The 72,089-nt window shown below is 44.3% G+C and overlaps 2 protein-coding genes across 2 annotated transcripts; one reads left to right on the top strand and one right to left on the bottom strand.

Moving 5' to 3' along the window:
- The first annotated feature begins 34,637 nt into the window (after positions 1-34,637).
- LOC125539374 (hexuronate transporter-like) lies at positions 34,638-36,538 on the top strand. Its single transcript, XM_048702816.1, has 3 exons — positions 34,638-35,152; positions 35,240-35,967; positions 36,038-36,538. Exons 1-3 carry the CDS (start codon positions 34,832-34,834, stop codon positions 36,432-36,434), a joined length of 1,446 nt encoding a protein of 481 aa, XP_048558773.1. The 5' UTR covers positions 34,638-34,831; the 3' UTR covers positions 36,435-36,538.
- Positions 36,539-36,781: 243 nt separating this feature from the next.
- LOC125539373 (two-component response regulator ORR21-like) lies at positions 36,782-43,231 on the bottom strand. Its single transcript, XM_048702815.1, has 6 exons — positions 42,757-43,231; positions 40,358-40,510; positions 39,847-40,245; positions 39,504-39,580; positions 37,320-38,641; positions 36,782-36,943 (listed from the first exon to the last, which is right to left on the bottom strand). The coding sequence occupies exons 1-5, from the start codon at positions 42,881-42,883 to the stop codon at positions 37,343-37,345; spliced, it is 2,055 nt and encodes a 684-aa protein (XP_048558772.1). The 5' UTR covers positions 42,884-43,231; the 3' UTR covers positions 36,782-36,943; positions 37,320-37,342.
- Between the last annotated feature and the right edge of the window lie 28,858 nt (positions 43,232-72,089).

Raw genomic sequence — 72,089 nt, 5'->3', positions numbered from 1 at the left:
ATATTCTGTCTATGTTGCTTTGTCTTAAATAGATATGATTCGAACTGTATCTATCTTCATTTGGCAACATAAACTATAATGATATAGACCATACAGTGACCATACTACATAGATATATGTTTGTTTCATGTTGTTATCCTGTCCACCTTACTACTGAACTGGTCTACCAAATTGAGTTTCATATACTACATTGTAAACCTGAGATGTGTTTGTTTGTTTCTCTTTTAGAAAGCGGATAAAATATTGGAGAAGAGTACCCTGTTATGCAATGGTAAAGGAAGTAAAGCAGATAAGGTTCAAGATAGTGAGACATCCATGTTGGTCTCCAAGAAAGCTGATAAAAACTATATTGAAGACACTGAGACAACCCCAAAGTCCTGTCTTGATGTAGTGTTCGAGTTACTGGCTACCACTGCTGGCACCAGCTCTTCAAACTCATTGGCTGAATCAGTTCGGCTTCTTGAGTCTCAACTTCAAGTTGAAAGACATCGATCAGATGTTATGCGACAGGAAGCCGAAGGACTGAGGAAGTCCCTACAGAATTCGGATGCATACTTTCTGGTGCAACAGCAAGCGCTGGAGGACTTAAGCGCCAAATAAGAGAAACTTAATAAGCTTGCTAAGCATCTTGCCAGCATTATGGGTACCCAGGATATTGTTTCTTGAGCTCTTCTGAAGTGGTTTCAGTTCTAGACTTGTTTTGCTGCGGCGTTTATATGCTGTTGTGTTCCCTATATTTGCACTGGTGGCAAACTTTGATGCCCAGTGGATGTAATATGTGTAGTAGCCGTGATAGCCTAGTGTAAGTTGCTTGCTTATTTATTTCCTTGTTGTCTTGTTTATTCGTTTTCTTGTAGTCAGTGCAGTTCTTTTTCTGCGGTTTGCTAGTGGCTGCAATAACCTATTTTTTTAAACTAGGCCACAATAACCATGGGCTAATATTTACTGTAGTGACATTGGGCCTCCTACGGGCCATAGAAACAGTGGGCCTTCTATGGGCCGTAGAAACAGTGGGCCTTCTATGAGCCGTATCATCAATGGGCCTTCTACGGGCCGTATCATCAATGGGCCTTATATGGGCCGTATGATCGATTGGCCAAACATGGGCCAAACAAACCGCATTCTGGCCATAAATGGGCTAGAGTTGGAATCGTCCATTCATGGGCCGACCATAATGGGCCATCGTTAATAGGCCGTATTTGATGATGCTATGAAAACGACCCAACATATTAACGGACCACAAACGGGCCGACTGTAACCACGGGCTGAATTTGGCCCACAAGCAGGAAATGACAGTAACGGGCCGTAAGTAAATGAATGCTGGAAATGAGCCCAAGAATAAATGGGCTCTGAGAAGGCCGAAAGATAACATGGGCTGGAGACGGCCCAACGGAATAATGGGCCGTTAATGGGTATAAAGTGATACACTGTTCATTACGGGCCAGTTTCACCACAGGCCGTTAATGGGTGTAAAGTGATACACTGTTCATTACGGGCCAGTTTCAGCACGGGCCACTAATGGGCCAAGAGTTACAAAGGGCCTCATATGGGCCGAAAGACTCATGGGCTATACATGGGCCAGAAGTGAAAACGGGCTGGAATCTATTGGACGGCCCAGATGATGCTACTGGGCCTAATTCGGATAGGGCGTAACAGGCCTTGGGTTAGCGGGCTGTAAATGGGCTATATGAGAACATGCCGTTAATAGGCTTTCCATGGGCCGGCCTGCCAGCTTTTGACCAAGTCAAATGGGCCGGCCTTTTCACAGGAATGGGCCACTGTTGGGCCGTGCCACGTGTCGATGTATCATAGGCGCCTTCTGTCCAGTGAGTGGATGACACCTGTCCCAACGATGAGCCGACACGTGTTTCCTCAAGCCAATGATGATTTTACACGTGGAAAATCCCCATTGGTCGGGGCTGTTAACGGGTTATCGGATCCAGAACCCGACCTGATAGCTTAACGGCATTCCGTTACGGTGGATGCCACGTGTTGGTCACCCTTGACGAAAGCACTTCTATGACGCGCGATTTATTGTCATGGAAGTGGACACTTCTATGATGATAATTTTGGTAATTTCATGGAACACTTCTACGACAGCACAGGTATGACTATCTTGATTCTGTCATAAATTTGTCATGGATGTACATGCATGACAAAAAAGCGACCTACTATGACAAACACGTATCATCACGGAAGTGTATTTTTTTGTAGTGCTAACAATCCCAATTGGTGAAATAGTATCTCTATTGGCAAGTTTAATTGTGACATCAATATCTTCTAACTCAGCAGGTGCAATATCATGCATAATTTCGTTGTACAAGTCAATAGGTATTGCACTAGCACTAGCACCCATATCACACAAGCCATGATAACAATGATCTCCTATTTTAACAGAAATAACAGGCATGCCTACCACAGGTCTATGTTTATCTTTAGCACAAGGTTTAGCAATTCTAGCAGTTTCATCATAGAAATAAATAACATGCCCATCAATATTATCAGCCAAGAGATCCTTAACAATAGCAATATTAGGTTCAACTTTAACTTGCTCAGGAGGTGTATAGGCTCTAATATTGCTTTTATGAACCACAGTTGAAGCTTTAGCATGATATTTTATCCTAACAGGAAAAGGTGGTTTCTCAACATAAGCAGTAGGAACAATAGGAATATTGTAAGTGATAGTCTTTTCTTCAACTTTAATAGGTGCAGCTACTTTTACTTCTATGGGAGGATGATATTTAAACCACTTCTTTTTAGGGAGATCAATATGAGTAGCAAAAGATTCACAGAAAGAAGCTACTATTTCAGAGTCAAGTCCATATTTAGTGCTAAATTTACGGAAAACATCGGTATCCATAAAAGATTTAACACAATCAAACTTAGGTGTCATACCTGACTTCTTACCTTCGTCGAGATCCCAATCTTCAGAGTTGCGTTTCATTCTTTCCAATAAATCCCATTTGAATTCAATAGTCTTCATCATAAAAGAGACAGCACAAGAAGTATCGAGCATGGTGCGATTGTTATCAGAAAGCCGAGCATAAATTTTTTGGATAATCATTTCTCTTGAGAGCTCATGATTGGGGCATGAATATAACATTGATTTAAGCCTCCCCCAAGCTTGAGCGATGCTTTCTCCTTCGCGAGGCCAAAAGTTATATATATAATTACGATCACGATGAACAAGATAATTTCAGCACACTATATAATTTTTTTCCTTACCAAATTCCACCTACCAAAGGCGCTTCACTCCCCGGCAATGGCGCCAGAAAAGAGTCTTGATGACCCACAAGTATAGGGGATCTATCGTAGTCCTTTCGATAAGTAAGAGTGTCGAACCCAACGAGGAGCAGAAGGAAATGATAAGCGGTTTTTAGCAAGGTATTCTCTGCAAGCACTGAAATTATTGGCGATAGATAGTTTTGTGATAAGATAATTTGTAACGAGCAACAAGTAACAAAAGTAAATAAAGTGCAGCAAGGTGGCCCAATCCTTTTTGTAGCAAAGGACAAGCCTGGACAAACTCTTATATAGAAGAAAGCGCTCCCGAGGACACATGAGAATTATCGTCAAGCTAGTTTCCATCACGTTCATATGATTCGCGTTCGGTACTTTGATAATCTGATATGTGGGTGGACCGGTGCTTGGGTGTTGCCCTTACTTGGACAAACATCCCACTTATGATTAACCTCTATTGCAAGCATCCGCAACTACAACAAAAGTATTAAGGTAAACCTAACCATAGCATGAAACATATGGATCCAAATCAGCCCCTTACGAAGCAACGCATAAACTAGGGTTTAAGCTTCTGTCACTCTAGCAACCCATCATCTACTTATTAATTCCCAATGCCTTCCTCTAGGCCCAAATAATGGTGAAGTGTCATGTAGTCGACGTTCACATAACACCACTAGAGGAGAGACAACATACATCTCATCAAAATATCGAACGAATACCAAATTCACATGACTACTAATAGCAAGACTTCTCCCATGTCCTCAGGAACAAGCGTAACTACTCACAAATCATATTTATGTTCATAATCAGAGGGGTATTAATGTGCATATAGGATCTGAACATATGATCTTCCACCAAGTAAACCAACTAGCATCAACTACAAGGAGTAATTAACACTACTAGCAACCCACAGGTACCAATCCCAGACTTAGAGACAAGAATTGGATACAAGAGATGAACTAGGGTTTGAGAGGAGATGGTGCTAGTGAAGATGTTGATGGAGATTGGCCCCTCCTGGTGAGAGGAGCGTTGGTGATAACGATGGCGATGATTTCCCCCTCCCGGAGGGAAGTTTCCCCGGCAGAACAGCTCCTTTTCCAGCCTAGAATCCCAGCTTCCGGCATTCTCCCTCTTTATGTAAACCTTGTAAAATAAGAGAGAATAGGCATAAGTATTATGACATAATGTGTAATAACAGCCCATAATGCAATAAATATCGATATAAAAGCATGATGCAAAATGGACGTATCAATTATTGCCTCTAGGGCATATTTACTTCAGTCTCCCACTTGCACTAGAGTCAATAATCTAGATTACATTGTAATGATTCTAACACCCATGGAGTCTTGGTGCTGATCATGTTTTGCTCATGAGAGAGGCTTACTCAACGGGTCTACAACATTCAGATCCGTATGTATCTTGCAAATCTCTATGTCTCCCTCCTTCACTTGATCGCGTATGGAATTGAGGTGTCTCTTGATGTGCTTGGTTCTCTTGTGAAATCTGGATTCCTTTGCCAAGGCAATTGCACCAGTATTGTCACAAAGGATTTTCATTGGACCCGATGCACTAGGTATGACACCTAGATCGGATATGAACTCCTTCATCCAGACTCCTTCATTTGCTGCTTCCGAAGCAGCTATGTATTCCGTTTCACACGTAGATCCTGCCACGATGCTCTGCTTGGAACTGCACCAACTGACAGCTCCACCATTTAATAAAGACACGTATCCGGTTTGTGACTTAGAGTCATCCGGATCAGTGTCAAAGCTTGCATCGACGTAACCGTTTACGACGAGCTCTTTGTCACCTCCATATACGAGAAACATATCCTTAGTCCTTTTCAGGTATTTCAGGATGTTCTTGACCGGAGTCCAGTGATCCACTCCTGGATTACTTTGTACCTCCTTGCTAAACTTACAGCAAGGCACACATCAGGTCTGGTACACAACATTGCATACATGATAGAGCCTATGGCTGAAGCATAGGGAACACCTTTCATTTTTTCTCTATCTTCTGCAGTGGTCGAGCATTGAATCTGACTCAACTTCACACCTTGTAATATAGGCAAGAACCCTTTCTTTACCTGATCCATTTTGAACTTGTTCAAAACTTTATAAAGGTATGTGCTTTGTGAAAGTCCAATTAAGCGTCTTGATCTATCTCTATAGATCTTGATGCCCAATATATAAGCAGCTTCACCGAGGTCTTTCATTGAAAAAATCTTCTTCAAGTATCCTTTTATGCTATTCAGAAATTCAGTATCATTTCCGATTAACAATATGTCATCTACATATAATATCGGAAATGCTACGGAGCTCCCACTCACTTTCTTGTAAATACAGGCTTCTCCAAAAGTCTGTATAAAACTATATGCTTTGATCACACTATCAAAGCGTATATTCCAACTCCGAGAGGTTTGCACCAGTCCATAAATGGATCGTTGGGCCTTGCACACTTTGTTAGCACCTTTTGGATCGACAAAACCTTCTGGTTGCATCATATATAACTTTTCTTTAAGATGTCCATTAAGGAATGCATTTTTGACATCCATTTGCCAAATTTCATAATCATAAAATGCGGCAATTGCTAACATGATTTGGACGGACTTAAGCATCGCTACGGGTGAGAAGGTCTCATCGTAGTCAACTCCTTGAACTTGTCGAAAACCTTTCGCAACAAGTCGAGCTTTGTAGACACTAACATTACCGTCAGCGTTAGTCTTCTTCTTGAAGATCCATTTATTCTCTATGGCCTGCTGATCATCGTGCAAGTCAACCAAAGTCCACACTTTGTTCTCATACATGGATCCCATCTCAGATTTCATGGCTTCAAGCCATTTTGCAGAATCTGGGCTCATCATTGATACATCTCCAACGTATCTATAATTCTTGATTACTCCATGCTATATTATCTACTGTTTTGGATGTTTATGGGCTTTATTATACACTTTTATATCATTTTTGGGACTAACCTATTAACCCAGAGCCCAGTGCCAGTTTCTGTTTTTACCTTGTTTTAGAGTATCGCAGAAAAGGAAAATCAAACAAAGTCCAATTGACCTGGAACTTCACGAAACTTATTTTTGGAAGGAAAGCAACCTGATGGACTTGGAGTGCACGTCAGGAAAGAAACGAGGGAGCCCCGAGGTAGGGGGGCGCGCCCACCCCCTAGGGCGCGCCCTCCACCCTCGTGGGCCCCTCATGCCCCCCCTGACGTACTTCTTCCGCCTATATATCTCCATATACCCTAAAAACATCCGGGAGCACAATAGATCGGGAGTTCCGCTGCCAGAATCCTCCGTAGCCACCGAAAGCCAATCTAGACCCTTTCTGGCACCCTGCCGGAGGGGGAATCCCTCTCCGGTGGCCATATTCATCATCCCAGTGCTCTCCATGACAAGGAGGGAGTAGTTCTCCCTCGGGGCTGAGGGTATGTATCAGTAGCTATTTGTTTGATCTCTCTCTCTTGTGTTCTTGATTTGGCACGATCTTGATGTATCGCAAGCTTTGCTATTATAGTTGGATCTTATGTTTCTCCTCCCCCTCTTCTCTCTTGTAATGAATTGAGTTTCCCCTTTCGAGTTATCTCATCGGATTGAGTCTTTAAAGATTTGAGAACACTTGATGTATGTCTTGCCGTGCGTATCTGTGGTGACAATGGGATACCACGTGATTCACTTGATTCACTTGATTTATGTTTTGGTGATCAACTTGCGGGTTCTGCCCATGAACCTATGCATAGGGGTTGGCACACGTTTTCGTCGTGATTCTCTGGTAGAACTTTGGGTCACTCTTTGAGGTCCTATGTGTTGGTTGCATAGATGAATCTGAGATTGTGTGATGCATATCGTATAATCATACCCGCGGATACTTGAGGTGACATTGGAGTATCTAGGTGACATTAGGGTTTTGGTTGATGTGTGTCTTAAGGTGTTATTCTAGTACGAACTCTAGGGCTGTTTGTGACACTTATAGGAATAGCCCAACGGATTGATTGGAAAGAATAACTTTGAGGTGGTTTCGTACCTTACCATAATGTCTTCGTTCGGTCTCCGCTATTAGTGACTTTGGAGTGACTCTTTGTTGCATGTTGAGGGATAGTTATGTGATCCAATTATGATATTATTGCTGAGAGGATGCACTAGTGAAAGTATGAACCCTAGGACTTGTTTCCTAGCATTGCAATACCGTTTGTGCTCACTTTTATCATTAGTTACCTTACTGTTTTTATAATTTCAGATTACAAATACCCATATCTACTATCCATATACCAGTTGTATCACCATCTCTTCACCGAACCAGTGCACCTATACAATTTACCATTGTATTATTGGGTGTGTTGGGGACACAAGAGACTCTTTGTTATTTGGTTGCAGGGTTGCTTGAGAGAGACCATCTTCATCCTATGCCTCCTACGGATTGATAAACCTTAGGTCATCCACTTGAGGGAAATTTGCTACTATCCTACAAACCTCTGCACTTGGAGTCCCAACAATGTCTACAAGAAGAAGGTTGTGTAGTAGACATCAAGCTCTTTTCTGGCGCCGTTGCCGGGGAGGTTAGCGCTTGAAGGTATATCTTTAGATCTTTCAATCGAGTCTTTTAATTTCTTGTTTTATCACTACTTTAGTTTATAAAAGAAAACTACAAAATAATGGAATTGAGTTTACCTCATACGCTTCACCTTTTTAATATCTTTCTTGAGTATCATGGAAAGGATAATTGTGCTCAAGTGCTAGAAGAAGAAATCTATAAAATGTTTGGCACTAAACATTTGAATGATGAGCATGATTGCAATGTTGTTAGTATGAATTCCTTGAATATCCATGATGCTAATGATATGCAAAGCCACAAGCTTGGGGAAGCTATGTTTGATGAAGATGATATTTTTTGTCCCCCAAGTTTTGATGAGCAAATTTATTATGATGAAAGCATGCCTCCTATCTATGATGATTATTGTGATGACATGTATGATTTAAATAATAATCATAACCATGAAACTTGTCATCTTGATCTTAATTTTCAATCACATGATAGTTATTTTGTTGAGTTTGCTCCCACTATTATTCATGAGAAGAATTTTGCTTGTGTGGAGAGTAGTAAATTTTCTATGCTTGTAGATCATGAAAAGAATGCTTTAGGTGCTGGTTATATTGTTGAATTCATTCATGAAGCTACTGAAAATTATTATGAGGGAGGAATATATGCTTGTAGGAATTGCAATAATATCAAGTTTCCTCTCTATGTGCTTAAAATTTTGAAGTTATGCTTGTTTTGCTTTCCTATGCTAGTTGATTATTGTTCCCATAAATTGTTTGCTCACAAAATCCCTATGCATAGGAAGTATGTTAGACTTAAATGTGCTAGTCATATTATTCATGATTCTCTATTTATGTGTCAATCCTTATCTTTTATGTGAGCATCATTGAAATCATCATGCCTAGCTAGGGGCGTTAAACGATAGCGCTTGTTGGGAGGCAACCCAATTTTATTTTAGTTCCTTGCTTTTTGTTCCTGTTTAGTAATAAATATTTCATATATCCTCTGTTTAGATATGGTTTTATGCTTTTAATTAGTGTTTGTGCCAAGTAGAACCTTTGGGAAGACTTGGGGAAAGTCTTGTTGATCATGCTGTAAAAAACAGAAACTTTAGCGCTCACGAGAATTGCTGCCATTTTTATTTGGAAAGTTCTATTTAGTTATTCTTTTTGAAGATGATTAATATATAAATTCCTCAGGTCCAGAAATTTATTTGAGAATTTTATGAGTTCCATAAGTACACGTTTGATCTAGATTACTACAGACTGTTCTGTTTTTGACAGATTCTGTTTTTCGCGTGTTGTTTGCTTATTTTAATGAATCTATGGATAGTAAAATAGTTTATAAACCATAGATAAGTTGGAATACAGTAGGTTTAACACCAACATAAATAAAGAATGAGTTCATTACAGTACCTTGAAGTGGTGTTTTGTTTTCTTTCGCTAACGGAGCTTACGAGTTTTCTGTTAAGTTTTGTGTTGTGAAGTTTTCAAGTTTTGGGTAAAGATTCGATGGACTATGGAATAAGGAGTGGAAAGAGCCTAAGCTTGTGGATGCCCAAGGCACCCCAAGGTAATATTCAAGGATAGCCAAGAGCCTAATCTTGGGGATGCCCCGGAAGGTATCCCCTCTTTCGTCTTCGTTCATCGGTAACTTTACTTGAAGCTATATTTTTATTCGCCACATGATATGTGTTTTGCTTGGAGCGTCAATTTATTTTGTTAAAATTTGCTTGCTGTTATTTAGAACAATGTTTTTCATCTTTTATTTCAATAAAAGTGGCATTGATAGCCTTTACTATGCCTATTTTAGAAGTCCACATGTTGCTGTTTGAAAACAGAAAGTTTACCGCTGTTGCAATAATTCCCTAGAAAAGTCAGAATGTGATAAAATGTTGAAACCTTTTGCATATTAAGCTCTGATAAATTTACTACAGTGGTAATTTTCTTTCATAATTTTAGGAGCTAGGGAAGTATGGATGTTTCTGCATTCTTTACAGACTGTCATGTTTAGGCAGATTGCTGTTATGTTTGCATTGTTTGCATATGTTTGCTTCTTTAATGATTCTATTTGAGGATAGGACTATTAAATATGCAGAGACATTTAGTATGCAATGTTGAATAATAATTTTAGTGATTTTCTACAGTAGAGTATGATAAGGTTTTGGCAATGGTTTATACTAACTTATCTCACGAGTCCTTGTTGAGTTTTGTGTGGATGAAGCTTTTGAGATTTAGGGAGACCGTGATATGAGAGGAATTAAGTAGACACAAAAGCTCAATATTGGGGATTCCCAAGGCATCCCAATACAATATTTCAAGAAGTCTCAAGCATCTAAGCTTGGGGATGCCCCGGTTGGCATCCCACCTTTCTTCTTCAACAACTATTGGTTAGTTTCGGTCGATCCTAAGTTTTTGCTTCTTCACATGATGTTTGCCATTCTTAGAATGCCATTTTATTTTGTTTTGCTTGCTGTTTGAATAAAGTATCAAGATATGAAATTATTAAATGTTAGAGAGTCTTCACATAGTTGCATGATTATTCGACTAGTCATTGATCTTCACTTATATCTTTCGGAGTAGTTTGTCATTTGCTCTAGTGCTTCACTTATATCTTTTAGAGCATGGTGGTAGTTTAATTTTGTAGAAATAGTTGAACTCTCATGCTTCACTTATATTATTTTGAGAGTCTTAAATAGCATGGTAATTTGCTTAAAATCCTAATATGCTTGGTATTGAAAGAATAGTTAAAAATTCTCTTATAAGTGTGTTGAATACTAAGAGAAGTTTGATGCTTGATGATTGTTTTGAGATATGGAGGTAATAATATCAAAGTCGTGCTAGTTGAGTAGTTGTGAATTTGAGAAATGCTTGTGTTGAAGTTTGCAAGTCCCGTAGCATGCACGTATGGTAAACGTTGTGTAACAAATTTAAAACATGAGGTGTTATTTGATTGTCTTCCTTATGAGTGTCGGTCGGGGACGAGCGATGGTCTTTTCCTACCAATATATCCCCCTAGGAGCATGCACGTAGTGCCGAGGTTTTTGATGACTTGTAGATTTTTGCAATAAGTATGTGAGTTCTTTATGACTAATGTTGAGTCCATGGATTATACGCACTCTCACCCTTCCATCATTGCTAGCCTCTTCGGTACCATGCATTGCCCTTTCTCACATTGAGAGTTGGTGCAAACTTCGCCGGTGCATCCAAACCCCGTGATATGATACGCTCTTTCACATATAAACCTCCTTATAACTTCCTCAAAACAGCCACCATACCTACCTATTATGGCATTGCCATAGCCATTCCGAGATATATTGCCATGCAACTTTCCACCGTTCCGTTTATTATGACACGCATCATCATTGTCATATTTCTTTGCATGATCATGTAGTTGACATCGTATTTGTGGCAAAGCCACTGTTCATAATTTTTCATACATGTCACACTTGATTCATCGCAATCCCGGTACACCGCTGGAGACATTCATATAGAGTCATACTTTGTTCTAGTATCGAGTTGTAATCACTGAGTTGTAAATAAATAGAAGTGTGATGATCATAATTTTCTAGAGCATTGTCTCGAGTGAGTCTTTAAAAAAAAGAGAAAGGCCCAAAAAAGAGAGAAAAAGAGAGAAGGGACAATTTTACTATCCTTTACCACACTTGTGCTTCAAAGTAGCACCGTAATCTTCATGATAGAAAGTCTCTTGTTTTGTCACTTTCATATACTAGTGGGAATTTTCATTATAGAACTTGGCTTGTAGATTCCAACAATGGGCCTCCTCAAGTGCCCTAGGTCTTCGTGAGCAAGCAAGTTGGATGCACACCCACTTAGTTTCTTTTGTTGAGCTTTCATACATTTATAGCTCTAGTGCATCCGTTGCATGGCAATCCCTACTCCTTGCATTAACATCAATCAATGGGCATCTCCATAGCCCATTGATTAGCCTCGTTGATGTGAGACTTTCTCCTTTTTTGTCTTCTCCACATAACCCCCATCACCATATTCTATTCCACCCATAGTGCTATGTCCATGGCTCGCGCTCATATATTGCGTGAAAGTTTATAGGTTTGAGATTACTAAAGTATGAAACAATTGCTTGGCTTGTCATCGGGGTTGTGCATGATGAGAGCATTCTTGTGTGACGAAAATGGAGCATGACCAAACTATATGATTCTGTAGGGATGAACTTTCTTTGGCCATGTTATTTTGAGAAGACATAATTGCTTAGTTAGTATGCTTGAAGTATTATTATTTTTATATCAATATGAACTTTTATCTTGAATCTTTCGGATCTGAATATTCATGCCACAATTAAGAAGAATTACATTGAAATTATTCCAAGTAGCACTCCGCATCAAAAATTCTGTTTTTATCATTTACCTACTCGAGGACGAGCAGGAATTAAGCTTGGGGATGCTGATACGTCTCCAACGTATCTATAATTTTTGATTGCTCCATGCTATATTATCTACTGTTTTGTATGTTTATTTCCTTTATTATACACTTTTATATCATATTTTGGGACTAACCTATTAACCCAGAGCTGAGTGCCAGTTTCTGTTTTTACCTTGTTTTAGAGTATCGCAGAAAAGGAAAATCAAACGGAGTCCAATTGACCTGAAACTTTACGAAACTTATTTTTGGAAGGAAAGCAACTTGATGGACTTGGAGTGCACGTCAGGAAAGAAACGAGGGAGCCACGAGGTAGGGGGCCACGCCCACCCCCCTAGGGCGCGCCCTCCACCCTCATGGGCCCCTCGTGGCCCCCTGACGTACTTCTTCTGCCTATATGTCTCCATATACCCTAAAAACATCCGGGAGCACAATAGATCGGGAGTTCCGCCGCCAGAAGCCTCCGTAGCCACCGAAAGCCAATCTAGACCCGTTCCGGCACCCTGCCGGAGGGGGAATCCCTCTCCGGTGGCCATCTTCATCATCCCGGTGCTCTCCATGACGAGGAGGGAGTAGTTCTCCCTCGGGGCTGAGGGTATGTATCAGTAGCTATGTGTTTGATCTCTCTCTCTCTCGTGTTCTTGATTTGGCACGATCTTGATGTATCGTGAGCTTTGCTATTATAGTTGGATCTTATGTTTCTCCTCCCCCTCTTCTCTCTTGTAATGAATTGAGTTTCCCCTTTGGAGTTATCTCATCAGATTGAGTCTTTAAAGATTTGAGAACACTTGATGTATGTCTTGCCGTGCGTATCTGTGGTGACAATGGGATACCACGTGATTCACTTGATTTATGTTTTGGTGATCAACTTGCGGGTTCTGCCCATGAACCTATGCATAGGGGTTGGCACACGTTTTCGTTGTGATTCTCCGGTAGAACTTTGGGGCACTCTTTGAGGTCCTATGTGTTGGTTGAATAGATGAATCTGAGATTGTGTGATGCATATCGTATAATCATACCCGCGGATACTTGAGGTGACATTGGAGTATCTAGGTGACATTAGGGTTTTAGTTGATGTGTGTCTTAAGGTGTTATTCTAGTACGAACTCTAGGGCTGTTTGTGACACTTATAGGAATAGCCCAACGGATTGATTGGAAAGAATAACTTTGAGGTGGTTTCGTACCCTACCATAATGTCTTCGTTCGGTCTCCGCTATTAGTGACTTTGGAGTGACTCTTTGTTGCATGTTGAGGGATAGTTATGTGATCCAATTATGATATTATTGCTGAGAGGACTTGCACTAGTGAAAGTATGAACCCTAGGCCTTGTTTCCTAGCATTGCAATACCGTTTGTGCTCACTTTTATCATTAGTTACCTTGCTGTTTTTATAATTTCAGATTACAAATACCCATATCTACTATCCATATACCACTTGTATCACCATCTCTTCGCCGAACTAGTGCACCTATACAATTTACCATTGTATTGGGTGTGTTGGGGACACAAGAGACTCTTTGTTATTTGGTTGCAGGGTTGCTTGAGAGAGACCATCTTCATCCTACGCCTCCTATGGAAACCTTAGGTCATCCACTTGAGGGAAATTTGCTACTGTCCTACAAACCTCTGCACTTGGAGGCCCAACAACGTCTACAAGAAGAAGGTTGTGTAGTAGACATCAATCATCGCTTCCTCATAGTTCGTAGGTTTGTCATGGTCAAGTAACATGACTTCCAGAACAGGATTACTGTACCACTCTGCTGCGGATCTTACTCTGCTTGACCTATGAGGTTCAGTAGTAACTTGATCAGAAGTTTCATGATCATCATCATTAGCTTCCTCACTTGCTGGTGTAGGAATCACTGGAACTGATTTCAGTGATGAACTACTTTCCAGTAAGGGAGAAGGTACAATTACCTCATCAAGTTCTACTTTCCTCCCAGTCACTTCTTTCGAGAGAAACTCCTTCTCTAGAAAGGATCCATTCTTAGCAACGAATACCTTGCCTTCGGATATGTGATAGAAGGTGTACCCAATAGTCTCCTTTGGGTATCCTATGAAGACACATTTCTCCGATTTGGTTTCGGGCTTATCAGGTTGAAGTTTTTCCACATAAGCATCACAGCCCCAAACTTTAAGAAACGACAACTTGGGTTTCTTGCCAAACCACAGTTCGTAAGGTGTCGTCTCGAGGGATTTAGATGGTGCCCTATTTAACGTGAATGCAGTTGTCTCTAAAGCGTAACCCCAAAACGATAGCGGTAGATCAGTGAGAGACATCATAGATCGCATCATATCTAGTAAAGTACAATTACGATGTTCGAACACACCATTACGTTGTGGTGTTCCAGGTGGCGTGAGTTGCGAAACTATTCCGCATTGTCTTAAATGAAGTCCAAACTCATAACTCAAATATTCGCCTCCACGATTAGATCGTAGAAACTTGATTTTCTTGTTACGATGATTTTCCACTTCACTCTGAAATTCTTTGAACTTTTCAAATGTTTCAGACTTATGTTTCATTAAGTAGATATACCCATATCTGCTCAAATCATTTGTGAAGGTGAGAAAATAACGATACCTGCCACGAGCCTCAATATTCGTCGGACCACATACATCAGTATGTATGATTTCCAACAAATCTGTTGCTCGCTCCATTGCTCCAGAGAATGGCGTTTTAGTCATCTTGCCCATGAGGCATGGTTCGCAAGTACCAAGTGATTCATAATCAAGTGATTTCAGAAGTCCATCAGAATGGAGTTTCTTCATGCGCTTTACACCAATATGACCTAAACGGTAGTGCCACAAATAAGTTGCACTATCATTATCAACTCTGCATCTTTTGGCTTCAATAGTATGAACATGTGTATCACTACTATCAAGATTTAGTAAAAATAGACCACTCATCAGGGGTGCATGACCATAAAATATATTACTCATATAAATAGAACAACCATTATTCTTTGATATATATGAATAACCGTCTCGCATCAAATAAGATCCAGATATAATGTTCATGCTCAACGCTGACACCAAATAACAATTATTTAGGTCTAATACTAATCCCGAAGGTAGATATAGAGGTAGCGTGCCGACAGCGATCACATCGACTTTGGAACCATTTCCCACGTGCATCGTCACCTCGTCCTTAGCCAATCTTCGCTTAATTCGTAGCCCCTGTTTCGAGTTGCAAATGTTAGCAACAGAACCAGTATCAAATACCCAGGCACTACTGCGAGCATTAGTAAGGTATGACCAGTCCGTTTGCAGTAGAAGCATTCAGTCTCAGGCTTAGGTCCAGACTTGGCTTTCTTCACTTGAGCAGCAACAGGCCAGTCCCTTTACCCTTTTTCTTGAAACTTGTGGTCTTGTTGACCATCAACACTTGATGCTCCTTCTTGATTTCTACCTCCTCAGCCTTTAGCATTGCGAAGAGCTCGTGAATCGTCTTATCCATCCCTTGCATATTATAGTTCATCACGAAGCTCTTATAGCTTAGTGGCAGTGATTGAAGAACTCTGTCAATGATACTATCATCAGGAAGATTAACTCCCAGTTGAGTCAAGTGGTTGTGGTACCCAGACATTCTGAGTATATGTTCACTGACAAAACTATTCTCCTCCATCCTGTAGCTGTAGACCTTATTGGAGACTTCATATCTCTCAATCCGGGCATTTGCTTGAAATATTAACTTCAACTCCTGGAACATCTCATATGCTCCATGACGTTCAAAACATCATTGAAGTCCCGGTTCTAAGCCGTAAAGCATGGCACATTGTCGGGGATATACCCCGCGGTATGACCCGGCCAGATGTATAACCCGGCCGGACTTGGCGACTCACTAATGACCCGCCCTGACTGGACGACTCACTAAGTGACCCGCCCGAGCCTGGCGACTTATGGGTGACCTGGCAAGCGGATGAAAGGAGCGACAAGACCCGGGGGCCCAAGAGGCTCAAGGCCCAGAAGGCCGGCTACGTTATGGTAGGCCGGCTTAAGAGGAAAGGCGTGAGGAATATCTCCTTTACGAGGAAGCAAGACCCGGACTTGTAATCAACTTGTAAGATAAGATAGACTAATCCTAGTCCTACTAGGACTCCACATGTAACCCGCCCCTCTAACTTATATAAGGAGGGGCAGGGCTTCCCAAAGAGGGACAAGAAACAAGAAACAATATCTAGGGCTAGACACCAAGAGGAGAGCCGGCTTCCTGCGACTTCCTCATAATCATAATGAGATCTAGCCACAAACAGCATGTAGGGTTATTACCAGATGATGTTTCCCGTGGCCCGAAGCTGTCTAAATCCTCGTCTTGCGTGTTGCGTCTCTCAATTCCGCTCAACCCCTTCAAGCTACCACATAGATGTGTTGGTCTCGCGACTAAGTCCTTACACTAGGACATCTTCCGTGACAATTTCACGACAGTTGGCGCCCACCGTGGGGCCTGCGCATGGTGGTGTTGAGTTCTTAAAGGGATCTTTTCTAGGATTCGAGAAGTTCGCAATTTTCCGGCTCAAATCAGCGTGGAAAATTCACATCAGGTATAAGTTCATCAGTCAAGATTGACGAAGGACTCTGCTGCGGCGGGCGTGAGATAAATACTGTTTTAGAGTTTGGAGTTCTGTTGTGCGGTCGCAGATGCGACGTGATCCGTCCAATCTGAAATCAATCAACAAGCGCGTGTACAGGCAAAAGTAAAACTGAAGTGGTTTCGTAAAGTGATCTACTACTTTGATTATGCTACTATTTTCATGGAGTCAATACTACTACGGTAATACTCCACGGCGGCTGTTTGTACAAAGCGACCCATCCATTGATCCATCAGCACGATAAGAAAAGTCAAACCAACAATAAGTCAAGGAGAACCCGGATATGGATTGGACTCCGATTCCACCTCCGCCGGCTTGCTTCTGCCATAGCCCGCCTGCTGCCTCGCGTACGCCCCGGCGGCTTCCGAGCCATCGCCGTCCTCCACACCGCGGCCTACCTCCGCCGCCCGACTGCAAGCCGCTGCCGCGGGCCCACTTCAACCGCTGCTGTGAAGCGCCACGGTCTGTGTCTCCGCCGTCTCCAAGGCACTACCTCAACCCGCCGCCTGGCCTCGGGCTCCCTCGCCCTCGCACACCTCGTGCTTCCGCGGTCGTCTCACCCATGCGGAGAGCCGCCGCGCCACTGAGACCTTGAGCCGTCCTCCTTCAAGTAACAAGCCGTTGCCGCCTCACCGAGCCGCCACCGCGGTGAGCCGCCACAGCCCTCGCTGGGCCACTTCGCCGTCACTGTTTTGCTAAGTCGCCACCTCATCTCAGCGGTGAACAACCGAGCCGCCTCTGCTTCTGCTATGGTTCTGCGCCAAGCCATCCACTCCTGCGACCCGCCGTCTTTTCTGTCCAACTGGCCTTCAGCGCGTGGATTGCCGCAAGCTGCCCGGCTATTCTGAGCCGCCGCTTGCATCAACTGCAGCGGGTGCGCCGCCCCTACGCGAGGACCCCCGTCGAGCTGGCCTTGCCTCCGTCAAGCCGCTACCTCCTTGCTGCCGCTTTTGTTGCAAAACTGCAGCCTTGCCTCGGTCTTGTACTGCCGCTGCTGCAAGCTTGCCTGGACGGCGCCTCTCCGCCGAAGCAGGCCTGCGTCAACTTGCCTCTGTCGTGCATCGCTGCTGCGCCGGGTCGCCTCTCTAGTTTTGAGTCATAGCTTTCGACTCGCGCCTGTCACCGCTGCTTCCGCTCCGTACCGCACAGAGCCACCAACGCCTGTGCGGCATTGCAAGTCGCCAAAGGATCAGGCTTTGAGGTTGAAAGTAAAAATTCAAAACGCCAAGGGATATGTTTGTGCTGCTGCTCTTCATGTTGATGCTGCTGTGCACGCTTCTACAGCTCACTTCAAAATCCTGAAGACTTCTCATCACGGCGCTTCAAATATGCGAACGAACAGACATCAACTATCAAGTGGTCGTCTGGTATTAATTCAAGCGAAGCAAATCTAGTTATGGAGTGATATTCCTTGAGCACTGTTTACATAAGGGCCAAGTTGAGAAGGACGCCAAAGTTCTATGTGCTGCTCGAGGGGCATGACTTTAAAAAAAATAACTGGCTGGATGCGTGGGCATCTGTTTGGACTTGAAGGCCGTCATTTGGTCAAATTACTGTGCAATCACTTCATCTGGGTTATAAATCAGGTGATATCCGTCCAATCTATTTTGTTAACACATATTAATTAATTTTTTTATTTTTTTGGAAACAATTATTCCGTCCTGAAATATTTTTGTGCGTAGGAGAATTATTCATTACAAAGTGGCATTATACCGCGAAGATGGAGGCGTGCCAACATCATTCGGCACAGGTGGTCGTCTGTGTCGCGTTACTCAACGGGCTCCTGCACCGGCTTACAACGCCGTGGCCGTCTCTCGCAACCGCATCGGCTTATAACGCCGTGGCCGTCTCTCGCAACCGAACCAGCTTACAACGTCGCGGCCGTCTCTCGCGACCGCGCTGTCTTCCAACGTTGCGGTTGACTTCTATGTCTACATCAACACGCCAGGGAGCTGCATTACACCAGTACGAGCCGCCCAACGGGCACGCGCAAGTCGCTATGCCCGCGGTCCAGTTTACATCAACACATGCGTCTGACTCGTTGTTCGTGCCCGCGGCCGACTCACCCGCGTCCGTGTCGTTTCCAACGCCGCGGCCGACTCTCCCGTCCGCGCCGGCTTACAACGTCGCGGCCAACTGCTCCCGCGGTGATAATAGTTTCCGACCTAACATATCAGGTGAAATCCATCCAACATATATTTTATATTGTTTTCTTTAAAAAGAGCAATTATTCTGTCTTGTAAGTTCTCCAATGCAGGACGGGGTTATTATAACATTGCGTTGTTGAAGGACTCATACCGGTTTATATCACGGTCAAATATGGAGAGTCTCAAACCAACTCCTCGAGTAATCTTAAGACTCGGGGGCTACAATGACATGACTCAGGAACTCCAGGTCATTTGAGGGAATGATAACCTGGTTCCGGAGGACACCGCCATATTGATGAAAATTTAAAGGCTGTCAGAAATTTGTCAGTTCAAAATAAAGATTCCGATTCAAGAGACATCTCTCTCCCGTAAAGCTTTGAAGCTCTCAAATCCGGTTCAAACATCCGGTTCAAGGTAAATTTATCTCTTACAAAGCTTTTAAGCTCTCAAATCCGGTTCAAACATCCGGCTCAAGGACAATCTGTCTCCCACAAAGTTTTAAAGCTTTCAAAACCGGTTTAAAGTTCCGGTTCAAAAAGAATTAATCTCTCGCAAGATTCGAGTTCTCAGAAAAATTAAAGGTTGCCAAAGAGAACTTGTTGCCATGATGCGCGGTTCAAACATGGGTATCCTGCCTTACGGCTTATCTTATTATGATCACTTGGGGGCTTCCTACTCATCGATCATAGCTATCAATACCCTCTTGATCGGCGCAATGCCAAAATTTATATGGTCACTTGGGGGCTTCCTGTTCAAACATAGGTCGTATTCGAACCAAAGAGAACATAGCTGTCGATACCCTTTTGATTGGCAAACTGCCGAACCTACTTGGGGGCTTCTTGATCGTATCCAAATCATAGCTCAACCCCTTTGGGAATCGACGTGGATCGTATTCGAATCAGCGTCGTTAAACAACTCTCAAGGTCATTTGGGGGCTTCCTGTTCAAACATAGGTGTATTCGAACCAAAGAGAACATAGCTGTCGATACCCTCTTGATCGGCATCGCCAAAGCCACTGGGGGCTATATGATCGTATTCGAATCTTAGCTTAACCCCTTTGGAACGGTTTACTGATCGTATCCGAATCAGAAGCCTCAAAAAGTTTTATTCTGTCTCTGGTAAAGTTTATTGCAGCCACAATTACTTAACTTGAGACCTTTTTGGGATTATATCTCAAATATATATAAGTGTTTTATGCTTAACCCGGCTTGACTTTTGAGTATAAGTCGCCAGTTTCTGACAATCATCATCTATGTGGAAGCATTGGCTTCTAAGGATTGGGTTATCACCCTTACTGCACAGGTTATGTAAGCCGGCAGTACAAATTCAATATCACAGTAGTTATATGTGAGATATTATGACCCGCCCTGGTTTTGACGCTAAGTTGCCAGGGCATATGTTGTTTAAACTCTCTGCAGGATTTGCAGAAATATGACATGTAAATGATTAAGTTCAAGCTCATTACCAAAGTTGATGCTTCAAAATGATTATCCGTTCTGGATTTTTCTCAAAAGGCTATAAGCCGCCGGGTCATGAAAATTCCGGTTTACAATGAAGGCATATTGAATCGCCATCGGCCAAGAGCCGTCGGGTATTTAAACTCCGGATTTACTTGTCAACAGATAAGGTATTTGAATTCTTTAAAATAGCCAACATGGCTGGATTTTCAATGATGATGTTGAATGATTGAGGTTTTCATACCAGATTATATTATTCAAATTTTGAATAGCCAACATGGCTGGATTTCTATTATGATTATCAATAACCAGTATTATGATTGAGGTTTTCAAAGTTGCTTTAGCGCCACAGCTATTATCTTTATCAATGGGCATGATTTATTTTACAATGGAGGAAATAGTCCCGAGTTGCTGCAGGCTTACGACCCGGCACTTGGGGGCTACATTATTCAAGTTGAGGTTACATCAAATATGCAAGTCTCATGTCGCTTCAAGCATGCACCATGACACTTGGGGGCTAATACAAAGTCATTTTTATTGGCCTTATTGAAGACCCAACTCATCCCATTGTAATGAGCCGGCCCTTGGGGGCTACCAATTGCTCCTGTTAAAATTCAAGATACACAAGCCTTATTCCATTATATATTGAAGGATTCACTGCTCAGTTGGTAAAGCATAAAGCTCTTAACCTTGTGGACGTGGGTTCAAGCCCCAGGATGGGGGTTACATCATATGATATTATTTTCAATGAAAAGTCCCAGCTTAGTATTATCTTACTAAGCCGGCCCTTGGGGGCTACACGTTACTGCTCAAATTTACATCATCATATTTACAAAGTCCCTGCTCATTATTACATAATGACCCGACACTTGGGGGCTAATGCATATTGCTCTTTGCTTAAGACAATTCTAGGATAACCCGGCTACACAACTGGATTTCATTTAAAGCCATGGTGATAAGTCCCGGCTTATTCATGCTGATTAAACCGGCCCTTGGGGGCTATAGGTATTATGGATATAAGGGAGAAATATCTTCAAATTTTCAGTTTGAGTAAATCAGATTGACCCGGTGTCTGCAAAAATCATAAACCGGCGTCGGCGACAATTATGACTCGGCATCATCTATTTATAACCCGGCAATTTTGGTAATCATAAACCGGCAAGTTTTATATCTCAAGTCGGCTGAATATAAGTTGAATATTTGAAGACCAATATTTTTGTCAAGTCGGAGAATTGAAGGCCGACTCAAATGGATGCTTTATTTACAATATTTCTTCTACAAGCAAATTGACTACAAAGTTGGTCCATTGACCCGGATTTTCCAGAAGGAGGAGATGACAAGGACTTAAGGATGATCAAGTGCCGGCTTACAAGAATATTTAACCCGGAGTGCAACCTGTCAATTTGTTCTTGTGTTTATGTTGCAGATCAGTTTAACATGGATAAATCCAAATTAAACTTGGGGGCTAATGTCGGGGATATACCCCGCGGTATGACCCGGCCAGATGTATAACCCGGCCGGACTTGGCGACTCACTAATGACCCGCCCTGACTGGACGACTCACTAAGTGACCAGCACGAGCCTGGCAACTTATGGGTGAACTGGCAAGCGGATCAAAGGAGCGACAAGACCCGGGGGCCCAAGAGGCTCAAGGCCCAGAAGGCCGGCTACGTTATGGTAGGCCGGCTTAAGAGGAAAGTGAAGGAAATATGCCCTAGAGGCAATAATAAAGTTATTATTTATTTCCTTATATCATGATAAATGTTTATTATTCATGCTAGAATTGTATTAACCGGAAACATAATACATGTGTGAATACATAGACAAACAGAGTGTCACTAGTATGCCTCTACTTGACTAGCTCGTTAATCAAAGACGGTTATGTTTCCTAACCATGAACAAAGAGTTGTTATTTGATTAACGGGTTCACATCATTAGGTGAATGATCTGATTGACATGACCCATTCCATTAGCTTAGCACCCGATCGTTTAGTATGTTGCTATTGCTTTCTTCATGACTTATACATGTTCCTATGACTATGAGATTATGCAACTCCCGTTTTCCGGAGGAACACTTTGTGTGCTACCAAAAGTCACAACGTAAATGGGTGATTATAAAGGTACTCTACAGGTGTCTCCAAAGGTACATGTTGGGTTGGCGTATTTCGAGATTAGGATTTGTCACTCTGATTGTCAGAGAGGTATCTCTGGGCCCTCTCGGTAATACACATCACATAAGCCTTGCAAGCATTGCAACTAATGAGTTAGTTGCGAGATGATGTATTACGGAACGAGTAAAGAGACTTGCCGGTAACGAGATTGAACTAGGTATTGAGATAGCGACGATCGAATCTCGGGCAAGTAACATACCGATGACAAAGGGAACAACGTATGTTGTTATGCGGTCTGACCGATAAAGATCTTCGTAGAATATGTAGGAGCCAATATGAGCATCCAGGTTCCGCTATTGGTTATTGACCGGAGACGTGTCTCGGTCATGTCTACATTGTTCTCGAATCCGTAGGGTCCGCACGCTTAAGGTTTCGATGACAGTTATATTATGAGTTTATGAGTTTCGATGTACCGAAGTTAGTTCGGAGTCCCGGATGTGATCACGGACATGACGAGGAGTCTCGAAATGGTCGAGACATAAAGATTGATATATTGGACGGCTATATTCGGACACCGGAAGTGTTCCGGGTGATTTCGGAGAAAACCGGAGAGCCGGAGGGTTACCGGAACCCCCCCGAGAGAAGTAATGGGCCATATGGGCCTTAGTGGAGAGAGAGAGGGGCATCCAAAGGTGGGTCGCGCGCCTCCTCCCCCTGGTCCGAATTGGACTAGGAGAGGGGGGGCGGCGCCCCCCTTTCCTTCTCCCTCCCCACTTCTTTCCCCCTCCTAGTAGGAGTCCTACTCCTACTAGGAGGAGGACTCCTCCTTGGCGCGCCATAGGGGCCGGCCGGCCTCCTCCCCTTGATCCTTTATATACGGGGGCAGGGGGCACCCCTAGAGACACAAGTTGATCCATGTGATCTTATTCTTAGCCGTGTGCGGTGCTCCCTTCCACCATAGTCCTCGATAATATTGTAGCGGTGCTTAGGCGAAGCCTTGCGACAGTAGAACATCAAGATCGTCACCACGCTGTCGTGCTGACGGAACTCTTCCCCGACACTTTGCTGGATCGGAGTCCGGGGATCGTCATCATGCTGAACGTGTGCTAGAACTTGGAGGTGCCGTAGTTTCGGTGCTTGATCGGTCGGGCCGTGGAGACGTACGACTACATCAACCAAGTTAACGCTTCCGTTGTCGATCTACAAGGGTACGTAGATCACACTCTCCCCCTCTCGTTGCTATGCATCACCATGATCTTGCGTGTGCGTAGGAAATTTTTTGAAATTACTACGTTCCCCAACAGTGACATCCGAGCCTAGGTTTTATATGTTGATGTTATATGCACGAGTAGAACACAAGTGATTGTGGGCGATATAAGTCATACTGCTTACCAGCATGTCATACTTTGGTTCGGCAGTATTGTTGGATGAAGTTGCCTGGACCGACATTACGCGTACGCTTACGCGAGACCGGTTCTCCCGACGTGCTTTGCACATCGGTGGCTTGCGGGTGACAGTTTCTCCAACTTTAGTTGAACCGAGTGTAGCTACGCCCGGTCCTTGCGAAGGTTAAAACATCACCAACTTGACAAACTATCGGTGTGGTTTTGATGCGTAGGTAAGATTAGTTCTTGCTTAAGCTCATAGCAGCCACGTAAAACTTGCAACAACAAAGTAGAGGACGTCTAACTTGTTTTTGCAGGGCATGTTGTGATGTGATATGGTCAAGACATGATGCTAAATTTTATTGTATGTGATGATCATGTTTTGTAACCGAGTTATCGGCAACTGGCAGGAGCCATATGGTTGTCGCTTTATTGTATGCAATGCAATCGCGCTATAATGCTTTACTTTATCACTAAGCGGTAGCGATAGTCGTGGAAGAATATGATTGGCGAGACGACAACGATGCTACGATGGAGATCAAGGTGTCGCGCCGGTGACGATGGTGATCACGATGGTGCTTCGAAGATGGAGATCACGAACACAAGATGATGATGGCCATATCATATCACTTATATTGATTGCATGTGATGTTTATCTTTTATGCATCTTATCTTGCTTTGATTGACGGTAGCATTATAAGATGATCTCTCACTAATTATCAAGAAGTGTTCTCCCTGAGTATGCACCATTGCGAAAGTTCTTCGTGCTGAGACACCACGTGATGATCGGGTGTGATAGGCTCTACGTTCAAATACAACGGGTGCAAAACAGTTGCACATGCGGAATACTCAGGTTATACTTGACGAGCCAAGCATATACAGATATGGCCTCGGAACACGGAGACCGAAAGGTCGAGCGTGAATCATATAGTAGATATGATCAACATAGTGATGTTCACCAATGAAACTACTCCATCTCATGTGATGATCGGACATGGTTTAGTTGATTTGGATCACGTAATCACTTAGAGGATTAGAGGGATGTCTATCTAAGTGGGAGTTCTTTAAGTAAATTAATTGAACCTAAATTTATCATGAAACTTAGTACCTGATAGTATCTTGCTTGTTTATGCTTGATTGTAGATAGATGGCTCGTGCTGTTGTTCCGTTGAATTTTAATGCGTTCCTTGAGAAAGCAAAGTTGAAAGATGATGGTAGCAATTACACGGACTGGGTCCGTAACTTGAGGATTATCCTCATTGCTGCACAGAAGAATTACGTCCTGGAAGCACCGCTGGGTGCCAGGCCTGCTGCTGGAGCAACACCACATGTTATGAACGTCTGGCAGAGCAAAGCTGATGACTATAGCGTGAGGAATATCTCCTTTACGAGGAAGCAAGACCCGGACTTGTAATCAACTTGTAAGAGAAGATAGACTAATCCTAGTCCTACTAGGACTCCACATGTAACCCACCCCTCTAACTTATATAAGGAGGGGCAGGGCTCCCCAAAGAGGGACAAGAAACAAGAAACAATATCTAGGGCTAGACACCAAGAGGAGAGCCGGCTTCCGGCGACTTCCTCATAATCATAATGAGATCTAGCCACAAACAACATGTAGGGTTATTACCGGATGATGTTTCCCGGGGCCCGAAGCTGTCTAAATCCTCGTCTTGTGTGTTGCGTCTCTCGATTCCGCTCAACCCCTTCAAGCTACCACATAGATGCGTTGGCCTCACGACTAAGTCCTTACACTAGGACATCTGCCGTGACAATTCGACGACACACACTGAACTATCGAGTAGTCATCAGCTTTGCTCTGCCAGGTGTTCATAACATCTGGCATTGCTCCTGCAGCGGGTTTGTCACCTAGCGGTGCTTCCAGGACGTAATTCTTCTGTGCAGCAATGAGGATAATCCTCAAGTTACGGACCCAGTACGTGTAGTTGCTACCATCATCTTTCAACTTAGCTTTCTCTAGGAATGCATTAAAATTCAACGGAACAACAGCACGGGCCATCTATCTACAATAACATAGACATGCAAAATACTATCAGGTACTAAGTTCATGATAAATTAAAGTTCAATTAATCAAATCACTTAAGAACTCCCACTTAGATAGACATCTCTCTAATCAACTAAGTGATCACGTGATCCATATCAACTAAACCATGTCCGATCATCACGTGAGGTGGAGTAGTTTTCAATGGTGAACATCACTATGTTGATCATATCTACTATATGATTCACGCTCGACCTTTTGGTCTCAGTGTTCCGAGGCCATATCTGCATATGCTAGGCTCGTCAAGTTTAACCTGAGTATTCTGCGTGTGCAAAACTGGCTTGCACCCGTTGTATGTGAACGTAGAGCTTATCACACCTGATCATCACGTGGTGTCTCGGCACGACGAACTATAGCAACGGTGCATACTCAGGGAGAACACTTATATCTTGAAATTAGTGAGAGATCATCTTATAATGCTACCGCCGAACTAAGCAAAATAAGATGCATAAAGGATAAATATCACATGCAATCAATATAAGTGATATGATATGGCCATCATCATCTTGTGCCTTTGATCTCCATCTCCAAAGCATTGTCGTGATCACCATCGTCACTGGCTTGACACCTTGATCTACATCGAAGCATCGTTGTCGTCTCGCCAACTATTGCCTCTACGACTATCGCTACCGCTTAGTGATAAAGTAAAGCAATTACATGGCGATTGCATTTCATACAATAAAGCGACAACCATATGTCTCCTGCCAGTTGCCGATAACTGTGTTACAAAACATGATCATCTCATACAATAAAATTTAGCATCATGTCTTGACCATATCACATCACAACATGCCCTGCCAAAACAAGTTAGACGTCCTCTACTTTGTCGTTGCAAGTTTTACGTGGCTGCTACGGGCTGAGCAAGAACCGTTCTTACCTACGCATCAAAAACCACAACGCGGTATAGTGATTTCTTTTTTATCTTCAGAAAGAACCATGTTCATTGAATCTGATTCAACTAAAGCTGGAGAAACAGACACCCACTAGCCACCTGTGTGCGAAGCATGTCGGTAGAACCAGTCTCGCGTAAGCGTACGCGTAATGTCGGTCTGGGTCGCTTCATCCAACAATGACGTTGAATCAAGAATTAACTAGTGACGGCAAGCAATATGTATATACCCACGCCCACAACTCCTTTGTGTTCTACTCGTGCATATAACATCTACGCATAAACCTGGCTCGGATGCCACTGTTGGGGAACGCAGTAAATTCAAAATTTTCCTATGCACACGCAAGATAATGGTGATGCATAGCAACGAGAGGGGAGAGTATCGTCTACGTACCCTCGTAGACCGTAAGCAAAAGCGTTATGACAACGTGATTGATGTAGTCGTATGTCTTCACGATCGACCGATCTAGCACCGAAGGTACGACACCTCCGCAATCTGCACACATTCGGCTCGGTGACGTCCCGCGAACTCACGATCCAGTAGAGCTTCGAGTGAGAGTTTCGTCAGCACGACGGCGTGATGACGGTGATGATGTTGCTACCGGAACAGGGCTTCGCCTAACCACCGCTATGATATAACCGAGGTGGATTATGGTGGAGGGGGCACCGCACACAGCTAAAAGATCAATGATCAACTTGTGTCTCCATGGGGTGCCCCCTCCCCGTATATAAAGGAGTGGAGGAGGGGGAGGGTCGGCCCTCTCTATGGCGCGCCCTGGGGGAATCCTACTCCCGGAGGGAGTAGGACTCCCCCTTTCCTAGTAGAAGTAGGAGCCCTTCCCAGTAGGAGTAGGAGAGGAAGGAAAGGGGGGTCGGCCCCCTTCCCAATTTGGATTGGGCTTGGGGGGTACGCCTCCCTCTTTTCCCTTCCCTCTCCTCTATTCCACTAAGGCCCAATAAGGCCCATATACTCCCCGGGAGGTTCCGGTAACCTCCCGGTATTCTGAAAAAATGCCCGAACCACTCGGAACCATTCCGATGTCCAAATATAGGCTTCCAATATATCGATCTTTATGTCTCAACCATTTCGAGACTCCTCGTCATGTCCGTGATCAAATCCGGGACTCCGAACTACCTTTGGTACATCAAAACACATAAACTCGTAATACCGATCGTCACCGAACGTTAAGCGTGCGGACCCTATGGTTTCGAGAACTATGTAGACATGACTGGGACTCATCTCCGGTCAATAACCAATAGCGGAACCTGGATGCTCATATTGGTTCCTACATATTCTACGAAGATCTTTATCGATCAAACCGCATAACGGTATATGTTGTTCCCTTTATCATCGGTATGTTACTTGCCCGATATTCAATCGTCGGTATCTCAATACCTAGTTCAATCTCGTTACCGGCAAGTCTCTTTACTCGTTCTGTAATGCTACATCCCGTAACTAACTCATTAGCTACATTGCTTGCGAGGCTTATAGTGATGTGCATTCCCGAGAGGGCCCAGAGATACCTCTCCGACAATCGGAGTGACAAATCCTAATCTTGATCCATACCAACTCAACAAACACCATCGGAGACACATGTAGAGCACCTTTATAATCACCCAGTTACGTTGTGACGTTTGGTAGCACACAAAGTGTTCCTCCGGTATTCGGGAGTTGTATGATCTCATAGTCATAGGAACATGTATAGTTATGGAAAAAGCAATAGCAATAAAAACAAAACAATCATCGTGCTAAGCTAACGGATGGGTCAAGTAAATCACATCATCTCTAATGATGTGATCCCGTTAATCAAATGACAACTCATGTCTATGGTTAGGAAACATAACCATCATTGATTCAACGAGCTAGTCAAGTAGAGGCAAACTAGTGACACTCTGTTTGTCTATGTATTCACACATGTACTAAGTTTCCTGTTAATACAATTCTAGCATGAATAATAAACATTTATCATGACATAAGGAAATATAAATAACAACTTTATTATTGCCTCTAGGGCATATTTCCTTCACCAAAGACATCAAGAGACGCTTGCTACCTCTTGAGCACTGCGTTGGTTTTCCCCGAAGAGGAAGGGATGATGCAGCAAAGTAGCGTAAGTATTTCCCTCGGTTTTTGAGAACCAAGGTATCAATCCAGTAGGAGGCTACGCGCGAGTCCCTCATACCTGCACAAAACAAATAAATCCTCGCAACCAACGCAAATAGGGGTTGTCAATCCATATAAGGCCACTTACGAGAGTGAGATCTGATAGATATGATAAGATAATATTTTTGGTATTTTTATGATAAAGATGCAAAGTAAAATAAAGGCAAAGTAAATAGCAAAGGAAATAACTGAGTAGTAGGAGATCAATATGATAAAGATAGGCCCGGGGGCCATAGGTTTCACTAGTGGCTTCTTTCGAGAGCATAAGTATTCTATGGTGGGTGGACAAATTAGTGTTGAGCAATTAACAGAATTGAGCATGGTTATGAGAATATCTAGGTATGATCATGTATATAGGCATCACGTCCGAGACAAGTAGACCGGCTCCTGCCTGCATCTACTACTATTACTCCACTCATCGACCGCTATCTAGCATGCATCTAGAGTATTAAGTTAAAACCAGAGTAACGCCTTAAGCAAGATGACATGATGTAGAGGGATAGACTCATGCAATATGAAGAAAACCCCATCTTGTTATCCTCGATGGCAACAATACAATACGTGCCTTGCTGCCCTTACTGTCACCGGGAAAGGACACCGCAAGATTGAACCCAAAGCTAAGCACTTCTCCCATTGCAAGAAAGATCAATCTAGTAGGCCAAACCAAACTGATAATTCGAAGAGACTTGCAAAGATAACCAATCATACATAAAATAATTCAGAGAAGATTCAAATATTATTCATAGATAGACTTGATCATAAACCCACAATTCATCGGTCTCAACAAACACACCGCAAAAAGAAGATTACATCGAATAGTTCTCCACAAGAGAGGGGAATAACATTGTATTGAGATCCAAAAAGAGAGAAGAAGTCATCAAGCTACTAACTATGGACCCGTAGGTCTGAGGTAAACTACTCACACTTCATCGGAGAGGCTATGGTGTTGATGTAGAAGCCCTCCGTGATCGATGCCCCCTCTGGCAGAGCTCCGGAACAGGCCCCAAGATGGGATCTCGTGGATACAGAAAGTTACGGCGGTGGAATTAGGGTTTTGGCTCCGTATCTGATCGTTTGGGGGTACATGGGTATATATATAGGAGGAAGGGGTACGTTGGTGGAGTAACAGTGGACCCACGAGGGTGGAGGGCGCGCCTGGTGGGGGTGGGCGCGCCCCCCTACCTCATGGCCTCCTGTTTCCTTTCTTGACGTAGGGTCCAAGTCTCCCGGGTCTTATTCATTGAGAAAATCACGTTCCCGAAGGTTTCATTCCGTTTGATATTCCTTTTCTTCGAAACCCTAAAACAGGCAAAAAAACAGCAATTCTGGGCTGGGCCTCCGGTTAATAGGTTAGTCCCAAAAATAATATAAAAGTGGATAATAAAGCCCAATAATGTCCAAAACAGTAGATAATATAGCATGGAGCAATCAAAAATTATAGATACGCTGGAGACGTATCAACGCTTCAATTCCATCCGCGATCAAGTCAAGGAGGGAGACATAGAGATTTGCAAGATACATACGGATCTGAATGTTGCAGACCCGTTGACTAAGCCTCTCTCACGAGCAAAACATGATCAGCACCAAGACTCCATGGGTGTTAGAATCATTACAGTGTAATCTAGATTATTGACTCTAGTGCAAGTGGGAGACTGGAGGGAATATGCCCTAGAGGCAATAATAAAGTTGTTATTTATATTTCCTTATATCATGATAAATGTTTATTATTCATGCTAGAATTGTATTAACCGGAAACTTAGTACATGTGTGAATACATAGACAAACAGAGTGTCACTAGTTTGCCTCTACTTGACTAGCTCGTTGAATCATTGATGGTTATGTTTCCTAAGCATAGACATGAGTTGTCATTTTATTAACGGGATCACATCATTAGAGAATGATGTGATTGACTTGACCCATCCGTTAGCTTAGCACGATCATCGTTTAGTTTGTTGCTATTGCTTTCTTCATGACTTATACATGTTCCTATGACTATGAGATTATGCAACTCCCGAGTACCGGAGGAACACTTTGTGTGCTACCAAACATCACAACGTAACTAGGTGATTATAAAGGTGCTCTACAGGTGTCTCCGATGGTACTTGTTGAGTTGGCATAGATCGAGATTAGGATTTGTCACTCCGATTGTCGGAGAGGTATCTCTGGGCCCTCTCGGTAATGCACATCACTATAAGCCTTGCAAGCATTGTGACTAATGAGTTAGTTGCGGGATGATGCATTACGGAATGAGTAAAGAGACTTGCCAGTAACGAGATTGAACTAGGTATAAGGATACCGATGATCGAATCTCGGGCAAGTAACATACCGATGACAAAGGGAACAACGTATGTTGTTATGCCGTTTGACCGATAAAGATCTTCGTAGAATATGTAGGAACCAATATCAGCATCCAGGTTCCGCTATTGGTTATTGACCGGAGATGAGTCTCGGTCATGTCTACATAGTTCTCGAACCCATAGGGTCCGCACGCTTAAAGTTCGATGACGATCGGTAATATGAGTTTATGTGTTTTGATGTACCGAAGGTAGTTCGGAGTCCCGGATATGATCACGGACATGACGAAGAGTCTCGAAATGGTTGAGACATAAAGATCAATATATTGGAAGCCTATATTTGGGCATCAGAATAATTCCGGGTGAAATCGGGATTTTACCGGAGTACCGGGAGGTTACCGGAACCCCCGGTAAATGTATGGGCCTTATTGGGCCATACTGGAGAGAGAGAGAGAGGAGACCAGGGCAGGCCGCGCGCCCCCTCTCCCTCTGGTCTGAATTGGACTAGGAGGGGGGCGGCGCCCCCCCCTTTCCTTCCTCCTTCTCTCCTAGTCCAACTAGGAAAGGGGGATCCTACTCCCGGTGGGAGTAGGACTCCTCCTGGCGCACCCTGCTAGGGCCGTCCGGCCTCCCCCTTGCTCCTTTATATACGGGGGCAGGGGCACCCCAAGACACAAAAGTTGATCTTTTAGCCGTGTGCGATGCCCCCCTCCACCATAATCCACCTCGGTCATATCGTAGCGGTGCTTAGGCGACGCTCTGCATAGGTAGAATCATCATCACCGTCATCACGCCGTCGTGCTGACGGAACTCTCCCTCGAAGCTCTGCTGGATCGAAGCTCGTGGGACGTCACCGAGCTGAACGTGTGCTGAACTCGGAGGTGCTATACGTTTGGTACTTGGATCGGTCGAATCGTGAAGACGTACGACTACATCAACCGCGTTCTCATAACGCTTCCGCTTACGGTCTACGAGGGTACATTGACGACACTCTCCCCTCTCGTTGATATGCATCACCATGATCTTGTGTGTGCGTAGGAATTTTTTTGAAATTACTGCATTCCCCAACAGGGGCGCGCGCGCGGCGGCGAAGCGGGCGCTGCTGCTGCTGCTTGCGGCGGCGGCTGGCGAGGCGAGGTGGGAGGGGCGGTGGCGGCGGGGGGGTTATAAAGGCCTCGGGGGGTGGTCCGACTTTGGGAGGGGCGGCGGCGCGTGTCCGGGACGGACACAGCCTCCATGGCGGTGGCGGCGCTCGGGAGTCCGCTCCCGAGCCGGAGCGGGAGGCGGCGGCACGCTGGGCTATGGCCCGCTCGGCTGGGCCGTTGGCCCAGTCAGGCGACGCGGTTTTTATTTTTAAAATAAAATCCACCGAAAAGGAAAATCCTAAATAAATATAAAAAAATTCTAAAAATGCCAAAAACAATTTTCACCATCTAAATAAAATATTTAGAACGAAGTGAATATTTTCTTGGCCTACAAATGCAATTTTGAAAAATACATATTTTTCTAATTCGAATAAAATATCAATAAAATCCAAATAAAATTATTTATTTTATTTTAATATTTTCCTTCAATATTTCCTTTATTTTGGAGAAGTCATATTATCTCCTCTCTTTTATTTTTTTTAATATTGGAAATATTAATTGGAGAGAAAAATAATTAAAACCAAGATGATCCTCTTTTCAATATTTGAGAAAAACTCAAATATGAAAATAAACGAAATTTCCAACTCTCTCCATGGGTCCTTGAGTTGCTTAGAATTTCTAGGATCAAAACCAAAATGCAAATAAAATATGATATGCATATGATGACCTATGTATAACATTCCAAATTGAAAATTTGAGATGTTACACGTAACATCCATGCCCCACAATCAAATCATTCTACTCTTTTGACGGAAAAGAGAGAGGAGCCCCCGATCTATATTTCCATCGAAGGAATTTAAGTTCATTGAGGGTTTGTTACTCTTGGTGGTTGGAGACTCTTAGGCGATAGGAGTCTCCGGGAAGGAATTAACTTATGATTTGCATTCAAAGTTTGGGAAGGTTTGGAAGCCGCCTCAAAGTCTACCACTACTGGTTGTGAATCACTTGGTGATATCTCTAGGAGAAGTTGGTTAGCCTTTCCGATATTGGTGTGCCTTCGTGGTAACATCCACCTCTCCAACACTGACTAGTTTCCCTCCAAGGAAGTAAATATTTGGCTACATCTTCTTCTCCGTGGTTTTCTCTTATTTTATACCCAACTCATTTACTTGTGGTTTACTTTGGTCACTCGACCTTGCAAACATCATATAGGTTGTGTATGTCATGGTAGCATTGTTTAGGTTCACACTTTATGTAGCACAAAAACTAAATTTGCTGATAAGTGTAGTAAAAAAATTAGTTATCTCTATTCAACTCTCTCTAGGTCCATCTAGATCAATTAGTTGTCCCTATTCAACCCTCTCCAGGTCCATCTCGATCATTCCAATTGATATCAGAGCTTTGCAGTCTTTTACATAGCTTAACCGTCGTAGAGACAGATGATCACCAAGGAGGAAGTCTCAAGGCCCTCGCGGAAGCTTCCAACCCCTTAACTGAGGGAACCTCGAAAGAGGATAGGCTTTATACCTCCACGGCGGGCTAATATGGTGATACATGAGATTGTGAGATTTGGTTTTGTTAACCATTCTGATGATGCTTTTGTTAATAGTGTTCTGCCTTGCGTGGTATATGCTCAATGAACGATTATGATATATGTGTGTGTGTTTTTAAATGTCACTCTTGTTGAGCTTCCTAGTAGGCCAACTCATCACATATCTGTTCTATGGCTTGTGCTTTCTGCACCCGTGCGCGTTAAATATGGATCGTATCGGAACTACTTTTGCAAAATGTGGTGAAAAGTGACCATACTTCTAAAATGTCTTCCAAGTTATCACCGCTTCACACATAGATGTTCTAGATAGATGGATCAGAATTAACTCGAAATTTTCAATACGATTCACTAGCCTTCGCTATCAAAGCAGTGACGCTGCTACAGTTTTGAAGATCTCATCATCGTGGAACACGAGAGTTCAACGCGTTGCGAATGGCCGTTTAAAACATAGTACGACGCATTGTGTGTTAAACGAGGCTGCTTGTAGATGGTTCTCTATCTAATTTAACCCTTTATTGAAATATGCATGCGTGGAATCTTTCTGAGGGATGCTGTGCAGTCTGTTTTGAGGTGCCTCTCCCGGTGTCCAGTGAGGGTCGGTGATCCGTTGCTGTCGAACATGCCCGGCCTGTGGCGTATGACGTCGATCACCCGTTGAACACATCTCACGCGTTCGTAGCTATAATAATTCAGCAGACGAAGAAGAGAACGTGCGCTGATGCACATTGTGTGCAATGCCATGCCATCCAAGAAGAGCGCAGATGCACACAATGCGGTGCGACCGACCAACAAAATCAAATTATCGGCGACTTTCTGTTGATCTCATCTCCGTCCAGACTCACTCGAGAGCGATCCTTATTTACGGGGCTTTTCTTGTGGGCTCCCGGAGCGGCCAAGGCGAAGAGGATCCAAGTGAGCAATGGTGAGCACGAGCACCCACACGTTGGTGCAGCGGCGGCGGAGGCAATGGACGCTGGCGCTGGTGACGGTGGCGTCGCTGCTGGAGCGCGCCGACGAGGCGCTGCTGCCGGCCGTGTACAGGGAGGTGGGCGCCGAGCTGGGCGCGTCCCCGGCCGCGCTGGGCTCCCTCACGCTGTGCCGCGCGCTCGTCCAGGCCATGTGCTACCCGCTCGCGGCGTGCGCCGCGGCGCGCCACGACCGCGCGCGCGTCGTCGCCGCGGGCGCCTTCCTCTGGGCCGTCGCCACCATGCTCGTCGGCGTCTCCGGCACTTTTGCCCAGGTCAGCAGCCTCCGCCTCATGGCATGCCTACTTGAATAGTTGTAACGGTGCGAACTACAGCTGAAAACACACTGCTACTTTTGACAGATGGCGATCGCGAGAGGGTTTAACGGCGTCGGCCTGGCGCTGGTGGTGCCGGCGATGAACTCCCTGGCGGCCGACTACAGCGACGACACGACGCGCGGCTCGGCGTTCGGGTGGCTGGGGATGGCGAGCCGCCTGGGCGCCATGACGGGGGGCACACTCGGCGTGCTGCTCGCGCCCACGACCTTCCTCGGCGTCCCCGGCTGGCGCCTGGCATTCCACATACTCGCGCTCCTCAGCGTCGCGCTCGCCGTCTCGACGTGGTTCCTCGCCTCGGACCCCCGTCCGCCCAGCACGTCCGAGAAGAGCACGGCAACGGTGGCCAGAGAGCTCGCCATGGAGGCCAGGGACGTGGTGCGCTTGCCGACGTTCCAGATCCTGGTGGCGCAGGGGGTGGCCGGGTCGGTGCCGTGGACGGCGCTCACCTTCGCCGCCATGTGGCTGGAGCTCGTGGGGTTCACGCACTGGGAGACCAGCGTCATCACCAACCTCAACCAGCTGACCGGGGCGCTCGGCTCGCTGTTCGCCGGGCTCATCGGGGACCCAATGGCCCGGCGGTTCCCGAACGCCGGCAGGGTCGCGCTGGCGCAGGTGAGCACGGCGTCGACCGTCCCGGTCGCCGCCGTCCTGCTGCTCGCGCTGCCCATCGACCCCTCGGCCGGGGCCGCGTACGCCGCCGCCTTCGCCGTCCTCGGCTTCGTCATGCCCTGGTGCCCCCCGGCCACCAACAAGTGAGCAATGCTGGTGGCAAAACTTTCCATTCTTTGCATGCGCTGCTTGCTAACTGGGGTCCCTTTGCAGCCCGATACTCGCGGAGATCGTGCCGGAGAAGGCGAGGACGACGGTGTACGCGCTGGACAGGTTCTTCGAGACGATCTTCTCGTCGTTCGCGCCGGCCGTCGTGGGCATCCTGGCGGAGCGGGTCTTCGGGTACCAGCCGGCGTCCGGCGGCACCGGGAAGGCTGAACGGGAGAACGCCGCCGCGCTGGCGAAGGCTGTTTTCGCGGAGATCGCCGTGCCCATGGCCATCTGCTGCAGCATCTACTCCTTGCTCTACTGCACGTACCCATCGGACAGACAGCGCGCGCAGAAGGCGGCTCTGGTCGCGCCAGAGGAAGAGGACTGTGAACATGCTGCTTCTAGTACTCCTACTGGGGTGGATGGCTTAAACCAGGCATTGCTGGCCAGAAGTGACTAGCAGCATATCTAAGACAGGCTTGGCTACATGGACAAAATTGTATATATTTTTGTAGGTCCACTCAGGAAGGCAACTTACAGGCTTTACAGCCATATATTCAACTAGATGCAATTTACAGGCTTTACAGCCATATGTTCAAGACAAGATCTCAGATGCAATTGTTAATCCTCTAAACTAAAATAGAAATATGTACCAGATAATATATAGCCTCCCTGAATTCCAGTATCGGAGACGGCATACGAGTTAGATGAGCAGAAAAATATTTTACACAAAAAAAGACCTGTTAGATGGGACTAAACGAACACACAAGTTAACTAGGCCAAGGAGCTACGGCAGACAGGACCAAATAATTCAAAATTCTTTAAACCGAACAACTTTCTATAAACCAAGATTCAACATGCTGTCACAAATTATTCCCTTTATAAACCAATTACAGAGAAAAGAAGAAGATGAAATGAAAAATAAGAGCAACCATTCATCAAACCACTAAATTGTTTCCAGGGATTACCCTGCACAAAGTAAACAATTATGTTAGAAAACAGGCGTTTCAATTATAATCTATAAAGTGAACACATGTTCTTGCATCAGGCAAGAAAAGAGAGTAATCAATATATAAATCTAATTAGCATAATTCACAAGGGTATGTGAAGTTGATAAATCTAATAGGCTACGGCCAGACTAGCTTGAAGAGTATGTGAAGTTGATAAAAGTTGCTGCAAGAGCTACCAAGTGAAAATAAATAGGATTAATACAACAAATAAATCAATGCATCAAAACTTCAAAAGGAAAGGGAAAGCGAGATGTTGCTAAGCTGACAAAATCTATTATTGTCCAAAAGAAACAGTACCTTGAAAACAACAAACTTGACTACGAAATGATGCTTACCTACTTACAAATCCAAGAAGCCTTCACATCTGTCCACTAAATCCGAACATGTCAGGGATGTCTCCACTGCTTCCAATGCTGTGACTCAAGCTGTTAGTTGGAGATTCAATCTCATCCACTGCAAAGCGGTTCGGGATGCAAGTACCCTTCCCAACAAATCCAAGATTTTTTCCTCGTCCTTGATCAGGCAATTTCCCAAGGGCTGCATTAGAACTCTGAAAGCTAGACGAACTGGACACTGGCTGACTTGGCCCAACAGTATTTCTATAACCATCCATATTTTGCAAAGAAGACCAGCCACCTGTGATATCATTTGGACTCTGCAGAAAACCGAACTGTGCATTTTTTGACTGAGAAGACAGCAAGCCGGAATCCATATGGTTGGCATAAGCATAGTTTTGGTTAAGAGAGTCAGTGCTCTCAGTCTTTAGAACACCAGGTGGTTTAGAGCCCATTCCCATAGAGTTCTGATTAACCAGATATGGAGTATTACCAGTTTGAAAGCTACTTATTCCTTGTGATGGCATCACATTTGAGTTACGATTCATGAGACCAGGAAGATTTCCTCCATGGCTACTAATGAAAGGCTGACTGGTTGAAGCTTGGTTAATCAGATCAATCCCACCTAACAGACTGTTTGATGATTGAGAAGTTGGGAGAACAAGTTCAGGCTTCATGGATGGAGGAATGCCTGTTAGAAAACCTGACGATTGAGAAGGTATAATCAAGGAATTTTGATTAGGAGAGAGACCCTCACTAGCTGGGAAAGTATTTAATGACTGAGATGGCATTACTATGCCGGAAGGTTTGACATCTAGAGTGTGAAGGGTTCCCGACAGCATGGTATCTGGCTGCTGTTGCAATTCGTGCAAGACCATATTGCTATTCTGAGAATTATTCACATGACCCAGTGCGCTCATTGAATCTGACATACCAAGTTTGTTATTGGGCCAAGCTGAAAAAGAAGGCATTCTTCCAACTGCAGAGCTGTTTTGGGGTAATGCCGCATATGAATTATTCTGGACCTTGTATATCGGCTGCCCAAATGCTATTTGCTCTCCATGGGGCTTATTTCCTTTGACTGCAGCAAGTCGTAAAGATGACTGGTCCCTTCCAGGCAACACCAGGCTGTTTGTAGGTCGTCCTAGGAGCTCATCCTGCAAAGCTGCCAGGGCTTGAGGAGGGATTTGACCTGAAGCAGCCAAAGCTTGGAAATCAAGTCCTCCCAAGGAGGCCACTTGAGCACTAGAAGCAGGCACACTATATGGATTGGCCATTCCTGCATGATGCTGAGCTATCCTTTTCAGATACAATCTGAATTTCTGCAAATAGAAAAAAATGCATTCCTTTCAGCATGATTATCATGTATAACTGACATAAAGTTACCGCAATAAATCAACTCAGCATACTGCTTCGCAAAAAACAAATTACAACTGCTATTCCCTCGCAGCTGACGTGGTCTTCAAGATGTAACTTTGACCACTGATTATTAATACAGCATATGTACAAGACTTACTAACATAATATTCAACAAATATTTTTTGAGACAAATCTACAAATATGATTTTGGAAAATTTCAAACAGAATAATTAAAATGATATCTGATTATCTGTAGTCAGGTTTAAAAATATGACTGAAGGCATGTCCAAAAACGTCAGTTATGTGTGATACGGAAGGAGTATATGATGAATCTGGAGGTAATAAGGATAGTTTTGGGCTCAGAAGACATCAGGCAATATAACCTGTTCGAACTAACGGGATGCACAGAGGAGATAACTAGCATGTCAGCATCAAACCACTAAGAATAGGGAATGCTTCTTGTCATACATCTACCAAAATATTGGAAAGCATTCATTCATGTTCTCACAATATTTTTTAGTTAAAATCTACAACTTGAGGCAATTGCATTTTAGAGCAAAAAAATTTAAGCTGCACTGTAGTCACTAAAGCATAATTTTCTGAAAATCAAAACTAATTCTAACAGAAGGCCCTTAATTCATATTGCTAACTAAGCTAGAGAGGATTCTTCGAGCTAGGGATAATGAGGTGTAAAATGTACACAGTTACTAACATCCAGGAGCGTAGAAAACAGTAAAATAGAGAAGCCACCAGTAAACATAAGTTCAATACATCATCTCCTTAAGGATACTAAAAAGGTAGGAACATTGAAGACAATAATCAAACCTGCAAATGGCTGGCGACGTTTTCCCTAGTTAAACCAGGGACATTCATCAACTCCAAAATTTTCTTGGGAACAGCTTCTGTAGAAATATAAAAAATAAAATGAGACACAAAAGTGGAGAGAATTGGCATACTTCTAAATCATAGGTGTTCAACAGACAACACTTGCTTGATAAAACTAGTATAGAAAGGACTTTTATCCTACTTACAGTAATGTACTACTCCCTCCATCCCATAATATAAGAGCGTTTTTTACACTACACTAGTGTCAATATTATGGGACGGGGGGGAGTAATAAACACCAAAGTTGATAGAATAAGTACTAAAGCAGGTAACAAAAGCTTACTGTCTATTCCGAGGTGATTAACTGCATTTACAAATTGTTGATGGAGCTCAACTGACCAAACAACTCTGGGTTTCTTCGAATTATTAGAAGGATCACCACTTTCCAATTCACTGTCATCCTCTTCTTTATCCCGTTTCTTTTTCTGAGACTTCCAGCTATCCTCAGCTCCATCATTTGCAGAGGAAGCATACTCATTATCATTATTAGTTAGTCTGTTCCGATCTGTATCATCTAAGCTACCTGAATGCTCATGTTCCTTGCTTCCACCAAACTTTTTCCTCACAACATGTTGCCAGATGTTTTTTAACTCTTCCATCCTGACAGGTTTAATCAAATAATCACATGCTCCATGTTTTATTCCTTTCATTACTAGATCCGTCCTTGAATCAGCAGACATCACTGAAATGTCATCAACAAGCTTTAGTATCGCATCCCATTCACAAGTGAACATACTGAACAGGAGATAGTAGAATCTTTTTCTCGAACACAGGAGATAGTAGAATTTACTTACTAATAACTGGAAGATCCATCTCAAGGCCTACAAGTTCAAGTAACCTGAATCCATTCATATCAGGCATGTGAACATCACTAATTATAACATCAAAAGCACCCCTGTTCTCTCGCAGCATAGCTAATGCTCTCGTGGCCTGAGAACAAGTTGTAGCTGCACAAAAGAAAGGATTATATGATGGAGCAGAAAACAATACAGTAACATATATTGGATAGAGCAACATTTCACTGGTTGGCAGTGACAGTATAATGTGCCTACCGAATGTATAAGTCATGTATAGCCAGACAGAACGTTTCAAGATGTTCATGGGTGTGCAAAATGTTTTGAGCTGTCCTGTTCTATATTTGGGAGCTCTCGGGGAAGAGTGTCCTCCAGGCAGCCAACCAGAGGGTGCTTCTACCACATGACGCATGTCTTGTCCTGAGACATTAGGAGATTCATTTTCTGGTTCCCGAGCGTTTTTCTACTGGTCTTTCTTTTGTATCTGCTTACTTCAGGTTTTGTCTTACATGGAACATGCTGGATATTTTTTGTGCAGTTATTACCCAAAGTGAACCTTGCCAAATAAAAACGTCACAGACGCTACAAGCTCCACGGAGTCACAGGCCTTTGGCCTTTCAACTTTTCTATAGATATTGAAAGGGGGGCATAGGTTAGAGCACTCATTCATCAAAGACGACATGAGATGTAATGCTGGCTACCATGCATTGAGCGCAGAAGGCAGGACCACTTATTTCACTGAAATAAGTACAAGTGGGTCTACATATGTGAAGATCTTGCTGCACAAAATATAATGAGGCAAATGGATCATTATTTGATGTGCGGTTGAGAAGCAAAAACAAAATTTATTAGAGAATTAAAAACATATACCCATGCACCCAGAAGAGAAAGGAAATAGTGCAAGCCATGCAAGCATGGCTCCCATCATGGAAAAACCATGCACACCTTGTTCGATTGCAACACGAGCGAGCAGATGGTGGTGCCACATGTCAAGCCGCCAAGGATGCTGAACCAGCTTTCGAAACGGTACCAACTACTTAGTATTTACATTTATATTTATAGTAGGAAACATCATTCAATTGTAGCAACATTGGATAAGACAATCAAATCCACCACTTTGTTTAGTTGCGACACAAGCAAGCACATGGCGTCGCCACGTGTCAAGGATGCTGGACTGACCTTTGGAAAGGGTAAGCGGAAAAATCATTCAACTGTAGTAACATCAGATAAGACAATCGAGTCCAGCAGCCTCTGATGCTAATTTTCTCGAACATTATGTCCAGCAAATGGAGACAGATATGTCCCCTCCCCACATATTAGATTTGTACCAAACTAGCATTCATAGCACACTTACTTCGGTTCGGGGGGTACAACCTCCAAAGGTTGTAACCTTCAAGCTTCCTATGGCAATAGCTACCCATCCACATGAATGCCTAGTAAGTACACTATGCACAGAATAGGAAAATTAAGCAATAGCAGCAACAACAATACAACACAATCAGGAGCCTGGTTCTCTCCTTACACTATTTCCCTATGTATGTGTCTGGGCATTTGCGCCCAGAGTAGAATCTATAGGCAAGGGATACATATGAGCTCATATATGCAGTGAATAATAGAAACAACATTAAGGTTGCGCAAATAAATAGAGACAGGCATTACAGTCGAGCAAATAGATACATCGATGCTAATTGGGTTGAGCGTGCATCCCAGGGAAACACTCCCACGTCAGCCCTGATCAGACGGTACATGTTTCCCGTTGGATTATATTGACAGCGTGTTGCAGTACGTGTACTAACTTACTGTTCCCAAATAGAACGAAACTGTACATCAACCATTTTCGGTCATTAGGCCTAAAATAAGATTACTACGGTAATAAAAGGCAAAAAATAGGCGCATCAACTATCTATTCCTAGAGATATTGCATGCGCTGTTTATGTACTAGCTGGAATCATAACTGGAAACTCGCGTGAATCACCGGAATCTAATCCTAATACTCGTGCTAATGGGTAAAGTATTGCGAATTAGCAATCAGTAACAATAGACATGAGCCTGCTCAGATTCTTCCTCCAGCCAGATCTCCAACGCAATTACCAGTCCTTAATCAAACACACATCAGAAATCCATTCCCCAGACAGATAAAACCGGGAGAAGGGGGCACAATTTCTCGAAAACGGAGGATTACAGGACCGTTGAGAATCCCCTAGAAACACGGAAAGAGCAAATCAAACTCCTAATAAGCATGAGCTTTCCAACTATGGACAAACCAAAACACAGCTACGAAGCAACGGAGCCTATAGGCCGCCAGACCTACGTACGTGGGCACCCAATCAGGCGGCACCAGAGCAGCACGACACCACACCGCAGCAAGCGAGACGGGAAGGAGAGGAGAATCCGCTCACCGTCGTAGCGGCACTGGACGAGCATCCTCTTGAGCACGGCGAGGCACGTCTGGTCGTCGTCGACGACCAGCACCTTCATTCCCACCGGGAACTGGTCCCCGCCGCCGGCCTCCTCCGGCGGCGCCATCACGCCGGCGGAAGCCTCACCAGCCCCCGTCGCTCCCTCGGAGAATCACGCGCGAATCGCCTCCATCGCGGCCGCAGATCCGGCTCGGTGCGCGCGGCGTGCTCGGGCTCCGGCTGCGGCGCCGCGGATTCGGGCGGCGAGAGGGCCGTGGGGGGAAAGGGAGCAGCAGCGCAGGGGAGGGAGGGAGGGAGGAAGAAGAGGTGGTGGGCTGCGGAGGAGGGAAGGAGGAGGGAGGGGGGAGACTAAATCGCTAAGCGTGATTAGTAAAGCAAGTAAATTACGAGATTTCGGGATTAAATTCTGTCAGGGGGCGAGCGATTAGGAGTTAATGATTCCGCGGGGCGCTCTCTCTCTCCTCTCTCTCCCCCCTGCTGCGCTTTCCACTTGCGGCGGCTGTCTTTTTTTCCTCCTCCTCCTGCCTGGGGTGGCTGCGTGCGCGCTTAGCTGGCGGCTACCCGGCGCTTCCTTTTGAAAACAGGTTGTATTGATTTTCCACTGATTTCTTTCCATAATTCTATGATTTCCTTCCCCGTTTACGCCTTTTCGCCAGATGGAATTGATTAACTTTCCTAAGGCCGGGCGTGGTGCACTGTGTAACGGCTGTTAATATTTGCTGGATTTGAAGCGTGGCCATAAATTTCCTAAGAAGGACTAGAAAACTGGCGCAATGGTACGAGCTGCATACACGTAGCGAGAGCGGTCCTTCTCGCTGGCCATAAAATACTAGACAACTGGCGTGACCCCTCCGAGCTGCATCCACGTAACGAGAGTGGTCCTCCTCGCCGCTTCCCCCTTCCTTTCGTGCACTAGCCACTCCATCTCCTTCCACTGGTCGAGCTAGCGCATGCTTGACAAATCTGAGTGACTGCCTCAACCCCATCAATGGGCTTGCTTTGAAGTCTAACACAAAATGATTTAGTAAGAACCTAGGTCTTGTAAAGGTTGCCATTGCCTCTTCCCCTTCGCTAGTTACGCTCATCGGTGTCTTCCTAGCCTCCTCATGTTACCACCAAATCAAAGATCCAGCTTTAAAAGTCTATTAGCGGTGGTGTACGCCAAATGTTTAGGAAACAACATAGTATGTGTCTCCGCCTCCCCTGTCGCACCGCCGGTCTCCCCTCTCCTCAATTGGCCTACCGGCACCAGATGAAGGGGAGGTGATGCGAACCTGATGGTAGGGTAGTTGTAATAGTAGGTTGGGGTTCTTCCCCATGACTAGGGTTGTTGAGTCGTCTGGCCTTTGTATTCGTCCATGAAAGTTAACTTCCATCTGGTCGGCAACACTCGGGTTTAAACCTTATGTAGGCCCTTCTTCGGTACATGTGATCTTCCTCCTATGATCAGCAGTTTATGTGGGAGGTAGTTGTTGTGTCCTAGTCGGGGCGACGAGGTGGCGGCGTTGCCCTAGAGTCAGAATAACATCCTCTCGGTTCATCCCCATGATGGTGGTGCGCCTAGCATTGAAAGAGGCATGTGGAGGTGTGTTTCCGGCAAATCTGCATGGATCTAGTTGACGTTGGTCTCTGATGAATCTGTTTGGATCCTGGTCGGCGTTGGTCTCCAGCGGGTCCGTCTAGACTCAGTCGATGCTCGTAGTCATTATCTGATTGCAGGTATGGCCCCTCTGGTCTATGTTTTCCTTCCTTGGCGACGGTTGTTATTCCGATGTGTTGGCCCTTTGGGGCCTTAGCACAACGATTTACTGGATTGTCAAATACAACAAGGTTTCCCAGTTCTGGTGAGGGGAAAGATGTCGATGTGCACCTTTTGGCTCATTCGAATACTTGTAGTCACCGCTACGTGCTCCATGGACCTGGTTATAATTTTTGCCAGTTATGGGGATCTTTGTACTAATGCTACATATTATTGATAGATTGAACGATTTTTTGCAAAAAAAAGTCAAGTGTCAAAAGCACCCCTCCCCCTCAGGGAGAGTATGGGAGCGTAATACCCTTGCCACTACCTCCTCTCCTAGAGGGAGGGATAAGGGTGCTATAATTCCACTAGCAAAGACTCATCATCATAGCCAAACCTAGGTCTCGCAAAGGATACCACTGCCTCCTCCCCTCTGACAGCTACGTCCATTGAGGCCTTCCTAGGTTCCTTCATGTGTTGTATCCAAAATCATGAAATCTAGTTGTCTCGGGCATTGCTGGTGGCGTCAAGTCAAGCGTCTGAAGACCCTTCTTTGTTCCCATCCCCGGAGGGGGTAAGGGAGTGTGTTACCTATCAACTATCATTTTTAGCCTTTGGAAGTCAAGTACATCACCATCGGAAGTTTTATATCTTCCTTGAGGTCCCCTACAACCACACCCCTCCCTCATCTTATTAACTATGCCTTCCTCCTCACACCCCCACCGAAGCCGAAGAAATCCTTTGGGCGGGTTCCTTATCTTTACTTAATACGGAACCGATAACTTGACTTCTTCTTATCAGACTGAAGAGGGGTTGATCCCTTTTTTGGAATAAAAGGGGGTTTGAGGGTGTCCCAGCCGGTTCCCATGGCCACAAAAGGCTAGAGGTTAGGCCCCATATCAAATGATAATTGTACATTCACTCTATATGACCAAAGACTAAAATGCTCCATTTTGCAGATTTGTTGAGCGATAAATATGTGTGCTACTTGCAGGTTTACGGAAGTTCTTGGCATTTGTCCTCGTGTTGCATTCTTCGAGTATGGCATGAAGTATTGAGAGGTTGTGATGTTATGAACAGAGTTGTGTGAGGAATGATGTGGTGTTTTCCCTATGCAATAGATTATGGTCTAATCTAGTATTGTAATGTCATTTGTTTTATAATATACGCCTTTCACTGCATCTAATGATATGAGATATAATTTGGTTTTACTTCTATATGCGAGAAGCACGAAGATATCGTTGGGAGCAACTTGACGACCTTTCTAAGTTGTGTGTGTGTGCGCACGTGTGTGTGTGAAAAATGGTCGTGTCATGTTGAAAGACCACCATATTAGCTATAAATCACCAAAAGATTGTGTGTACTTCACAGGAGTGCAATGTTTGATTAGTTAGACATTATCACCTAGATGGGCATAGAACATTACCTATTTTATGTCATCTCTTTTTTGGTCCGCGGAAGTAACAATGTCAAGTATTTATTTCAGATGGGAGGAAAATTGGAAATATATAATTAAATAATAATGCATAATGGATATTGATGTAGTGGTAAGAAACAAATGCAACAAAAATAATAATAACTATTGTTCTTTTTCTCGAACATAATTACATCGAATTCTTTCAAGATGGGTGAGAGGTTACAAGGGATGAATAGGAGACTACAAAGTTTTAGATTAACTTCCAGTTTTAGGGACAAAGCGGATAAAGAAAGATCTATAGACATACAATCTACAACGAGAACTACCTATAAGGCAATCAAGCTAGATCCAAGGCAAGCAATTCAACAAGCTAATTAGTGGGCCAACGAGCATATAAAGCAAGTAAATGAACGACAAAGGATAAATCACACGAGTTGCAGACGCATATGTATCCCAAAGTTCACACTCTTCAAGGAGTGATAATTTTTGTTTGAGATGTGCCAAAGCCAAAGCTCTAGGATGCCACCAAGTGGCTCACCGTAGTCCCCTTTTGAGTTACCCCTAGTGGATGAGCCTCAAATCACTCATGGTTGGTCTTTAAGGAGACCACCGGGCCTTTACAAACTTCCTGGAGCACACCACAATCAAGGAAACTTTCAGTCCTTGACTCCTACTACCTAGGAGCCTCAAATCTCTAAGAGTACCGAGTGTTGGTGATGGATAAGGAGGAGAAATACAAATTGGTTTGGTGGAAACATAGATCGGGTGAACCTCTCTCAATCCTCGAAGTTTCGGTGGATTTTGAGTGGAGGGATTAAGAGCACTCAGGCTTTTGAGGTGTTCAAGATGGAGGAGGAGATCAAATCAAAGGTAAGGCTTGGAGAAGGAAGACATGTGAGTATATATACCCTTTCTTCTAAAGTAGTTGTTGCCACCCAAGGGGCCTTGTGCGCACAGGGTCACCGAGAGAAAAAACCCAAAACCGTGTCCACCGGGGGGAGACCCCCATGCACACGAGGTGTCCAGAGAGTTTTGGACCCAACCCCATGTGCACGAGGGTCAGAAGGCCCATCCGCACGGTTTGTCGAGAGAGAAATTTCTAGACCCCGTGTGTGCGGGGTATGTGGCACAAGGCACATGGAGATGGATTTCACCCCCATATTTTTTAGTGGTAGGATTAGGAGGCTTGGTTTATATGTTTTGCATGATTGACATCCTTATTTAAACACCTCAACCCCTCTTAATAGTGTGGTCATCCTATTGACTCAAAAGAAACCAAAATAAACCTTTAATTCTTCGGAAAACCGATGTCTTTCTCCTTTTTGAAGTGTGCGTGTGTGTGGGGGGGGGGTCAACCAACTTGAAATATTCTAGATGAGAGACCAATGTCGTAAGATCTTAATAACTAACATTAGTCTTACTAACCCCATTGTTATCAACATCAAAATACCATTAGGTACTAAATGCACTTTGATGGGTCTTTCATAATATGGCTATAGTTGTGCTCCTTAATGCCACATGCCGAATATTTTAACATCTATGTGGATGTGATCAAGTACTTTTCTGTAGGGTAAAACAATTTATAGTTGTGCCAATACTAGTATGTATATATAATCTTCAAATGGATTGCGTAGATGTAGTTTTCAAATTAGCTAATAAATCATATCTACCAGAAACATTACTCTGTGTTTTGGAGCACAAAGATTAAATTAGTCGCATTCTTTATAAGTTATATTTTATAAAATTCATTTTACAAAGCCATGTATTTTATGATACTATTTTACAAATTCACATAGATAATTTATGTATGCATGATATAGATAGTGCCATTAGTTTGTTAAGATTGTTGTGTTTTTGTTGACACGGTAAATGCGTCTTAAGTATCAATTCAAACATTTCTATTTTTGAAGTTATAAAAGTAAAGGGAGTTGCTAATTATAGATCCAACATATTATATGCTCGTACTAAGAATAGACTTGACGATGGGATCGTGATCCAAGGGAAAGTTTCTACATGTGTAAAGTCTGCAGATACTGACAGTGTCACTTTTCAATTTGATAACTATATATGCATTAGTAAGCATAATGCAATGAATCGCAATTCAACGCTCATCATTTTACAACAACTATAGTGAGCAATGAAAACCCTCATTGGAGAAAAAATCATTTGAAGGTCATGCTACTTGTAAACTGCGTTGAGATTTTCCCCAATGAGGAGGGGTGAAGCAGTACAGTAGAGATAAGTATGTCCCTCAATGAGAACCAAGGTTATCGAACCAATAGGACAACCACATAAACTCTCGTCGTCAGCACCTACACACACAAAAGCAAATACTTGCCCCCAACGCGGGCAATAGGTTTGTCAATCCCCTTGAACTCGTTAGTTGCAAGGATTAATTATAATAGTGATAGATAGATAAAAATAAAAGTAAAACAAAAAAGTGCAAGCAAAGTATTTTTGTTTTTTATAATATGATAAAAGTAGACCCCGAGGGCCATAATTTTCGCTAGAGGCTTCTCTCTCGAACAGATAGCATACGGTGGTAAACAAGTTACCGTTGGGCAATTGATAGAAAAGCGCATAGTTATGACATTATTCATGGCAATGATCACACATATAGGCATCACATCCGTGACAAGTAAACCGACTCCTGTTTGCATCTACTACTATTACCCCACCAATCAACCACTATCCAGCATGCATCTATGGTAAACTAGAATAATATAACCTTACAACTCGATAACTAGAACAATATGACTCTATATGAATGCCTCTGGCAGTGTACCAGGATGTGAAACGATCCAGTGTAACATGTATAATAATGATGAACGGTAGCTGAGCCACAAATATCATGTCAGCTCTATATGATCATGCAAAGTAATATGACAATGACCACACATGTCATGAAAACGGAACCGTGAAAGCTGCATGGAAATGTATCTCGGAATGGCTATGGAAATGCCATGATAGGTAGGTATGGTGGATGGGAATATAAGGAGGCTTATGTGTGATAGAGCATATCATACCATGGGGTTTGGATACACCGGCGAAGTTTGCACCAACTCTCGAGGTGAGAAAGGGCAATGCACGGTACCAAAGAGGCTAGCAAATTGCGGAAAGGTAGGAGTGCGTATAATCCATGGACTCACATTAGTCACAAAAAACTCACATACTTATTGTTGGGGATATGACCCCATGATGTGACCCGCCATATGGGGCCGGGTCTTCCAGGTGGTGGCTGATGAGCAAGACTCAAGATGGGCCATGGCGCTGAGGAATAAGTCTAGCAGGGCGGCTCACCGAGTAGGCCGGCTTGCGGCCCAATATCCGAAGACGGCGACTCAATGCCCAGAAGTGTAAGCCACCTGGAGGTTCCTTACTTAGGAAGCAAGGCAAGTTAGAAACATACTTGGTCATGGATCGTAGTGCGACCCGGACTCTTGTAAGCCATGGGCCTCGACCTGTATATAAAGGCGAGTCCCCGAGGCAAGTAGGACTAAGTTACAACCGATCAATAGCTAGGTCAAGCGAATCCGCTCCCTTGTAATCGATCCCAAAGCAATAAGAAGCAAGCATGAAGTAGGATATTACCTCAACCGTGATGGGCCGAACCTGGGTAAATCCGTGTCTGTCGATTTCGATCAACCCCGACAAGCTAACCGCACGGTTGTGATGGCCTCATGACTAAGTCCTCACACTAGGACATCTGCTGCGACAAAACCACGACAGTTGGCGCCCACCATGGGGCCAGTGCACGGTGGTTTTGAGTTATCGAAGGGATCTTTCCCAGGGATCGAGGGATACGTCATTGGCAGGATGACAAAAAGTCGTCATGGCAAGCTCCACATCGATGACGCCGGCTGGGGCCCTGATACGTCTCCAATGTATCTATATTTTTTTATTGTTCCATGCTATTATATTATCTATTTTGGATGTTTAATGGGCTTTATTATGCACTTTTATATAATTTTTGGGACTAACCTATTAAGCGAAGGCCCAGTGCAAATTATTGTATTTTTGCCTATTTCAGTGTTTCGCAGAAAAGGGATATCAAACGGAATCCAAACGGAATGAAACCTTCGTGAGGATCATTTTTGGAACAAACATGATCCAGGAGACTTGGAGTGGACGTCAAGAAAGAAGCGAGAAGGCCACGAGGCAGGAGGGCGCGCCCCCACCCTCGTGGGCCCCTCGTAACTCCACCGACCTACTTCTTCCTCCTATATATAGTCATATACCCCGAAAACATCTAGGAGCACCACAAAACCATATTTCCATCGCTGCAACCTTCTATACCCATGAGATCCCATCTTGGGGCCTTTTCCGGTGCTCCGCCGGAGGGGGAATCGATCACGGAGGGCTTCTACATCAACACCATAGCCTCTCCGATGATATGTGAGTAGTTTACCATAGACCTTCGGGTCCATAGTTATTATCTAGATGGCTTCTTCTCTCTCTTTGGATCTTAATACACGGTTCTCCTCGATTCTCTTGGAGATCTATTTGATGTAATTCTTTTTGCGGTGTGTTTGTCGAGATCCGATGAATTGTGGGTTTATGATCAAGTTTATCTATGAACAATATTTGATTCTTCTCTGAATTCTTTTATGCATGATTAAATATCTTTGCAAGTCTCTTCGAATTATCAGTTTGGTTTGGCCTACTAGATTGATCTTTCTTGCAATGGGAGAAGTGCTTAGCTTTGGGTTCAATCTTGTGGTGCTCGATCCTAGTGACAAAAGGGAAACGACACGTATTGTATTGTTGTCATCGAGGATAAAAAGATGGGGTTTATATCATATTGCTTGAGTTTATCCCTCTACATTATGTCATCTTGCCTAATGCGTTACTCTGTTCTTATGAACTTAATACTCTAGATGCATGCTGGATAGCGGTCGATGTGTGGAGTAATAGTAGTAGATGCAGAATCGTTTCGGTCTACTTGTCGCGGACGTGATTGTTGGAAATATGCCCTAGAGGCAATAATAAATTAGTTATTATTATATTTCCTTGTTCATGATAATCGTTTATTATCCATGCTATAATTGTATTGATAGGAAACTCAGATACATGTGTGGATACATAGACAACACCATGTCCCTAGTAAGCCTCTAGTTGACTAGGTTGTTGATCAATAGATGGTTACGGTTTCCTGACCATGGACATTGGATGTCGTTGATAACGGGATCACATCATTAGGAGAATGATGTGATGGACAAGACCCAATCCTAAGCATAGCACTAGATCGTGTAGTTCATATGCTAAAGCTTTTCTAATGTCAAGTATCATTTCCTTAGACCATGAGATTGTGCAACTCCCGGATACCGTAGGAATGCTTTGGGTGTGCCAAACGTCACAACGTAACTGGGTGGCTATAAAGGTACACTACAGGTATCTCCGAAAGTGTCTGTTGGGTTGGCACGAATCGAGACCGGGATTTGTCACTCCGTGTAAACGGAGAGGTATCTCTGGGCCCACTCGGTAGGACATCATCATAATGTGCACAATGTGATCAAGGAGTTGATCATGGGATGATGTGTTACGGAATGAGTAAAGAGACTTGCTGGTAACGAGGTTGAACAAGGTATCGGGATACCGACGATCGAATCTCGGGCAAGTATCGTACCGCTAGACAAAGGAAATTGTATACGGGATTGATTAAGTCCTTGACATCGTGGTTCATCCGATGAGATCATCGTGGAACATGTGGGAGCCAACATGGGTATCCAGATCCCGCTGTTGGTTATTGACCGGAGAGTCATCTCGGTCATGTCTGCATGTCTCCCGAACCCGTAGGGTCTACACACTTAAGGTTCGGTGACGCTAGGGTTATAGAGATATTAGTATGCGGTAACCCGAAAGTTGTTCGGAGTCCCGGATGAGATCCCGGACATCACGAGGAGTTCCGGAATGGTCCGGAGGTAAATAATTATATATAGGAAGTGCTATTTCGGCCATCGGGACAAGTTTCGGGGTCACCGGTATTGTACCGGGAGCACCGGAAGGGTCCCGGGGGTCCACCGGGTGGGGCCACCTGCCCCGGGGGGCCACATGGGCTGTAGGGGGTGCGCCTTGGCCCATATGGGGCAAGGGCACCAGCCCCAAGAGGCCCATGCGCCAAGAGAAGAGGAAAAAGAGAGAGTCCTAAAGGGGGAAGGCACCTCCGAGGTGCCTTGGGGAGGATGGACTCCTCCCCCCCTTGGCCGCACCCTTCCTTGGAGGAAGGGGCAAGTCTGCGCCCTCCCCCTCTCCCTTGGCCCTATATATAGTGGGGGAAAGGGAGGGCAATCCAATCTAAGCCCTGGCGCTTCCCTCTCCCTCCCATGACACATCTCCCTCCTCCCGCAGCGCTTGGCGAAGCCCTGTTGGAATCCCGCTACTTCCACCACCACGCCGTCGTGCTGTTGGATCTCCATCAACCTATCCTCCCCCCTTGCTGGATCAAGAAGGAGGAGACGCCGCTGCTCCGTACGTGTGTTGAACACGGAGGTGCCGTCCGTTCGGCGCTAGGATCATCGGTGATTTGGATCACGACGAGTATGACTCCATCAACCCCGTTCTCTTGAACGCTTCCGCACGCGATCTACAAGGGTATGTAGATCCACTCCTCCCTCTTTGCTAGATGACTCCATAGATAGATCTTGGTGACACGTAGGAAAATTTTGAATTATTGCTACGTTCCCCAATAGTGGCATCATGAGCTAGGTCTATGCGTAGTTTCTATGCACGAGTAGAACACAAAGTAGTTGTGGGCGTTGATTTTGTTCAATATGCTTGCCGTTACTAGTCTTATCTTGATTCGGTGGCATCGTGGGATGAAGCGGCCCGGACCAACCTTACACGTATGCTTACGTGAGACCAGTTCCACCGACTGACATGCACTAGTTGCATTAGGTGGCTGGCGGGTGTCTGTCTCTCCCACTTTAGTCGGATCGGATTCGATGAAAAGGGTCCTTATGAAGGGTAAATAGCAATTGGCATATCACGTTGTGGTTTTTGCGTAGGTAAGAAACGTTCTTGCTAGAAACCCATAGCAGCCACGTAAAAACATGCAAACAACAATTAGAGGACGTCTAACTTGTTTTTGCAGGGTATGCTATGTGATGTGATATGGCCAAAGGATGTGATGAATGATATATGTGATGTATGAGATTGATCATGTTCTTGTAATAGGAATCACGACTTGAATGTCGATGAGTATGACAACCGGCAGGAGCCATAGGAGTTGTCTTAATTTATTTATGACCTGCGTGTCAACTTAAACGTCATGTAATTACTTTACTTTATTGCTAAAGCGTTAGCCATAGTAGTAGAAGTAATAGATGACGAGACAACTTCAAGAAGACACGATGATGGAGATCATGATGATGGAGATCATGGTGTCATGCCGGTGACAAGATGATCATGGAGCTCCAAGATGGAGATCAAAGGAGCTATATGATATTGGCGATATCATGTCACTACTATTTGATTGCATGTGATGTTTATCATGTTTTTGCATCTTGTTTACTTAGAACGACGGTAGTAAATAATATGATCCCTCATTACAATTTCAAGAATGTGTTCTCCCCTAACTGTGCACCGTTGCTAAAGTTCGTCGTTTCGAAGCACCACGTGATGATCGGGTGTGATAGATCCTTACGTTCACATACAACGGGTGTAAGACAGTTTTACACATGCAAAACACTTAGGGTTAACTTGACGAGCCTAGCATGTACAGACATGGCCTCGGAACACAAGAGACCGAAAGGTCGAGCATGAGTCGTATGGTAGATACGATCAACATGAAGATGTTCACCGATGATGACTAGTCCGTCTCACGTGATGATCGGACACGGCCTAGTTGACTCGGATCATGTAATCACTTAGATGACTAGAGGGATGTCTATCTGAGTGGGAGTTCATAAGATGAACTTAATTATCCTGAACATAGTCAAAAGGTCTTCGCAAATTATGTCGTAGCTCGCGCTTTAGTTCTACTGTTTAGATATGTTCCTAGAGAAAATTTAGTTGAAAGTTGATAGTAGCAATTATGCGGACTAGGTCCGTAAACTGAGGTTTGTCCTCATTGCTTGATAGAAGGCTTATGTCCTTAATGCACCGCTCAGTGTGCTGAACCTCGAACGTTGTCTGTGGATGTTGCGAACATCTGACATACATATTTTGATAACTACATGATAGTTCAGTGCGTAATGCTAAATGGTTTAGAATTGAGGCATCAAAGATGTTTTTTGAAACGTCGCGGAACATATGAGATGTTTCGAGAGCTGAAATTGATTTCAGGCTCGTGCCCACGTCAAGAGGTATAAGACCTCCGACATTTTCTTAGCCTGCAAACTAAGGGAGAAAAGCTCAATTGTTGAGCTTGTGCTCAGATTGTCTGAGTACAACAATCATTTGAATCGAGTGGGAGTTGATCTCCCAGATAAGATAGTGATGTTTCTCCGAAGTCATTACCACCAAGCTGCTAGAGCTTCGTGATGAACTATAATATATCAGGGACATATATGATGATCCTTGAGATATTCGCGATGTTTGACACCACAAAAGTAGAAATCAAGAAGGAGCATCAATTGTTGATGGTTGGTGAAACCACTAGTTTCAAGAAGGGCAAGGGAAAGAAGGGATACTTCATGAAACGGCAAATCAGATGCTGCTTTAGTGAAGAAACCCAAGGTTGAACCCAAACCCGAGACTAAGTGCTTCTGTAATAAGGGGAACAGCCACTGGAGCAGAATTACCCTAGATACTTGGTAGATGAGAAGACTGTCGATAGAAGTATATTGGATATACATTATGTTAATGTGTAGTTTACTAGTACTCCTAGTAGCACCAGGGTATTAGATACCGGTTCGGTTGCTAAGTGTTAGTAAACTCAAAATAAAAGGCTGCGGAGTAAACGGAGACTAGCTAAAGGTGAGCTGGCGATATGTGTTGGAAGGTTTTCCCAGCTTGATGTGATCAAGCATCGCACGCTCCCTCTACCATCGAGATTGGTGTTTGCATTGAGCATAGACATGATTAGATTATGTCTATCATAATACGGTTATTCATTTAAGGAGAATAATGGTTACACTGTTTATTTGAATAATACCTTCAATGGTCTTGCACCTAAAATGAATGGTTTATTGAATCTTGATCGTAGTAATATACATGTTCATGCCAAAAGATATAAGTTAGTAATGATAGTACCACCTACTTGTGGCACGGCCACATAAGTCATATCGGTATAAAACACATGAAGAAGCTCCATGTTGATGGATCTTTGGGCTCACTCGTTTTGAAAAGTTTGAGACATGCGAACCATGTCTATTGGTGTATATGCATGAAGAAACTCCATGCAAATGGACCATTTGGACTCACTTGATTTTGAATCACTTAAGACATGCAAATCATACCACATGGGCAAGATGACTGAAATCCTCATTTTCAGTAAAATGGAACTAGAAAGCAACTTGTTGGAAGTAATACATTTTGATGTGTGCAGTCCAATGAGTGCTGAGGCGTGTAGTGGATATCGTTATGTTCTTACTTCACAGATGATTTGAGTAGATGTTGAGTATATTTACTTGATGAATCACGAGTCTGAATTATTGAAAGGTTCGAGTAATTTCAGGGTGAAGGTGAGAGATCGTCATGACAAGAAAATATCTATGATATGATCATAGAGATGAATATCTGAATTACGAGTTTGGCACAGAATTAAGACATTGTGGAAATTGTTTCACAACTAATACAGCCTGAAACACCATAGTATGATGGTGTGTCCGAACATCATAACTGCACCCTATTGGATATGATGCATACCATGATGTCTCTTATCGAATTACCACGATAGTTTATGGGTTAGGCATTAGAGACAACCACATTCACTTTAAATAGGGCACCACGTAATTCCGATGAGATGACACCGTATGAACTATGGTTTAGAGAAACCTAAGCTGTCATTTCTTAAAAGTTTGGGGCTACGACGCTTATGTGAAAAAGTTTCAGGCTGATAAGCTCGAACCCAAAGCGGATAAATGCATCTTCATAGGACACCCAAAACAGTTGGGTATACCTCCTGTCTCAGATCCGAAAGCAATAAGGGATTGTTTCTAGAATCGGGTCCTTTCTCGAGGAAAAGTTTCTCTCGAAAGAATTGAGTGGGAGGATGGTGGAGACTTGATGAGGTTATTGAACCGTCTCTTCAACTAGTGTGTGGCAGGGCACAGGAAGTTGTTCCTGTGGCACCTACACCAATTGAAGTGGAAGCTTATGATAGTGATCATGAAACTTCAGATCAAGTCACTACCAAACCTCGTGGGATGACAAGGATGCGTACTACTTCAGAGTGGTACGTAATCCTGTCTTGGAAGTCATGTTGCTAGACAACAATGAACCTACGAGCTATGGAGAAGCGATGGTGGGCCCGGATTCCGATAAATGGCTCGAGGCCATAAAATCCGAGAGAGGATCCATGTATGGAAACAAAGTGTAGACTTTGGTAGAACAGCTCGATGGCCGTAAGGCTGTTGAGTGCAGATGGATTTTAAAAGTAAGGCGGACAATGATGGTAAATGTCACCATTAATAAAGCTGGACTTGTCGTTAAGATGTTTTCCGATAAGTTTAAGGAGTTGACTATGATGAGACTTTCTCACTCGTAGCGATGCTAAGAGTCTGTTGGAATTATATTAGCGATTACTGCATTATTTATGAAATCTTGCAGATAGGATGTCAAACATTGTTTCCTCGACGATTTTCTTGAGGAAAGGTTGTATGTGATACAACCGGAAGGTTTTGTCAATCCTGAAAAATGCTAATATGTATGCAAAGCTCCAGAAATCCTTCTAAGGACTCGAGTAAGCATCTCGGAGTTGGAATGTATGCTTTGATGATGATCAAAGATTTTGGGTGTATACAAAGTTTATGAGAAACTTGTATTTCCAAAAAGGTGAGTGGGAGCACTATAGAATTTCTGATGAATATATGTTGTTGACGTATTGTTGATCAGAAATGACGTAGAATTTCTGGAAAGCATATAGGGTTATTTGGAAAGTGTTTTTCAATGGAAAGCCTGGATTAAGCTACTTGAACATTGAGCATCAAGATCTATAAGAATAGATCAAAACACTTAATGGTACTTTTAGATGAGCACATACCTTGACATGATCTTGAAGGTGTTCAAGATGGACCAGTCAAAGAAGGAGTTCTTGCCTGAATTGTAAGGTATGAAGTTAAGACTTAAAGCTCGACCACGGCAGAAGAAAGAGGAAGGACGAAGGTCGTCCCCTATGCTTTTATCATAGGCTCTCTACAGTATGCTATGCTGTGTACCGCACCTGAAGTGTGCCTTGCCATGAGTCAGTCAAGGGGTACAAGACTGATCCAAGAATGGATCACAAGACAGCGGTCAAAGTTATCCTTAGTAACTAGTGGACTAAGGAATTTTCTCGATTATGAGGTGGTAAAAGAGTTCGTCGTAAAGGGTTACGCCGATGCAAACTTTGACACTAATCCAGATTATTCTGAGTAGTAAACTGGATTCGTATAGTAGAACAGTTATTTGGAATAGCTCCAAATGTAGCGTAGTAGTTGCATCTACAAGATGACATAGAAATTTGCGAAAGTACATACGGATCTGAAAGTTCAGACCCGTTGACTAAAACCTCTCTCACAAGCAACATGATCAAACCCAGAACTCATTGAGTGTTAATCACATAGTGATGTGAACTAGATTATTGACTCTAGTAAACTCTTTGGATGTTGGTCACATGGCGATGTGACCTGTGAGTGTTAATCACATGGCGATGTGAACTAGATTATTGACTCTAGTGCAAGTGGGAGACTGTTGGAAATATGCCCTAGAGGCAATAATAAATTAGTTATTATTATATTTCCTTGTTCATGATAATCGTTTATTATCCATGCTATAATTGTATTGATAGGAAACTCAGATAAATGTGGTGGATACATAGACAACACCATGTCCCTAGTAAGCCTCTAGTTGACTAGCTCGTTGATCAATAGATGGTTACGGTTTCCTGACCATGGACATTGGATGTCGTTGATAACGGGATCACATCATTAGGAGAATGATGTGATGGACAAGACCCAATCCTAAGCATAGCACTAGATCGTGTAGTTCGTATGCTAAAGCTTTTCTAATGTCAAGTATCATTTCCTTAGACCATGAGATTGTGCAACTCCCGGATACCGTAGGAATGCTTTGGGTGTGCCAAACGTCACAACGTAACGGGGTGGCTATAAAGGTACACTACAGGTATCTCCGAAAGTGTCTGTTGGGTTGGCACGAATCGAGACTGGGATTTGTCACTCCGTGTAAACGGAGAGGTATCTCTGGGCCCACTCGGTAGGACATCATCATAATGTGCACAATGTGATCAAGGAGTTGATCACGGGATGATGTGTTACGGAACGAGTAAAGAGACTTGCCGGTAACGAGGTTGAACAAGGTATCGGGATACCGACGATCGAATCTCGGGCAAGTATCGTACCGCTAGACAAAGGGAATTGTATACGGGATTGATTAAGTCCTTGGCATCGTGGTTCATCTGATGAGATCATAGTGGAACATGTGGGAGCCAACATGGGTATCCAGATCCCGCTGTTGGTTATTGACTGGAGAGTCATCTCGATCATGTCTGCATGTCTCCCGAACCTGTAGGGTCTACACACTTAAGGTTCGGTGACGCTAGGGTTATAGAGATATTAGTATGCGGTAACCCGAAAGTTGTTTGGAGTCCCGGATGAGATCCCGGACATCACGAGGAGTTCCGGAATGGTCCAGAGGTAAATAATTATATATAGGAAGTGCTATTTCGGCCATCGGGACAAGTTTCGGGGTCACCGGTATTGTACCGGGAGCACCGGAAGGGTCCCGGGGGTCCACCGGGTGGGGCCACCTGCCCCGGGGGGCCACATGGGCTGTAGGGGGTGCGCCTTGGCCCATATGGGCCAAGGGCACCAGCCCCAAGAGGCCCATGCGCCAAGAGAAGAGGAAAAAGAGAGAGTCCTAAAGGGGGAAGGCACCTCCGAGGTGCCTTGGGGAGGATGGACTCCTCCCCCCCTTGGCTGCACCCTTCCTTGGAGGAAGGGGCAAGGCTGCGCCCTCCCCCTCTCCCTTGGCCCTATATATAGTGGGGGAAAGGGAGGGCAATCCAATCTAAGCCCTGGCGCCTCCCTCTCCCTCCCATGACACATCTCCCTCCTCCCGCAGCGCTTGGCGAAGCCCTGTTGGAATCCCGCTACTTCCACCACCACACCGTCGTGATGTTGGATCTCCATCAACCTCTCCTCCCCCCTTGCTGGATCAAGAAGGAGGAGACGTCGCTGCTCCGTACGTGTGTTGAACGCGGAGGTGCCGTCCGTTCGGCGCTAGGATCATCGGTGATTTGGATCACGACGAGTACGACTCCATCAACCCCGTTCTCTTGAACGCTTCCGCACGCGATCTACAAGGGTATGTAGATCCACTCCTCCCTCGTTGCTAGATGACTCCATAGATAGATCTTGGTGACACGTAGGAAAATTTTGAATTATTGCTACGTTCCCCAACAGTGATGCCTATATACATGATCATGCCTAGATATTCTCATAACTAGGCGCTTTTCTATCAATTGCTCGATAGTAATTTGTTTACCCACAGTAGAATTTTCTATCTTGAGAGAAGCCACTAGTGAAACCTATGGCCCCGGGTCTATTTTCCATCATATTAATCTCCCATCAACTAGCTATTTCTGGCATCGTTTATTTTGCAATCTTTACTTTTCAATCTATATAACAAAAATACCAAAAATATTTATCTTATTATCTTTATCAGATCTCACTTTTGCAAGTGGCCATGAAGGGATTGACAACCCCTTTATCGCGTTGGTTGCAAGGTTCTTGATTGTTTGTGCAGGTACGAGGGACTTGCGTGTAGTCTCCTACCGGATTGATACCTTGGTTCTCAAAAACTGAGGGAAATACTTACGCTACTTTGCTGCATCACCCTTTCCTCTTCAAGGGAAAACCAACGCATGCTCAAGAGGTAGTAGGCCCCGAGGCCAACTCAATCGAGTATGGGTACCGGGTCCCCTTCGGTGGATCTTCATCGGCAAGATCGGTAGATCTGAGCTTGAGCCGGACATCTGCACCGACCTCGTTGAGCCGGCTCGGCGCACGCAACCTGCCCGAATCCAAGCTGGCTGGAAGCGTGTCTTTTTTGGTTTCACGCAAGGTGTGGAACTTGCGGAAAATCCCATGTCTGGAGGAGAGACTCTCGTCTACTCAGATGGTGAGTGCTCTACTGGGGAATCAATCTACCCGCTTCATGCGGTGGGCTTGGGGTGCTCCGATGGCAACACTACTCTGGACCCCTACGAGCCATCGTGCCGGGCTGCCATCTTCATGGCAGGGATGGTGCGGGCTCTCAACTTGTTGGCGGCTGGAGTAACGGCAATGACCGACCCTTCAGCATCTGGCTCAGCCAGGCCTCTGTCTCAAGTTATGTCTGAGCTAGTAACTACCCTAACTACCTTGCTGGAAATTGAGGTCACTGCAAAAAACCAAGTGGAACGCAACGCGGAAGTTGCAAAACTTCAAGAACAGATGACCAAGGCCCAGGAGGATATCAACGCAAAAAACACCTGGTTAGCTTCATTGCAGGCTCAAGTTAATGCAGAGGCAAAATGCTTGAAGACGGAAGCTTGGCGTCTGAACCTTGATCAGAATGCGTCCAATGCAGTCTACCAGAGGAGATACCAGAGCCGTTTACCTCTGAGTTATGAGCCCACACGTTTGTTCAACACGCCAGGGGCAGGCCCGAGTACTCTAGGAGCACCGGTTATACCCCCAATTAACCTGTGATGCGCCGGGCAATAGGGTTACAGCTCAACCTCACCGGTTAGAGCCAGCTCGGAGGGATGAGCCGGTCCCAGACCCTCCCCTTGTCCAGACATCACCATAGCGTCTTTTGACACCGCCGGGTCACCGGTAGCAGCAGGAACCCGACTTACTCTTACAGTCGGCATCGTGTACACTCGACCCCGCTGTCAAATCGTAGTTACAGTCGGCATGCTGAGTCGCCAGCGGTTTCCAGTAGTGAATGACGCTATAACCCGCCTCAGGATAACCCGCCCCGTAACCCATGGACTAATGCTCAAGCAATTGTGGACGATACAAGGGCACGTCGAGAGGCAGAGGCAGGAAACCAGGGGGCTTATCAGCCGCCCCCAGTAGTTCCTTCAGCTTCGGTGGGAGCCGGGTCGAGTGCCAGAACCATCGGATGTCGTGCCTAGTGCCGGCTTTACGTAACGAGCGCATGCCTAAATACTTTAAGGTTCCTCGCAAAGTACCCAACAATATGGCGGATCTCCCTCCGAAGGCTTGGATCGAGAGCTACGATCTGGCCATGGATATGTTGGACATCAGTGATGCAGTACGTGCTAAGTATTTCACTATGATGTTGGAGGGGCCGGCTCACACATGGTTGAAGAACCTACCCCCAATTCTATCAACACTTGGGCGGAGTTGAAGGAGCGCTTCATTAAGAATTTTCAAGGAACTTGCAAGCAGTCGATGACAATTGTTGATTTGTAGCACTGTGTGCAGCCTGAAGATGAGTCGACCCATCATTGGGTTCGCCGGGTTGCGAGCATTATCCACTCTTTCGATAGCAATGGGCCGGCTCAAGCTGTGTTGATTTTGGAAAAGAACTGTCACTTTCAGCCTCTTGTGCAGAAGCTAGGGCGGCTTAAGCGCAAGTGCGCGGATATGGGTAATCTCATGGATGTGCTCACTAGATATGGTGATTCTAATGGTACGAAGGATCCTAGCTCTAATGATGATAAATCTAGTAAGGGCAAGAAAAACGGTGGCGTCAAGGGACAACAATAGAATGCCTTGGGGGCAGAATGGTAATCATAATAACCATGGTAATGGTGGAAACCGCAAACACCCCGATGGCGGGTCAGATTTTGTGGCTAACACCGACACTGGTACAGTTACGTGCTATACAAACGGGTTTTAACCCCTTTCCACGACAGAGTTTTAAACCATCACCTAGTGAATGTGGGCGATAGGGGGGGGTCCTTCCCACATGACCCAGAAACCGTCGGGGATAGGCGAGCGGCTATTCACGATCGCCAGAGAATAAATGTATGAGAAGTCACGCCAGTCCCACATGTTACGTCTCGACGTTACGTTTCTGATCCAAGAGACATCCGAAACGATTACACCGGTATAGTCGTGTGAAAAAGGTGGATATCACAAACATTTAATCTACCGATGTGTTTGCGATAGGTACGTTATCTCACACAGTTCAAAAATGTAAAGTGTGTGTGGTGCCTCTACTATCACCAACGTGTCCGTTTTCATAACTGTGTGCAATAGGTATTCCTATCACACACGCATACGGTTTTGAAATGTTTGTCGTATTACCATGAATCACACACGCATATGAGATGAAAACGTGTGTGCGTTCGTTGGGCATCGCAAACGTTTCACGTCAAAGAACCGTCTGTTCTCTATTTTTCCATCGCACACGTTGTTTTCTTTCTAACCATGTGTACATTATTTTATTCACTCCTGTTTAATTTTATTTTTCCCTGTAATTTATTATTCGAATTGGAAATTTTGAAATAAGCAACATGTAATTCAAATTCTTAGCACAATGGTTCAACAACCAATCCATAAATAAAATTCTCAGTACAATATGTTCAGTAATTATAGGATTAGGCAGCAATTAACTATGATGAACCACAATATTTAGAGGGGGTAAAGGTGAAGAGACAAGTGTAAATCATTTTGGCTGCCGATGGTGTTGAAGAAGCGGAATGCCCATAATGTGCCCTCCTGCATGCCATAGGCACGAACAATTTTTGTCCAACCCCTTGTGACAATCGCCCGCCCATCCTTCACCGCCGTCAGGAAGACTTCTAGACCATTCTCATGGTAGTATGAATTATATACTTTAGCCTTAGTTGCCTCCACTCTGATCATGTAGTTTGCAAGGTAATCATCAGCAAATTGCTTCAGAAACCACTGAAAAGAGAAAACTTTCAGATACTCATGTCTAATAGAGGAACTTGTTGCGGGCAGGGGGAAAGGAAGCACATTACTTACCATCCTAAAGTTCACCGTTGTCTTGGACAAAGTGTAAATAAAGAGCTTAATTCCCATCACCCGTCTCTTTCGCCTAACAATCCTAGTTTCCTCAATTGACGCTTGTTCATGAATATGTCATTGCCCCATACGCAAAAGGGATCGAAGGGATCAGTACCGCTCATATATGTACCTACAAGCAACCAGTAAATGTTAGAAGCTAAACTGCGATTGTACAAATGATGTAAAATACAACTACCTCCGTTCCTAAGTACAAGTATTGTTAGAGATTTCAATATGAACTACATACGGATGTACATAGACATAGTTTATATTAGAATCTAGATTCACTCATTTTGCTCCGTATGTAGTCTATATTGGAATCTCTAAAATACTTATATTTAGGAACAGATGGTGTATAAGACGTGGGATGCAGCTAACCTCGACGGCAAGGAACAATATCGCCCATTGTAGCCCTGTGTAAGTACATGGAAAGGCAATGTTAACTACAATAGGGTTAACATCCACCAAAAATAGAAAATGGTAATAAAACTGCAGCATATGTAGTGATATCTTCATTGCGAAAGAGTAGCATGGTAGCAAAGGGACAGATTTAAAAATGGATAGAATTTTTTATTACAATAGACAACCTAGTATACCCATTGCCGTGGTTTTGTCATGGCAGATGTCCTAGTGAAAGGACTTAGATGCGAGGCCATCGCAACGGTGATTAACTTGTCGGGGTTGAGCGGGATGAGAGACATGAGTTTACCCAGGTTCGGCCCCTCACGGTGGAGGTAAAATCCTACTCCTGCTCTTGTTGCTTATTGCTTGAATATCGATTACAAGGGAGCGGATTTGCTTAACCTAGCTCTCGACTGATGGTAACTTGTCTTGTTCTATGCCGGGGACTCGCCTTTATATACATGTCGAGGCCGCTGGCTTGCAAGAGTCAGGGTTGGGTTACGATCCGTGACCGAGCCCTACTCTAAGTCGCCTTGCCTTATAAGACAAGTCATCGTATGGCGGCTTACACCTCTAGACCGCCTTCTGACTTCGGGCCGTAAGCCGGCCCATCTTGTGAGCTACCCTTCTTGGTTCTGCATCCAGATCGTCTTGGCCTATCCGAGGCCCAGCTTCCTAAGTCTCTAATGATCTGACTCGGGCCTATTATGGCGGGTTATACCGTGGGGTTATATCCCCAACATTAGGCCCCAGATTAATTTGAACTTGTTATGTCAATCTTCAATTCTTCAGTCTGGCGAGTCTTCTCCTTGAGTCATTGCAATCTCAGTTCTAAACAACCTTCATAACCCGCCATATAAAAGATGATGTCATCTCCACAATTTCAGGAAAACCTTCATGACGTCATAACGAATCTTGTGCAAATCCATTGATCCCGAAAACCGAGGCGTCTTTTTGTTTATATCAAGGAATTTGTTTGTTCCGACAATTACTATGCATCCTCGATTCTCGCACCTACCATTTAATGTTACCTTTCCCTTATAAATAGGCACGAGGGTCCATCCTTTTACCTTTTACCTTGTCTTCTCCCCTTCTCCTTCCCGTCGAAGCCTTATGTGACCAGAGCTCCGCCGCGCTCGTCAGCCTTCGCCATCCATCTCGCTTGAGACCGTAGCACCGCCCCGCCTTCGTCGGAGCTCAGTGGTGCTTCTCCGCCATCTACTGTCGCAGGTAGGTACCCCTTTTTCTTCCTTCTCAGATCCACACTAGGTCACCTGAGTTCATGGCGTTCGTTGGCGTTCATCTGTTCCTTGTTCATTATATTTGATATAGATCTTTGTATTTTCTTCTGAGATCCCCCTAGAAATGCCACAGTAGTAGTTTTATCACCAGTTTTGCATCTGTATAAACCAGGCTTCCTCTAGAATCTGGGAGTAATTCATCAGTTCTTCTGTCACCACCATTAGGTTTAGTAATTGTTTTTCTTTTTTGAACTGCTCATAGATCCATAAATACTGTTGTTCAATCCAAAACTTGTTTGCTCCACACTTATCAAAACTTCAGCAATACCAAACTTAGCTAACCCGCCCTTGTTTCTTAGGCGGCTTACCAACGTATCTGTAACTCGCCAATTGCTTTATAGATTGCCTCTTTCAAATAACACGCCACTATTTAGAGCGACTTACCCTTATGCTGCTTTATTCTTTTAACTATTGATGTTGAGTCATTACTTCTCAAATAACCCACCCTTCTATATTTTCCGCAGTCTTTCATTGTATTTCGACGACTCATTATGTCGAAAACCATCATCTGCGATTGGGTGCCTTCTCTAGTCACCGAGGACATCCTTAAAGATATCAAAACCAAGGTCTTTTGGCAACTCAGAAAGAAATTGGCTGGCGAGTCAGCCAAGGGGAGGAGGTGGCTCAACCCGGCGAAGGTGAAGTTGTGGTTTTCACTGATCATATCCTTAGAGGCTTCACACCTCCCGGGTCAAAGTTCTGTCGGGATGTCTTGCACTATTTCAGCCTTGATCCTCAAGACTTGGGCCCAAATTCTATATCAAATCTCTGCTGCTTCCAAATTTTCTATGAAGCATATCTACAAATGGAGCCCACTGTTGCTCTTTTCAAAGAATTCTTCTACATGAACTGTCGGATTCGGGGCTCCACAGAACCAAGATAGATTCGAACTCTGGGGTGCATGCGAAGGACTCAACCTCCCCAACCTGCCAACTTGACGATCTCAGGGCCTAGCTCGACGAACCGAGGAAGAACGGGACAAGGCAGTTTACCCAGGTTCGGGCCACCTTGCGGTGTAATACCCTACTCCTACTTTGTGGTGGATTAGCCCCGAGGAGGGCTGTGGATGAACTAGTACAATGGAAGAATGACCTCGGGAGGTGTGTTATTGTGTTTGTGTGAGCTAGTGAGGGCGTGGATCGTCCCTCCCTATGGTGGTGGCTAGGCTATATTTATAGTGGCCTTGGTCCTCTTCCCAAAGTGAAGGCGGGAAGGGATCCCACAATGGCCAAATTCGAAGGGAGACAACTAGTACATTTTATCCCGACGAAAGGTGGTCTTCACCTGCAAAGCTTCTGGTCGTGACGCCGTGGTGGGCTCGGTGATGACCCCCGTCCTGCTGTCCTGGCGGTCTTGGTCTTGTAGCATGGAAATGGAAACCTTTGGTTGATGCCTCAGGACTCCACGCCTGCACTTGCCTCTTTAGCACCAAAGAGGAAACCTGCTGTACTATGCCCACTGGCACCCGCCTGGCCTTGGTCGTCATGGCTTGCGTCATCTGAACCTCACAAGGTGAGGACTCACATAGAGGTCTCCTCTCCTCAGGAGCCAGCCTAAGGAGGCCGCTCCTTCTGGCGGTCTTGGCGTCATCCGCCTCACGAGGCTTGGCCCCTCGCGAGGGTCTTGTGTTGCTGGTGCTGAAGATGGGCCGTACCAGGCTGTCGATGGGGCCATGTGGTGGGCCGCAGGCAGGAAAGTCTGGGTACCCCGGTTCCCAGAACACCGACAGTAGCCCCCGGGCCCAAGGCGCACTCGGACTTGGCTTCAAGGCGAAGCCAAAGGGCGATGGCGGAGTGCCGCGGGCCCCAACCTCCTACGGACCCGATCGACGCGTGGCGCTTGATGGGACATGGGCGTCTCCGCTTCCCCACGCTGCCTCGGCAACCGTTCGACTTGACTATAGCCTACTGCATGCAAAAGGATCATCATTACTAGGGATTGCGGAGGCCGGATGAAAGTGCAACTATCCCTAGGTGGTTTTGGTAATTCATAACAACATATAGCTCATTGAGCTAATGCTATTCCAAGATGATTATTTCAGGAAAGCTCAATGATTGGCATGGCATGGATGTGAAAGTGGAACCCTCAAAATGCTAAGGACAAAGGATTGGCTCAAGCTCAAAAGCTCAAGACTCTTCATTTTTATATTTTAGTGATCCAAGATCACATTGAGTCTTTAGGAAAAGCCAATACTATCAAGGAGGGACGAGGTGTTGCTTAATGAGCCTCTTGCTTCATGTGCTTAGTGATATGCTCCAAAACCCTCAACTACTTTCCCATATCCACATATGACCTAAACCCTAAGCCAAACTCGGTCCTACCGATTCTTCCTATCCGGTGCCACCGAGTTTCACTTGTCATTAGCCACTGCCAAACCCTAGCAATTCGGTCCTACCAATAGGGATCTCGGTCTCACCGAGATGGGGTTGCAAACTCTCTGTTTCCCTTTCGTAACTTTTCGGTCCCACCGAAAGAGCGAATCGGTCCCACCGAGATTGCAACGTAAACTCAGTGTTTCCCCTTTGTAACTTTTCGGTCTCACCGAGTTCCACTCGGTCTCACCGAAAGAGCAAATCGGTCCCACCGAGTTTGCCTGACCAACTCTCTGGTTAGCTAATTACCAAATTCGGTCTCACCGAGTTTGCGTAATCGGTGTCACCGAGATTACGTTATGCCCAAACCCTAACCATATCGGTCCTACCGAGTTGCATGTCAGTCCCACCGAAAATCACTAACGGTCACTAGGTTTACATTTTCGGTCCGACCGAGCTTATTGATTCGGTCCCACCGAGATTGGAAAACTGTGTAACGGTTGGATTTTGAGTGGAGGCTATATATACCCCTCCACCTCCTCCTCATTCGATGAGAGAGCCATCAGAACACACACACCATTCCAACTCATATGTTCTGAGAGAGAACCACCTACTCATGTGTTGAGACCAAGACATTCCATTCCTACCATATGAATCTTGATCTCTAGCCTTCCCAAGTTGCTTTCCACTCAAATCTTCTTTCCACCAAATCCAAATCCTATGAGAGAGAGTTGAGTGTTGGGGAGACTATCATTTGAAGCACAAGAGCAAGGAGTTCATTACCTACACACCATTTGTTACTTCTTGGAGAGTGGTGTCTCCTAGATTGGCTAGGTGTCACTTGGGAGCCTCCGACAAGATTGTGGAGTTGAACCAAGGAGTTTGTAAGGGCAAGGAGATCGCCTACTTCGTGAAGATCTACCGCTAGTGAGGCAAGTCCTGTGTGGGCGATGGCCATGGTGGGATAGACAAGGTTGCTTCTTCGTGGACCCTTTGTGGGTGGTTGCTTCTTCGTGGACCCTTTGTGGGTGGAGCCCTGTGTGGACTCGCGCAACCGTTGCCCTTGGGTGGAGCCCTGTGTGGACTCGCGCAACCGTTGCCCTTGGGTGGAGCCCTGTGTGGACTCGCGCAACCGTTACCCTTCGTGGGTTGAAGTCTCCATCAACGTGGATGTAGGATAGCACCACCTATCCGAACCACGGGAAAAACATCCGTGTCTCCAATAACGTTTGAATTCTCCAAACCCTTCCCTTTACATTCTTGCAAGTTGCATGCTTTACTTTCCGCTGCCTATATACTCTTTGCATGCTTGCTTGAATTGTGTGATGATTGCTTGACTTGTCCTAAAATCTGCCAAGAACTAAAATTGGGAAAAGGTTAAGTTTTTATTTGGTCAAGTAGTCTAATCACCCCCCTCTAGACATACTTTCGATCCTACAAGTGGTATCAGAGCTTTGGTCTCCATTTGCTTGATCTCCATAGCTTTTGGTGGTCATAGCCTTGGTTTCACAACCTAGGAGAGTATGGCGTCTAGTGAGGGAAATTATCACCGTAGAGGTCCTTACTTTGATGGTACTAATTTTGCTAGTTGGAAGCATAAAATGAAAATGCATATTCTTGGACATAACCCCGCCGTTTGGGCTATTGTGTGTGTTGGTTTGCAAGGTGACTTCTTTGATGGGAGAGAACCGAACCGTGAAGCTACCGCGGATGAGTTGAAGATGTTGCAATACAATGCTCAAGCTTGTGATATTCTCTTCAACGGATTGTGCCCCGAAGAATTCAACAAAATCAGCCGCCTTGAGAATGCGAAGGAAATTTGGGACACTTTGATTGATATGCACGAAGGTACCGACTCCGTCAAGGAATCCAAGTTGGATGTGCTTCAAAGCCAACTTGACAAGTTCAAGATGAAGGATGGTGAAGGTGTCGCTGAAATGTACTCTAGGCTTGCTCTCATCACAAATGAGATTGCCGGCTTAGGAAGTGAAGAGATGACCGATAGATTCATCATCAAGAAGATTCTAAGAGCCTTGGATGGAAAATATGATACCGTGTGCACATTGATCCAAATGATGCCCAATTACAAAGATCTCAAGACAACGGAGGTGATTGGAAGAATTGTTGCTCATGAGATGTCACTTAAGGATAAAGAGGAACTTCACAACAAATCAAGTGGTGCCTATAAAGCCTCATGTGAAGCCCCTACATCATCAAGTGAGAAATAAGACTTCAATGAAGAATTGTGCTTAATGGTGAAGAACTTCAACAAGTTCTACAAGAGTAGAAGCAAAGATAGAAGCTCCAAGTCAAGGTCCTACAATGACAAAAGATTTTCTAGTCGAGAGCAAAACTGTTACAATTGTGGAAGACCCGAACACTATTCCAATGAGTGTACGGCTCCCTACAAGAGAAGAGAAGATTCCCCAAAAAGAAGAAGCAAAGGATCACCACCAAGAGAGAGAAGGAGTAGAGATGATCGGTATGAACGAAGATACTCACGGAGAAGCAAGGATTCGGAAAGGAAGGAAAAATCATCAAGGATCTACACAAGACGAAGACATCAAGCTCATGTTGGTGAATGGGTATCCGGCTCCGACTCCGACAGCCACTCCGAGAGAAGTTATCACTCCGACTCCGAAGATACTCAAGATGAAGGTGTTGCCGGTCTAGCACTTGTGTCAACCAACTCCTACGACATATTTGACTCACCAAATGAAGGAATTGGAAGATGCTTCATGGCCAAAGGTCCTAAGGTAACACACCCCGAGTATGTTGATTTCAATAGTGATGAAGATGACTTGTTAGGTGATGATTTGCTTGGTGATAACTCTAGTGATGAATACTATGATGAAATGTCAATTAAACATGCTAATCAAGATAAAACGAATGACAATGATAAGGAGAAGATTGAGGCTCTAACTAAAGAACTAAAAACTCTTAAGTTAGCTCATGACACCATCTTCGAAGATCATCGAGAACTTTTAAGAGCTTATGAGAAATTACGCTTTGAAAAGCTAAATCTTGAGCAAGAGCATGAGTTCTTAAAGGCAATCAATGATGATCTCCGCAAGAAAAGTTCTTCTTACATTGCCAAGCGTTTACTCTTATCCACTTACATGCCTCAAGTCAAGTCTAGTAACAAGAAAGATTCTTCCTCTAGCAGTAACAATGATCATATTAAATCCAATATTGTTGCTTCTAGTAGTTCTCTTGATTCCACTAATGATTCTCTTAGCCAAGTTACACTTGAGCAAGAAAATAGTCTATTGAAGGGAATTATAGAGAAAGGAGTGTACAAAAGCCTTGCCGGGAGTAAGCAATTCGAGGAAATTGTGCGCAAGCAAGGAATGCACCAGAAGAATCAAGGTGTTGGTTTTGAACGAAAGTTCAATGCCAATGGAGTTGAGTGGGAAGAAGATCAATACCCCAAGACAAAGTTTGTCCCTCAACAAGAGAAGTATACTTCTTTCAAGGGGACACAAGCTCAAGATGATCTTCCACCACAAGACTACAAGCAAAAAGGGAAGGACAAGCTTCAAGAGGAAATTGATGCATTTGAAGAAGCTCCAAAGACCTTAGTCAAGTGGATTCCCAAGACTACTTCAAGTTCCACTTCATCAAGTATGACTACAACTCCAAGGATTCCCATCAAGATGATGTGGATCCAAAAGAAGAAGAACTAGAGAGTTCTTGAGGGTGACTCCGCCAACATACTTCACTCTTATCATTTTGGCAAGAACAAGTGCAATCAACTTCCACATCTTGCACTAGTTCAAGGAGTCACAAACCCTCTTGTTGGTAAGACAAGGGACAAGGTAACCTAAAATTTTTCATGGACATCATCTTTTGTGTGCATCACTCTATGTCTATGGATATCCTTGTTTGTTCCTTGTGGGACTAACCCATGTAGGTATTGAAAGTGCAATTCACTCAAATGGATAGCTCCAAGAGATCTACATCAACATTGAGCATCCACATCTTCAATGTCTACATGAAGTCATCATCGACAAAACCCAAGGTTAGTTCATCCCTCTTAGGGGGGATATCACATCTAGGGGGAGCTTTACTCTAAGACTTGAGCTAAAGCAACTCTAAAGATGTGAACACAACAATGCTTTATGTAAAAGTGGTAACCCCACTTGAGCTTAAACGATGAGTATGACCTATGATCAAGTGTTCTCACTTGACTCCTAAGTCAATATACTCATATATAGATGACCTAGTCATCACAAATTGCTTGATAGATGCGAGAATTGGTTGTGCATGCCTTGCCACATATTTCATTTGCCATCTTATTGTGTGAGCATGCTGGTTGCATATTTTACTCATTCGAGGACGTCCACTTGTTGTTTTGATTATTCGGCTTTATCTCTTTTTGCCAAGTGGATGGACAAGAATGCCTAAGAACCTCCTCTAGCTATCTATGCTTTTCTCGTCTCAAACTCTATTCATGCTGCATCACAAAATTTGATCAAGTCAGATTCGAACCACTCTGTGTGAGGAGCGCTCGGAGTCCCCGATTCGTCATAGATTTAAACTTCCAAAACCTCTTTATGATTCTCGGTCTGACCGATACTCCACTTTCGGTCTGTAACATCCCAAATTTTCAATTTGGAATGTTATACACTAGATCATCATGCATATCATATTTTCTTGCATTTTGGTTGATCCTAGAAATTTCATGCAACTCAAGGACCTCCGGAGAGAGTTGGAGATTTCGTTATTTTCATATTTGAGAGTTTTCTCAAATTTTGAAAAGAGGATCATTTGATTTATTTATTTTATCTTCAATAATTTTTCCGATATCAAAATATGAGAGAGGGAATAATATGACTTTCCCAAAATTGAGGAAAAATGAAGATTTAATAAATAGATCAATTTTTGTTTTGCCGGAGTTTGTTTGCGTTTTATTTGGATAGGGAAAAATGCGCGTTTTCAAAAATTGCATTTTAGGCCTGGAGAAAAGTTCATTTTGTTCGGCTCATT

The sequence above is a fragment of the Triticum urartu genome, chromosome 2 (genome assembly GCF_003073215.2).
Source record: "Triticum urartu cultivar G1812 chromosome 2, Tu2.1, whole genome shotgun sequence".
NCBI classification, from domain to species: domain Eukaryota; kingdom Viridiplantae; phylum Streptophyta; class Magnoliopsida; order Poales; family Poaceae; genus Triticum; species Triticum urartu.
This window is presented reverse-complemented; position numbering and strand designations above follow the sequence as displayed.

Excerpts from the sequence above, each read along its gene's own strand:
- LOC125539374 (XM_048702816.1), top strand. The coding sequence starts at position 34,832 with ATGGTGAGCACGAGCACCCACACGTTGGTGCAGCGGCGGCGGAGGCAA. Across the intron at positions 35,153-35,239 it reads TCTCCGGCACTTTTGCCCAG|ATGGCGATCGCGAGAGGGTT; the intron begins GTCAGCAGCCTC and ends TACTTTTGACAG. Across the intron at positions 35,968-36,037 it reads TGCCCCCCGGCCACCAACAA|CCCGATACTCGCGGAGATCG; the intron begins GTGAGCAATGCT and ends GTCCCTTTGCAG.
- LOC125539373 (XM_048702815.1), bottom strand. The coding sequence starts at position 42,883 with ATGGCGCCGCCGGAGGAGGCCGGCGGCGGGGACCAGTTCCCGGTGGGA. Across the intron at positions 40,511-42,756 it reads CGTCCAGTGCCGCTACGACG|CTACAACTTGTTCTCAGGCC; the intron begins GTGAGCGGATTC and ends TCTTTTGTGCAG. Across the intron at positions 40,246-40,357 it reads GATGGATCTTCCAGTTATTA|TGATGTCTGCTGATTCAAGG; the intron begins GTAAGTAAATTC and ends ATGACATTTCAG.